The 72089-nt window shown below is 35.8% G+C and overlaps 3 protein-coding genes across 4 annotated transcripts; 2 read left to right on the forward strand and 1 right to left on the reverse strand.

Moving 5' to 3' along the window:
* The first annotated feature begins 8744 nt into the window (after positions 1-8744).
* Positions 8745-28626, forward strand: LOC144999881 (sterol 3-beta-glucosyltransferase UGT80B1-like). Of its 2 annotated transcripts, none has more exons than XM_078959041.1 (14): positions 8745-8899; positions 24565-24725; positions 24880-25122; positions 25264-25375; positions 26091-26261; positions 26366-26429; positions 26562-26619; positions 26697-26871; positions 26985-27115; positions 27233-27335; positions 27421-27497; positions 27587-27634; positions 27780-27929; positions 28112-28626. In XM_078959041.1, exons 2-14 carry the CDS (start codon positions 24648-24650, stop codon positions 28337-28339), a joined length of 1638 nt encoding a protein of 545 aa, XP_078815167.1. In that variant the 5' UTR covers positions 8745-8899; positions 24565-24647; the 3' UTR covers positions 28340-28626. The 2 variants fall into 2 exon arrangements, with proteins under 2 accessions (XP_078815167.1, XP_078815166.1); XM_078959040.1 differs by lacking the exon at positions 8745-8899 and adding an exon at positions 23355-24401.
* Positions 28627-28941: 315 nt separating this feature from the next.
* LOC145002003 (uncharacterized) lies at positions 28942-30352 on the forward strand. The gene is made up of 3 exons (XM_078961322.1): positions 28942-29688; positions 29943-30074; positions 30148-30352. Exons 1-3 carry the CDS (start codon positions 29350-29352, stop codon positions 30148-30150), a joined length of 474 nt encoding a protein of 157 aa, XP_078817448.1. The 5' UTR covers positions 28942-29349; the 3' UTR covers positions 30151-30352.
* A 5173-nt stretch (positions 30353-35525) lies between these two features.
* Positions 35526-36962, reverse strand: LOC145003073 (citrate-binding protein-like). The gene is made up of 2 exons (XM_078962223.1): positions 36690-36962; positions 35526-35909 (listed from the first exon to the last, which is right to left on the reverse strand). Exons 1-2 carry the CDS (start codon positions 36960-36962, stop codon positions 35526-35528), a joined length of 657 nt encoding a protein of 218 aa, XP_078818349.1.
* Positions 36963-72089: the final 35127 nt, after the last annotated feature.

The following is a 72089-nucleotide window of genomic DNA, read 5'->3' on the forward strand; positions in this document are numbered from 1 at the left end:
TCCAAGCGTAAAATGGCAACGTTCTTCCATTAACTTGGCGAGTTTCCACCTAAACTCGACGAGTTCCTCATTCTCTTATTTTCAAGTCAACGATTTGATTCTATTTGGCGCGGGCATTAATTATATTCTTTGAAGACTGTTTCTTGAGCATTTCCTAGAGCTTTTTCATCTATATTTGGAGCTATTCCACCCGAGATTTTGTCACCCAATGCATGGATGAATTGTTCCCATGCGTAAAGTCAATTGAAGATGGAGGTCAAAATGAAGAAAATCAACCTTGCAACTAATACCCCAAGGGAGTTTGTTCCAATTCTCTCTTTACTTTATGTTATTTGTCATGCATAACACGCAATGGGGACATTACGTGAATTAAGTGTGGGGTAGGGGGTTGGTTACATTAGCTAAATTAGAATCCTAATCCTATGTATCATTTTTTAAAAATTGCATCAAATTGCTAGGACTTAACTTAGAAATTTTTGGTAAAAGCAATTAGGATTCCATGCTAGTATTGTGTTTGATGATTTTATGAGGACCCAAATGTTTAGTTGAGCCAATATACATTATAATGCATATGTGGCACCCTTTATTCTAGTGAAATCATGGGACAAAAACACATCGCTTAGTTTGAGGGACGCAATATGTTTAGCATCGTGTACCAAAAAATCTTAAGTAGTCATTGCACATGAGGCTAATGTATTTAACTAATAAAGGATGAAGTTAAATCCCCTTGCATAAGCATATGTTTTTCTTAGGTTTTTAGTGTGAGTGAAAAAAAAAGAGTGATAAAATGTTTGAAAGAAAGAATCTACAAAGCTATGAAGACAAAGAAGAAATATCAAGAAGCAAAGCTACAAATTATTAAACATTCAAAGTGTTAAGTATTTCTATTTTCATTATAATTTTATTTTCTAGGTTATTTTATCGTATGTGTGCTTAGGGGTTTAACCAAAGATTACTTGAGGTTAAGAAAGTTTTTTGCGGATGTATTCGGATGGATGCATAAAATGAACATTGTTCAATTTACGCCCAACGTAAATCGAAGTTCCAGCCCCCTATGAAATGATGTTGAGGGCAGCCGAGTTCTTTGCTCATTTCTTCCCTTTTTCTCGCGTTTTTGCATCGTTTTTCGTGAAAGAATTATCCCGAAGCCCCGGTATCATTCCCGAGCCCCGAAGCAAGTCCCGAAGCCCCGAAGATCCTGAGAAGTGCAATTCCCGAGCCAAAGTTCTGCCCGCAAGGAGTCCGGTTTTTGTGAAGATCTTCCAGATCTGCCGAAGAATACTACTTCTATAAGTCGTAGTGTTGTCCGATCATCTTCTGATCAAGTGAGTGTGTGGTTACTTTCTTCTAACGCATAATTATAAAGTATTATATACGAAATATGTGTTATGTGTATATTTTGTTGTTCTATGTGTGAATGTATATTCACTTTCTTCTATCTCATAGATACGATTTATTCTCTATGAAATACGTGTTATGTGTATGTGTCTCATCTATTGTTTGGAATATGTATTGAATGAGAATGGTATATAGGTTTTAAACTATGTATAAAAATATATTTTTTTATCTACTAATATGTTGGGTAGAACATGGGTAGATAATTGTGTGATAAACAGATGAGAGACCTCGATGTTGTTTTTGATTTAGTCATCTAGCGGAGTTTAGATGACGACCACAGAATTTTCTAGAGAGTCTTGTGGAACGCTAGCAGGTTCACCACCTGTAGGTGTTAATGAACTTGTGTGTTCATTCGTTGTACTCCATCCCCCTCATGGTTGCCTTATTTGACATATATTGTCGGGAAACCCCCGGATGCATGTGTTGTCGCCCCGATGAAATATTCTAAGACTAGGTCCCTTGTGTTAGTTGTTTTAGGGATGTAAAGTAAGACTAACAGGAATGGGTAATTGGGTTATTGTGGTTGGCGGAATTAAATATAATTATTTATTGTGGGTTGAAAACCCTATATGCTCACAAGGCTCGCAAGCCTGACCCACTCAGTTTTATTTGTATTACCGGAAGTGGCGCAAGGGCATAAGATGGATGAATCATCAAGTTGTTTTGTTTACAAGTCTGTATATGTTTATATTTGTTGAACGACTTGTAATGTTATCGTTTATGCTTTATGGTCTGTATCGGAACATGACATCCCGAGTTTTGATTATATAATGAAAATACATTTCTTGATGAAATGATTTGGTAAATATTATTTTATCATACTTTATTTTTGGGAACAAATTCCGCAACTCTTTCAAATCAAAAGGATTTACTCTGAAATTATTTTAAAAGCATAAATGAAAATCGGTCTTTTCTGTGACAACTGTCAATTCAGGTCATCCTCGGACTCATGCATCTTTATAAAAACCATTCATGCACAACATGCCATGGCCTAGTAGTACAAATTAGGTCAAAATCTTGCATAAACTAGGATCCAACTAAGATCTAGGACTAATATACTTGACACTTACGATTCTAGTAAGTTGCTTAACTACAATAGGAAATGTCAATGCTATAATTTGAATGAAACTTTCAAGCTTTGTTATAATTGAAAAAGGGTATAATACCCTAAAAATAAATTAAAATATTCTAATTATACTTCATTATGATGATGAACATCAAACAATATTCCAAAAACCCTAAAGAGCCCAAAATCCAAATTTATAAATCTTAAAGCTTAAAAACTTTATAAAATTTGGCTATAAACTTCCAAATATCAAATTTTATTAATCAAATTATGGATTATACCAATGAAATAGAAATATAAATTATCATGCATTAATCATAATTTATTAGTTAAAACCAAGATTTTTAAATAAATCAAAAATTGCTTAAAGAATCACTTTTATAAAAATTAGATTTGTATAAAAATTAAGGAGGGATTTTTTATAAAATTTGAATTGAGGATAGAGGAGGATTTAATGCCTCAAAAATCTGGCCATTCTCCCCTCCCCATGCCCTCTCTCTTCCCAAAATTCAATCATTAAGCTCATTCCCTCACACTTCCTCTTCTCTCTTCACTCTCTCACACTCCACCCTCTTAACTCACAAACTCTCTTCCTCTCTCTCTCTAACCCATGAAAATCCTCCCTTTCTCTGCCATAATTTCAAGATTTAGGAGACCTTGAAGTGTTCTTGCTTCCCTCAAGATCAAAACCAAGGTAAACAACACAATCCTCTATCATAGTTTCATGATTTTACTTCCTCTTCTTCATAGTTTTCTCTTCTTTTTGGATTCTATGCCTTTCCATGGCTAGAAATCCTTATTTTTCCCTTGTGGTTTGTAGATTCTCACCATAACACAATGCAAATATTAACGAGACCTTCGATTCTCATTTAGATTGTTTCGGCTAAAAACCGCTCGATCTCAAATCGAGTATTCGGGCTGCACACTGCTAAGTCGAAACTTCGAAAAATCATAACTTCCTCATACGAAGTTAGATTTTGGTGTTCTTTTTATGCACGCTCTCGGTTTAACGAACTCTAAAAATTTCGTTTAGATCACTAAGGCTAAATATTTCTCTAATGTAAATTTCACTTTTTACGTCATTCAGTGTTGTCGGTTCTGTCGCGAAACTTCGATAGGTCATAACTTCTTCGTTATAACTCGGATTTTGGCATTCTTTATATCTTCGGAATCCTTGTTTCGACCACTAAATCTTTATGCAAATATATCAGGCTTATCTCATACTTTAATTTTGATGCTTATTTTATTCTTAATTCATTAAATTATAATAATTAAGAAAATAAACACATAATTCACATAGTACTCAAATATTTCATCATTAATACTTCAAAAAGAGTTACAAGGGTTAACCTAGACTATTACATCAATGATAATGTCTAGCATGGAAACGCGGGCGTTACACTAAGTTTCCTCCAACAAATGTAAAGTATCCACATGTGGACTTCCCATCACTTCTATCTCTACCCCAATCAGCGTCAGTATATCCACATACGTGATGCCCCTGGTTTCTTCCAAAGAATAATCCTTTTCCAGGTGAGGCTTTTAGGTATTTTAAGAATCTATATACTGCATTCATGTGATCTTCACTGGGTGACTGCATGAATCGACTCACATCACTTACAACATATGCTATATCTGGCCTAGTGTGTGATAAGTATATTAACTTTCCGACCAGTCTTTGGTACCTTTCCTTATTTGTTGGAGTTTGTTCTGTCGTCACGGTTAGCTTGTAATTGACTTCAATTGGTGTATCAACGGGCCTGCAGTCTAACATTCCCGTCTCTGCTAGCAGATCCAATACATATTTCCTTTGACACATTGAGATTCCAGCTTTGGACCTTGCTACCTCGATACCCAAAAAGTACTTCAGTTGCCCAAGTTCTTTTAGTTCGAACTCCTTTTCCAGTAGAGTTTGAAGTTTTTTCATCTCGCCCGGGTCATTTCCAGTTACTACCATATCGTCCACGTACACAATCAATGTTGTTATCTTTCCATTGTTCTTCACAAACAGGGTGTGATCAGCGTCGCTCTGTTTGTAACATATTCTTTTCATAAAGTTCAAGAATCTTCCAAACCACGCACGTGGGGATTGCTTCAACCCATACAATGCCTTTTTTAGCTTACACACTTTCTCGCTGCAGTTTATCCCTGGTGGGGGATCCATAAACACTTCTTCTTCTAAGACTCCGTTCAGGAAGGCATTTTTTACATCATATTGTCTGAGTGGCTAATTTTCATTTGCTGCAATGGAGACTAGGACTCGAATTGTGTTCATTTTTGCTACTGGAGCAAAGGTGTCTCCATAGTCTATCCCATAATTCTGCGTGTATCTTTTATCTACGAGTCTCGCTTTATACCAATCTATGTTTCCCTTCTCATCGAGTTTAATAGTGTAAATCCATCTGCATCCCACTATCTTCTTGTCGGCCGGAAGCTTCACTAGATCCCATGTCTGGTTCTTTTGCAAGGCTTCCATCTCGACGTTCATGGATTTCTTCTAGACTTCGTCTTTCATTGCTTCTTGGATGTTACTTGGAATCACAACGGTGGAAAACTCCTTTACCAGTAGTATGTGGGACTGTGCTAAGCGGTATTGTGAAGAAAATTTGCTTATTGGGTACTTTGATTTCGCCTTAAGGTCTGGTATGTATTGCTTCTTCGGTACTCCCCTGTTGGTTCTCAAGGGTAGCCACGATCCAGTTCTATCTCTAGTTTCCTGCAAAAGAGATGTAAAATAGTCTCTAGATCATTAATTACATCATTAGTGACTTCCTGTGTTTCGTGTTGTATCGGTGTTGCTGGGAAAGCGATTATACTATCTTGCAATACCACTTCTTTTTCACTTCTAGTCATTTCGTTTTCAATTGTGTCTCCTTCGTTTCCAGCCATATTTTGATCTTGTGTAGAATACTCATCATCCGATTTGAACAGTCCTTCGTCTTCCATTTGGAAAGATCCTTCGTCTTCCACCGTCTCGTCTTCTGTGGTTGTGTTTTTGGGTTCTTTGTAGGAGAATTCCTCTCCAATATTGCTGAATTTGCTTTGGTGATGTAAGTTTTCTTCATCGTGTGTCTCCCCTGAGGCAAAGGGTCATCGCCAAAGTATGGTTCGGATTCATGGAATGCAACATTGCGAGTGACATACACTTTGTCACCTGTGGGGTCGTAACACCTATACCCCTTTTCTGATCTGTGTACCCGATAAACATACACCTGATTCCACGAGGTTCAAGCTTTCCTATGTCTTGGTGTACATACGCATTGCATCCAAATACTCTAGGTTCCAGACCTTTTGTATCAGTTTGCTCGAGGAGTTCATTCATTTTTTGCAGTGGAGTCTTGAATTCGATGACACTGGATGGGGTTCTATTTATCAGGTATGCTGCTGATCGGATAGCCTCCCCCAGTACTCTCTTGGAACATGCATGTAAAATAAGGAGGCCCTTACTATCTCGAGTATTTGTTTGTTTTTTCTTTCTGCCAGGCCGTTCTGTTGTGGTGACCTGGCACATGAAGTTTGGTGCCTGATGGAGTTCTCCTTGCAGAATTTTTGCATTCTATGGTTTATGTATTCGCCACCATTGTCTAATTGCAGAGTATGAATCTTTTTCCGATATATAGTCTTGATGAGTTGGTGAAGCTCCTGAAAAGCTTGGTACACTTCATCTTTGCTTTTCAGTAGTGATACCCAGATCATTCTTGTACACTCATCAATAAAAGTTGCAAAGTATTTGGCACCATTTTTCGTGGGGATTTTTGCAGGACCCCACACATCAGAGTGAATCACACCAAATGGGAAACTAGTTTTATTATTACTTGGACTATAAGAGATTTTAGTGCTTTTTGCTAACTCACACACCCCACACTTAAAATCACTATCCGTTACATTCAAAAATAAATTTGGTTTTAACTTCCTAAGGTAAGAAAATGATAAATGCTCGAGTCTTTGATGCCACAACCATGCTACGGACTTATTTGTTTGTTGAACTCCAGTATTAAAAGCTTGATTGTGATGACTTTCTTTAAGATAGTACAATCACCCCTCCTAGTACCATAGCCAAGAATCCGATGGGTCACTATATACTAAAACACACATTCATTTGGCCAAAAGATTACATAACAATTCAAAGATTCGGTAATTTGACTAACTGATAATAGGTTAGAAGACAGAGATGGGACTACAAGAACTGTGTCAAGATCCATAGAATTTGACAGTTTTATTTTTCCTGCCCCTGTTACCGGAGCAGTTCCTCCATTCGCAGTATTGATGTTTGGCTGTTTTGGTGTGTGTGTGGTTAACAACATGGATGAGTCATTGATCATGTGATCGGTTGCCCCTATATCGATTATCCAAGTGTTGTTTGAAGACATACCAGTATTAGAGGATGTGTGAGCTGCCATTGGAGGGCTAGTGTCTTCAGTTGGAGCTGTTGTAGCTACAACAGCTTGACTAACCTTTTTCCGTGGTTTCTTGTTGAAGTCCCAGCACTCCGGGTACCCGATGATCTCATAGCATCGGATCTTTGTGTGTCCATCTTCTCCACAATATGTGCAGGAGAAGGAGTTTTTGTTGTTTGAGTTTCTTCCTTTTTTTGGCCGATTTTGGGTGGCAAGATGAACCATACTATCTGATTCTTGTTTTGGTTCCTCCATGGTCTGTCTTTGATTTTTATCCTTCCGGATATACGCGTAGCATGACTCGAGACCTAGTGGTGGATCGATCCTGAGAACCTCGCTTCGGGCCTGATTGAATTCAGCATCAAGGCCTGCCAGGAAGATATGTACTCGGAGACGAGACATGGTTTTGTTTACTACGAGAGTTTCTGCTACCGATGCCTCCTACGTGGTTAAACGAGTGTCAATTTCTTGAAAGATACTCACGAGTTCGTTGTAGTATGTTGACAAGGCCCGACTGTTTTGGCGAGTATTGAAAGATCTTTGGTTTAATTCGAACAATTGTGTTTCATTGGAGCCGTCATAGAATGTCTTGCCAACAGCTTCCCAGATTTCAGCCGTTGTTTGAAGACAAATGAATCGACGGATCAGCGAGGGGTTCATGCTATTGATTAGCCAGCTTTTGACTTTGTTGTTGTCAATCAGCCACGCCTCGATTTCCTTTTCACCCTCTTTGGGTTTCGTTATCTTTCCGGTGAGATGTCCTGATTTGTTTCGTGCCGCTATTCTCATCTCCATTAATTGAGACCATAGGGAAAAATTCGAGTCATCGAGAATGACCCCTCCAGTTGGGAAGGGCGAATCTTGAACACCGTGGACGATGACTTGCGAGGGATTTGAGGAGCCTGCTTTGTCTCTAGTCATGTTTGATTACGTTGATTCGGTGGGTGAAATTCTTCGGAGGAATTAGGTATGCTCTGATACCATGTGAACTTGAATACAAGTGTGTTAGGAAGGAAATCTTCCGATGGTTTTTTTTTTATATCTAATTGTATAATGGCTACAAGATTTATATAGGAAAGGGATTACCAATCTAGCCTGCTATACAACCTATAATTAAGGATCTAAAAATGATAACTTATACAACAAATAATGCTATTGTTCTGGTCTTATCTACTTCCCGTATTTGCTCTCGCCAACATTTATGATTTATTTATCTTAAAATATAAGATCCATAATAATATGATATTTACATGCGACATTTATATTATTATCAATGTTTTTTATTTTCACTGTAATAATCATAGATAATACTAAATATGTTGTTGATGTTGGTTATATTAAGGTGTTGAAGATATGATTATAATTTATGTTCGAGTTTTGTGATGAAAATATAATTATTATTAGGTAATGTGCATTGTGATGATCAGATTAATTTACAATTTGTTTTTCATATTATTTTAGTTTTACACAACGTATGGGTATATCCTTAGTATTTTATATAATAGGTTAAATAACAACCAGCGAACAATTCCACACTATGATCATTAGAGATATTGCATATTTTTGGGAATATGATGTATTAGAAATTTATTTTCTATATTGATATAAAAACAAATTTTGAGGCTGAAACACATGTTGTGTTAGATATGGGCCGAAACACGTAATATTCAAATTTGAAACACAAAATGGAGACGATTTGTACGGCATATTATATTTAAAGTCACAAGGGAAAAAAATAAATTAAACAGCTTTTATTCATATATTAATAAAAACTTTAACGTGAGTCACGATTAAATCAACTATGTGTCTAACAAATTACAAGCAATTGAAACGTGCCTTGTTCCAACTCGCTACAAATTCTAATTCATTCATGCCATAAACTAAACATAACTAATTATTAGGAGTGTCTGAATTTTTGCTACCAAAACCAAGTTTGCAATTACTGCAACGAGATGTGTTTTGTAGTGAAAATAAATAAATAAAATCGAGGGATATCTTTAGAAGTCGAGAGAAGGGAATGATCATCGTCTCCACAGAGGTGAGTTTTATATATTTGTGAAGATTGGATATATGTTAAACTTTTACAGTTTTACAGAATCATTCTATATATTAATTAATTTAATTATATATTTACTTGGTTTGTTTATATGCATGGTTTTACTGATACGTGCATGCGATGCGGAGTTGTCAGGTTGTAAAGAGATTCTATATTTCTTTTTTGAACACTGTGAACGTATTACTGTTTTTCTGGTCATCTATACATGCCAAGGTTTTGGTCAAATATTTGATTTCTAAATGAACATACATATCAAATATACCAAGACATATGTAAGCTGTATTAGTTGCTCATTAGAGCTTTGTACTATGAACAATAGAAACAAATTGATTTATAGATCTTCGTTTACCTTGTTTATCAAAATTGGCCAACTACTTGACTAATGGGCTTAGATACATTTGAAAAATATATTAATCTTTAAAAGATAGGCCTTGTACCAAATTTAATTGTGTTTTATGAAGGGCTATATAAAGGTTGCATTAGTGCCACTTTTGTTGTTGACAAAATACTGAGTTTCCTTCCCTAGTTCTCTCATTGTTTTTAATGAAATCATAAACTAGATAGACGTGCTTGAATTCAAGTTCTGATGCAATTAGAACTTGAATATTGATAGTTCATAGTTACATCCTTAAGTTGGACGTTCGGATACTATTGCACATATAGGGAAGAATGACTATTAGATTTTTTTATTTTGACACTCATATATTCACAATTCTAGCAAGTCGCTAGAAGAAAATAAACAGGTACAAAGGACTCAAAAGCCAAGCATTCCAAAAAACATCGGATTTGGAAGCTCAGGAACTTAACCAGAAAAAGACTCTAAAACAATACCATCAAACAAAGTACTTCTCCTAATTTGAGTCCCATCAAACACCACAAAATTTCGGAATCTCCAAATTATCCAACACGTAGATACGACAACAAACAAAACCTTTTCTTTTGAGAGATTACTTGGTCATCTACCCAAGAAAGACATTCTTTAATCGAGGATGAGGACGGGAAAACTAACCCACACCACCAAGCAACAAGAGACCACAAAGACTCCGCCATGCAAAATGTGATAAAAAAGATGGTTTAATGTTTCACCGGTCAACCCACAGCTTGGAATCTACCTTTTTTTTTTTTTTTTTTTTGATAAATTAAATTTCGTAGGAAGTCCGTCAATTAATAACCTCCAAAGAAAAATGTTTACTTTTCTAGGAAGAGTATTACACCATCTAGTAATTTGATCTCCACCCAACACATACTTGTCGTCAATAGGCTCTCTTGAAGACTTGATCGAAAAGTCTATAACCGGATCCAACGACCACCAAAATCGATTAGGTGAGTCAGAAACGATACCCCTTGTAGCTCTACCATCATCTGACTAAATTGTGTCTCTTTAGAGCCATATCTTATTTGTCTTCTCCAATGCCATACCCAATTACCATCTTGTCATCTATCTGAAATGAAGCATTCTTGATCAATTTCTAGCCGGCATAATTTGTGAAATATAAGCCAAAACTGTTATTCTCCCAACCAAACATCACTCCAAAACTTTATCAGATTCCATCTACCAAGTCATCTTTTATGGAGTGTTGCCATTGGAATAACATTAGTAGCATCCATTTTGTGGATTACAGCTACAATGTTTACCCAAATGTTTGGATTTCTTCATACACTATTGGCCATAATGAACCCTCGATCTTCTCCATGAATTGGTTTCAACATTCCAGCCCATTTAGTATTTCCATCAACAATAAATCTCTAATGCCATTTTTGTAATATTACATTATTAAATGCCTTAAGACTGCCTAAACCAATGCCAACTTTTTCATGACTTGATAAAACTTGTTCCCATTTTACCCAAGCTACTTTATGAGTTTCACCTTCACCATCCCATAAAAAATGACTTATCAATGCTTCAAGTTTTTTACAACACCTTCAGGCGCTTTAAATATCGACATATAATAAACACTAAGGCCTCCAAGTGCCGATTTTACTAGAGTAGATCTCCCAACGATAAGCATCTAGCTTTCCAACCCAAAAGCCTTGATTGGAATTTATTTAGTACCACATCCCAACTATCTATTATGTTCATATTTACCCCTAGTGGAATGCCCAGATAAGTAAACAGTAGTTGACCTGCATTACATCCATAAGTATTTACTACCTGTTTACTCGATCCCACTCTACACTAACACCAAACAGAGTGGATTTTTGCATTACATCCATAAGTAAACGGTAGTTGACTCGCATTACATCCATAATAATGTCTATTAGAATATATTAGTATAATTTCCTTGTATCTCATATTTTTATATGTAATAGTTTTCTTGTTGTAAATCAAAATAATAGTCAAGCAAGAAAATCGACAAATAATATTGAAAATTATATGTTGATTAGTTGCAATTAATAGATTTAATTATTATTAATATGATTACTAAGTTTCATCTAAAAACCAGATTAATCCTTTTTTATTATATATGATTATAAGAAAGGTAGAAGGAGAGTGTATTGTTATTGCCTTATTGGATGAAATTCAAAAAAAAAAAATGTAAAACCGACATGTTGACGGTTAATCTTGAACGTGGAATAACTGCACGAATCGGACTCCTGTCCTTAAAGGTTTTTACTTCGCTTCTATTGGTTGTAAGCAACAGAGTAAAACACTAGGATTTAATGTAGATCTATCGATTATCCAACAACACTGAAAATCGATAGACACAAAGTGAATACACAGAAACTGGAAGAAAATCGTAGAGAGATAGAGAGAGCTTCGAATTTTCGTGAGTCTCGAATACGGCTCCTAGGGATCAGCATTTATAGGTGTCGAAACCCTAGAAGGCATGAAACGGTCCCTCATAGGCCGGCCCCTAGAAACCCTACGGCGACGACTTGCTCTCCAAGCAAGTCGTTTCCTGATCCTTATAGAATATCCTTACTTGTCCTCCACGAAGTCAACGGTGGTCAACCATTGACCGGATCGGTGAAATCGGCTTGATCGGAACTCGTCAAAAATAAAAGCTCATCAGTACCCAGCGACCAATGCATTGTGCAAAGTACAAAGTGTGCCTAAATCGCGCACTCGCGACATCAGCTAGTGCTAGGTTAAGCTAGGCGCACGTGTGGGCTTGACACATTCCTTTAATCCACTAAAGCCTTTGATGGACTATCAAGGGAATATGATTATAAACCCACAAAGATTTCTTCCTCCCACCAATGTGGGATACAAAGGAAATTACTAACTTGCAATTCCTTTATATATATATATATATATATATATATATGTATATATATATATATATATACATATATATATATATATATATATGATTCCCAACAATCCCCCACCAAGTTGGAAAGTTTCCTTTCACTTAGACAGATGATGTAACTTAAGTGGCACGAAGATTAAACCCTAGTTTAATGAGAAAAAAAATAAGAGACGAATTCGATGGTATCCTTATAGGTTTAAACCATGAACCTTAATGACCTCTCTGGTTTACCCCCACACATCACAAGTCGTCTTTGTGTTCCTCCTAAGCGCTAAAATGGCCATGTGCTATAAACCCTTTTCATGACCATTTAGAAGATAAACCATTAATGTTCACTTGAGGCGACGTCACCTCTAGATCATATAGGAAAAGTTTTACAACATATTCTTTGCTTAGATGTCTCCAAACTTTGTTATGAGTCGTAACTCAGCCTCGTTCTCGGCAACGATGTACTATCCTACCTCACATGGATCTATCATTAATGATATTACCTTCTATCATTAGTGACTTCTTTGTTACCCTTTAAACTTGAAAATTAGGAGCACTAATGTCAAGTTAGGTTTCCATCACTAAGCGATTCTATTGTAGTTTTAAACCCATGACTCTCATGGTAGATGTAACCAAATCTCTTGTCAGAGGTTTGGTAAACGGATCTGCCAAGTTCCTACTTGTCTTGACATATACAACCTTGATGGTACCATTTTCATTTAGTTGTCTCACAAAATTGTGTCTCAGACCTACATGTCTCAACTTCTTACTTTAGACAGTGTGGCTTCATTGTCATAGTATATGGGTATTGAAGGCATTGGAATATCCCACATACGGATATCCATAAGTAGATCTCGAATCCACTCTACATATTTGCTCGCTACTGCTAAGGAAATTAGCTCCGCTTCCATCGTTAAATGAGCTATGCATGTCTATTTCTTGCTCTCCCAAGAAATAGCACCACCAGCTAGAGTATAAATCAAACTACTTGTTGATTTTGAATCACTGGTTTGATCTATTCCAGTGAGCATCAGAATAACCTTCAAGTATTCCGTTAGATGAAGAATATGTCAACTGAAAAGTACTTGTCCTTTTCAGGCATCCCAGTACTCTACCCACTGCCTTCCAGTGCTCTGTCCTTGGATTGACAGTATACTGACTAAGTTTTTTTTACAGCGAATGCGATGTCAGGTCGAGTGTAATGTGTAGCATACATCATGCTTCCAACTGCATTTGCATATTCCAGTTGAGCCATTACTCGACCAAAATTCACATTTAGTTTCACACTTGAATCAAAGGTAGTCTTGAACTCCTTAATGTTCAAGTGTTTATACTTTGTCAAAATTTTCTCTATATAATGAGATTAGCTCAGAGAAATCTGATCGCATGTCCTTTTCACCTTGATACCAAGAATTGTATCAACTTCTCCAAGATCTTTTATCTTAAAATACGAGGATAGGTATTTCTTCGTCTCGAGAATACCTTCTAGGTAAGTTCCAATTATCAACATATCATCAACATAAAGACATATAACAATTGTGTATTTCAAAGAGCATTTAGAATAAATACATCTGTCGGCACTATTATGTTGGAATCTGAAAGCAGTTACAGTGGTGTCAAATCTCTCATGCCATTGTTTGGGAGCTTTCTTTAACTTGTACAAGGATTTAACAAGTCTACGTACTTTTTTTTCTTGTTTGCATATCAAAAAACCTTCAGGTTTCTCCAAGTAAATCTCATCCTTAAGATAACCATTCAGAAAGGCTATCTTCACATCCTTTTGACGAATGTACAATCCTTTCGAATCTGATATTTCTATGAGAATTCTAATAGAACTAATCCTAGCAACTAGGGTATAGGTATCAAAATAATTGATCCCTTTTCGCTGCTTATAGCCCTTAACAACTAATCTTGCTTTATAGGCGGATATGGATCCATCTAGGTGATATTTTCTCTTGAATACCCATTTTGATCCTATGGATCTCCTCCCCTTGGTTAGATCAGCTAACTCCCAAGTTCCATTACCCATAATTGAGTCCATTTCATCATTGATGTCTTCCTTCCACAAAGGATAATCTCTAGACGTCATGGCTTCAGTAAAGGTCTTAGGATCATCATCCAAGTTAATGGCGAAGATGACCTCTCTTGTCACTTTTTTGTGTTCCTTCGACCAAATAAGAATATAAATGATCTCCAAATTTTTTTTCTATTCTAGCCCTAGTACTTCTCCTTGGTTCCTCCATAATAGCAGGAGGTGGGAGTATTTCTCGAGAAGTATTTGTGGGTGTTGTATGACTAGAGTTTTCTTCATCCCTAGAAAACTTGTCCTCAAATAATTCTACATCTTTGGATTCCACAACAACACCTGATTGAATATCTAATAATCGGTAAGCCTTGTTATTGTGAGGATATCCAATAAATATATTTTTATTAGCTCATGCTCCCAATTTGGTTCACTTAGGACGGGAGTCTGATAATAAGCAATACACCCCCACACTTTCAAATAGTCTGGGTTAGGCTTTCTACCTTTCAATAAATCATAAAGGCTTGTAGGAATCACATGACTAGTGATCCTATTATGAACATAGAAAACAGTCAATAGTGCTTCCCCTCACAGATTGTTAGGTTGGCCTAATTGGTTCAACATACAATTGACCATCTCACAAAGGGTTTGGTTCTTTCTTTCAGCCAAACCTATCTATTGGGGGAGTATATGGTGAAGTTTTCCCATGTTTCATTCCATTCTCTTCATAGAACATGTCAAACTCTTGGTTGAAATATTCTTTGACTCTGTCCGAGCGAAGAATTTTGATGTGTCTTTCAAGTTGATTTTTGACTTCAGCCTTATACCGTTTAAATGCATCAAAAGCTTCATCTTTTGATCTCAACAAGTAAACATGTAGATATCGATTGGAGTCGTCACAAAATGTGATGACAAGCCTTTTTCCTCCTCGAGTAAGTATTCCATTTAATTCACATATATCATAATGAATCAACTCAAGTAATGATGTATTTTGTGACATCCCCATTTTCACGGCCAGAAAAAAGACCGATTTTTTTATGCTTTGTTTTATAAATCATAGTATCCATTTAAAGAAAACGGTTGCGGAATTTGTTCCCAAAACAAAATATGATAAGAATTTATCAAAGCATTTCTTTAAAGAAATGTATTTTCATTAAATAACAAAATCTCGGGATGTCATGTTCCAATACAGACCAAAAGCACAAATAGTACAAAATAGACCTTACAACTGTTATTTGTAAGTAATAATCTATAATCCAAAATCTCTCGTCAAGTCCACCAACTTATACTCTTGTGCCATTACCTGTAATGCAAAGAAAACTGAGTGGGTCAGGCTTGGGAGCCTGGTGATCATATAGGGTTTTCAACCCACAATAATATAATTATTATATTTAATCATCAAACAATCAACCCAATTACCCATCCCCATTATCTTCCTTACTCTTAAGGGTCTACCTTAAGAATCATCTATTCGTTCACTCCGTATTAGGTACTAAGACAATAGCTGCCCGAATTCTTTATTAGGCACTAAGACAATAGATGCCAGGATTCTTTATTTGGCACTAAGACAATAGCTGCCAGGGTTCTTTATTTGGCACTAAGACAGTAGCTATCATGGTTCTTTATTTGGCACTAAGACAATAGCTGCCAGGGTTCTTCATTTGGCACTAAGACAATAGTTGCCCGGATTCTTTATTTGGCACTAAGACAATAGCTGCTAGGATTCTTTATTTGGCACTAAGACAATAGCTACCAGGGTTCTTTATTTGGCACTAAGACAGTAGCTGCCAGGGTTCTTTATTTGGCACTAAGACAGTAGCTGCCAGGGTTCTTTATTTGGCACTAAGACAATAGCTACCAGGGTTCTTTATTTGGCACTAAGACAGTAGCTGTCAGGATTCTTTATTAGGCACTAAGACAGTAGCTGCCAGGGTTCTTTATCTGGCACTAAGACTATAGCTGCCAGGATTCTTTATTTGGCACTAAGACAATAGCTTCCAGGTTCTTTATTTGGCACTAAGACAATAGCTGCCAAGATTCTTTATTTGGCACTAAGACAATAGCTGACAGGGTTCATTCATCGGGTACTAAATCCATAACTACCAGTGTAGGTACTACGTCCATAGCTATCATTGTCTATCTAACAGTACTAAATCCATAGCTACCAGCGTTCATCTATACGGTACTAAATCTATAACTACCAAGGTTCACCTTTTGTCTCATCCTCAAACTCATCCTTCATCACACACCAACTATTTCGACTACCCGTGTTCTACCCAACATATTTGTAGATATAAAATACATATATAGTTTAAATCATTTAAAAATCTGTATAAAATATTCATTCGACAACCATCTCAAGTAAACAAACAACGTATAAACACATAGCAAGTATTTCATAGCAAATACTTCATATCTATGCGGTAGAAGAAAAATAACTACACACTCACACATATAAACAACAATATATATACACATAGCATGTATTTTATAAAATACTTCGTATCTATGTGTAAAATGAAAGTGACTATACACTCACTTGATCAGAAGATGATCGGACAGCACTAAGGCTTGTAGAAGCAGTATTCTTCGGTAGATCTGGAAGATCTTCACACACTGGGCTTCTTGCAGGCAGAGCTTCGGCTCAGAAACTCTTTTCTTCTAGGGATCTTCGGGCTTCGGGATGATACCGGGGCTTCGGAGGGTTAAAATAGGGCTTAGAGAGAGTATCGGGAGTAGGAGAGATGAGAAAGAGCAACCAAAACCGGTTGACCCTCGATTTCTATTTATAGGGTAAATTTTCTGGGTTCACCTCATGAGTTTCTAATATTCACCTCGTAAACTGGCTCACCTCGTGAGTTTCTAATATTCACCTCGTGAGCTCGATACGTCATGCGTTCGTCATGGCCACTTGCCCTGGAAGACTTCCATCATCTGTTCACCTCGTGAGTCACTAATGCTCACCTCGTGAGCTGCATATGTTCACCTCGTGAGTTCTGACAGTTTTGGGGTTTCGCTCCCCAGACTTAAAAAATTCATAATGTTCGCATACGAACTCCGTTTTCGACATTATTTATATCCACGCATAGGTAAAAACAAGATCTACAACTTTCATTTAGACTTCGTCGGCTAATTTTAATTTTAATATATTATTAATATATTATTTTTAGTAGGTCGGGATAAGAAAACTCCATTCGAAATTCATAACTCCTTCATCTGAATTCCGTTTTCGTTTGTCTTTTTATCATTGGACTACTATTGATGAGATATTCAATTCTCATTTAGAAAGTTTCGGCTAAATATCACTCGACCTCAATCTCGAGTTTCGGGCTGAAACTTCGAAAAATCATAACTTCCTCATACAAAGTCAGATTTAGATGTTCTTTTTATGCACGCTCTCGGTTTAACGTATTCTACGACTTTGATTTAGATCGCTAAGGCCAAATATCGCTCTAACATAATTTCACTATTTACGTCGTGCTGTGTCGTGCCGGTTCTATCGTGAAACTTCGACAGGTCATAACTTCTTTGTTATAACTCGGATTTCAGCGTTCTTTATATGCCCGAAAACCTTGTGACATATACTACAGCTTAGTTAAGATTACTCCTTCTAAATAATCTTCCATAAAAAAGTCATTTTTAATTCTTATCGTCTCTAAATTAACTACGGGCGTTATATATTTCTCTTAAGTGATGGAAATGGTTTCTTTATAAACTTTGATTTCACACATGTTTCACATTTTTCAAAATCTTTTGAGTTAGATTTTAACATTCCTTTAGTTTTCATTTTTTTCAATATTTTTAACATTAGTGTGTGCTAAACGTTTATTCTAAAAAGAAGTTGAAGAAACAAAATAACCAAAAAATTTCACTTCATTCAGACATTCACATTAGCAACCAATCCACCAATTACATTATTACCAGCAACACAAGACACACTCCCACCAGTTGCACTAGCACGATTAGTCTCAACACTTGGCCCACTCAAACTACCCACATCACTAAGGCACAAAAGATACATCCCAGAATAACTGTTCGCCTTCTCAACATATATTTTTCCCTTAGTGATCTCAATTTTGCTATTCTCAAGCACCATATTGAACCCACCCTTATCAAACTTGTCGGAAAAAACCAACCCTTTACAAATAGTAAGAACATGAAGAACATCTCGAAGGGTAACCTATTCACCATGCATGAATTTCTGATGAACATCACCTCTCCCTTGAACTTCAACGTTGTGACCATCAACACAAACAACTAGCATTCCTGGTGGCATTGGATGATAATGACAGAAGCTCTCTAGTTGCCCTCAAACATGCATAGTGGCTCCACCGTCTATGAATCATCATCGAGCAGAAATTGCTCAGGTAAGTAAAGAGATAATGTATATCTATCCAATGTTCAGACTTACCACCATGTCAGTGACCTGCTCGACTGCATGTGCTACCGATCCCAATTTGCGATCCTTGCATTCTCTCGCATAGTGCCCAATCTCTCCGCAGACGTGGCAAGGTATGGTCCTCATCGACTTTGAGCTGGGATTCTAATGACATGGTTTCTTTAAGCTTTGTTTCTTGGGTCCCAAGTTCCTTTTGTTTTGTCCCCCATACTTGGTCTTATGACCAGGACCCCAAGTTGATACATGGTGCACACTCGACTTGACTTTACCACGCTTGTTCTTGATGCGAGTTTCCTCCTCAATGCGAAGGTGTTTCATCAGATCATCCAAGGAGTAGTCCTTCAATTTGGGAATCATTTTCTTAGAGAAGTCTTTCCATGAGGGTGTTAGTCTTGTGATGATCGCATCAACTTGAAAGAGTTCTGGTATCGAAATGGAGAGCACATTCAACTTGTTGACCATGACCTGGAGTTCATGCACTTGCTCCATGATAGGTTTATCATCAGCCATTTGAAACTCTAAGTACTTTGACACTAGGTACTTGTTGGTACCTTCTTCATGCGCCTTTTACTTGAGTTCCAAAGCAGTCCATAGCTCTCTTGGATCTTTGACCAGCGCGTAAAGATCTTAGATCCGATCAAACAGTGAGCTCTTGATGTGACCCACACATAATTTCTCAAACTCTCTATGGAGAGCCCTTTGCTTTTCCAGATTAGAGATGATCGTTGGATCCATATTTTTCCCCGCCTCGAGAATTGGATTAGCAGGATTTAGGGCCATTTTTGGGTCCAAAACTTAGGGGAGCTTCAACACATGAAGCATGAACTTGACCTTGTTAGCCCAGCAGGTGTAGTTTTGACCATCAAATTGGTCAAGCTTGGAAATTCTTAGTTCGATGTAGTGGAGACTAACAGTTGGGAATTAAGTGTCCATTAGTCTGTTGAAATATAAACACATAATAAAAACCTTTAATATTGTTGTAAATCAAACTAATAGACAAGCAAGGAAACTGATAAATAATATTGAGAATTATATACCGCTAGTTGCGATTAATAGATCCAATTATTATTAATATAATTATCAGGTTTTGTCCAGAAACCAGATTAATCTTTCTTGATTAGATCTGATTATAAGAAAGGTAGAAGGAGAGTTTCCTGTTATTGGACGAAATTAAAAAACAAAACAATAATGTAATACCGACCTGTTGATGATTGATCTTGAACGTAGAATAACCGCACGGATCGGACTCCTGTCCTTAAAGGTTTTTACTTCGCTTCTGTTGCCTGTAAGCCATAGAGTAAAATCCTAGGATTTAATGCAGATCTATCGATTATCTAACAACACTGGAAATCGATAAACACAAGTGAATACTCAGAAACTGGAAGAAAATCGTAGAGAGAGGGAGAGAGCTTCGAATCTTCATGAGTGTCGAATACGGCACCTAGGGATCAGTATTTATAGATGTCGAAACCCTAGAAAGCATGAAACAGGCCCTCATAAGCTGACCCCTAGAAACCCCAGGGTGATAACTTGCTCTCCAAGCAAGCCGTTTCCTGATCCTTCAGGAATATCCCGACTTGTCCTCCACAAATTCAACGACAGTCAACCATTATGCATTGTGCGAAGTGCACCTAAACCGCGCACTCACGGCGTTGGCTAGTGTGTGGGCTAGGCTAGGCACGTGCGTGTGCTTGGCCCATTCCTTTGATCCACTAAAGCCTTTGATGGCATATCAAGGGAATAAGCTTATAAACCCTCAAAGATTTCTTCCTCCCACCAATGTGGGATACAAATGAAATTACCAACTTGCAATTCCTTTATATATATATATATATATATATATATATATATATATATATATATATATATATATATATATATATATGTATGTATGTATATATATATATATATATATGTATGTATGTATATATATATATATATATATATATATATATATATAATTCCAACATTTCGTATATCATTATGAATAAAAATCCTTATATTCGGTAGTTTAGGCATATAAATAGTTTCTTAGGTTTTTTTTGCACTGATAACTAAAACCATTATTCAAAGAAATATTTCATGTATTATCTTGTTTATAATATGGTCTATTTTCTATGGTCCCTAATGTATGGCTTTTTAGGATTAATGATACCAAAACAATTATGTAGTCATGCATGAAACAATTTGATAGTTTAAAATTCTATATTCTCAATAGATATGGATACAATTAGAACAAACTTAAATAAATAATTGGTAACCTTAGGATGTTAAAATTACTATCTCAAATATGCAGTTGTCTTTTATTTGCGAGCAATTGTCAAGAACATGTAATCTTATTTATGATCCAAATAGAACAAGAACAATAGTTGCTAAACTGACTAACAAACGAACACAAATCCTCCTTTGACAAACAAAATAAGAGGGAGGGACCGGTTGGCAGCGCCCCATGTAGGACAAATCTCAAAGATTAAGACTAATCAATTTTATAGTATTTAGACATAATTCCATTAAGAATACTACATGTATAATTATGTATCAATTCCAAAAGAACCATTGGTGTTTCTTCTAACAATATGGAGAATGCATGACCTTTCATATAGCATGTAAATCAAAACAAATATGAGTTTGATGATGTCAAGTTCTTTCCAATTATAAAAACTTGTTACATGTTTATGTATTAATGGTGATTATGTCACAAATCAATGAAGTGGTTATGAAACCTTGCCATGTATATACGTCACAAGGATTATCACAAAAAAGACATTCGAGCAAAAGGGACATTTAATGAAAATGGATTACCAACCAATATATAATCCATATGAAAAGTGTGCACAATAAAGTAATGGTTTTCCAACCAATTGATGTCTTAAAACACAATTGGCAGCTAGAAAACACTAATTCTAAGTTAAATGAGATAAAATTGATCACAACGAGTAACTCCAAGTAATCATAAGCTTCCTTCAACACTTCTATGCTCCTACACATAACAATATATGTTAATATCTTATAACCATAACTTTTGAAAAGTGAAAATCTTATCATATTGTTATACCTAACAGGATTTGCCTCACCAACCTTTCATTTGTTCACCTCAGTTAGATAGGCCGATAATTTATCTTTCAATTCCTTTTTACTTTTTGGTAGTAATCAACATCTTTCGTAAAGTGTATATTCTTCTTCGATTGAGTGGAAACCTCTTAGGAAACTCTTTTGCCTTTGCTTCTCTTCTTTCCATGTGATATCTTTTTCGTTATTCCTTCCCTGATGATTAGTACCGAGGAAGTCTTAAGGATGTTCCTATTGGTAGTTTTAAGCATCACATACTACTACGAGATAGATTTCTCACATCCATTCAATTATAGTCGACTGTGAATTGATTATACTTAGGAAAAGTATCCAAAATTAGCATAAATACTAATTTTGTTCCTATAGAAGATCATAGCTCATCACTTAGGTCAATGTACCTCTTCATTTTGAAAACACAGGTGTTAACATATCGACTTCCCTCAATCTTGCATGTGGGGAACGATTTAACGATCTCATAAAATTCATGCTTAGCTTGTTGTAGAAACATGTTTTTTAGCTCGTTAAGAATCTCAAGTATTGCATAGTTTTTCATATCCTTATGAAAGTCTACAGTCAGTCATAAGGGCAAGCATTAGGCATGTGACTTCATTATGCTCGTTGAGCTTCCTAGTCCAAACATTTTGAGAAGTGGTAGGAGCATTTCAAGAGGTGCATCGGGAAAAGTATTTTCAATGACATGTATCTTCTTTTCGTGTTTGATGACAATCCTCGAGTTACAAGTTTAGGCTAGACCTTGCTCGAACCGCACTATAATAGCCTTGGAACACGGACCGCTCATATCCTTGACTATCTATGTTTCGTTAGTTCCTATTTACGACACATGTCATCCTTGAGCCTTGCTTTTTTTATAAAATTTATAAGGCTTTATATTGGTCGTGGTAATCAACCTATTCGTTCACTACTCACCCTAATTGTGTGACCCAATAAGCTAAATTGATGGTGATAATAACATCAACACGTCATGCATATCAACATATATACATACTCCAACATGTGTATCGTGTTCTTTACCGTTGCCGTGTCTTGTTTACATGGGATACATATCAATTTCAATCTCATACAAACTCTAACATTTTCATTAATATCAACAACACATGGATCAATCCATACTCCACTTGAAACTTTTTTTAACAACTTACACAAACATCCATTAACTTCTAAATCTATATCTTCTGTCAACAATGAAACTTGAACCATTAACATTTGGTTGATGAACACATATCTATTTATTCCTGATACCGTTATGTCAAAAGGATTTTTGGTTTATTTCCTATAGGTATATGTATTGAACATCTTTATGGCATCAGCATCATATATTTTATATTTTGATGCCACTTGGTGTAAGAGCTCCATCACATTTTTCTACTCACTTTTTTAACTTTGGCTTACCTTTTCATTAATCACTCGTTAATGTGGTATAGGGTATTGATGATAGCCTTGTACCTCTTTATCAACTAAAGCTCTATTTAATGAAATAATGCAAACGTAATAAACAGTGCACAATTAAGAACAATAATATTGTAAAAGTTATCTATAGACTTATTTAACAAAACTTTTATAAAATCAAGATCCATAATTTTCTATAAATCATAGTTTTCCTAATTTACCCTACACGATATTACCTTTTTGCCCCTGCTACCATCATCGTTCAAAAGACCAAACATAGTATTATGTGGACCAGAAAAGAAAATGAAAATGCCCAAGAAGCAAGAAGTCCAGTTCATCACAAACACAACAGAGAACAATAATTTCTATTGGTCAAATTTATAAAAAAACCCAACAAGTAAATTTCTAGTCACATGTTCCTCGACAAACGCAGGAAGCAGAATTATAGCAATCCTCATATGTATCGCCATACCCACCATTCATTGAAGCTCAAGCTTTGTGGAACCTCTTCAAGTCCTTTTCTTGATCTTATTTTATTGTTAATTTTATTTTGTTTTTTTTAATTATATTAATTAGTCTCCCCTTAAGACGGAGTAGTGGTCAATCTTTAATCGATATAGTTTTCGTGTATGAGTCTCTCCGAGTCCTCTGTTTTGTGTGTTTGTCGTCAGAAAATTTGCGTCTGAATCTTTTCGCAAACAAGAGCCGTTCTGCTGATACACGCAATTGAAAATCTTCAAAAAGAAGGAAAGAAATTCAATTTCTGGGATTCTTGAATCGAGTTAGCTTGTTTTTCTTGCGTTGTTCATCCCGTTAAATCCGCTGGGTTGCGTTTTGTTTAATAATTTCTGAATCTGATTCGAGAAGGCTCCAGCTTTGCGAATCTGCTACAACTCAGATTCGAAGGAAACGTTTTCTTCAAGGGTTTTGGTGGGTTTTTGTTGACTTTTCATCCTTTTCGAGTATTAGGTCTACTGAGATTCCAATTCCTTCAAGGGTTTTGCTGGGGTTTCCTTAATTAAGCTCGTCGCATCAATTTCGGAATTGGGAATTCCAAATTCCTAGTTTCGTTGTATCGGAGCATTATCCATTAGGTCAGAAATCATCTGTGTTCTTGACGTCTATCAAATGAAATGGATACTGATGTGATTGGAGAGAATTTAACTACAGAAAATTTCCAAGTTAGAGATGAAGAATCTTATGTTGCTAGCACTTCTAATGAGATTGAAAACCTTAGTACAAGTGCAAGTAATTCGCCAATGAGACATACAGATGTTTCATCCCCTAAAGAGATCTTTAAATCCAAGGAATTGAGTCATAGTGCTCCACCACATCCTAGAAAGGGTTTGTTCCCAAAATCTAGCATTACAATTCATACATTTTTGCTACTTGTTTATATTTTAACTTACATAATCTTTGTTTTGAATCAATCCCACAACATTTCAAACCATTTTAGTTGCATTATAGAGTACTATTTCACTTACATAATCTTTAATCTTTTTTGAAGCCTTGGATCATAGCACAACAACACCTTCAACAATTCGTAGAAATCTATTCCCTGAAAACAAAGAGGCTGCATATTCAAGGTCTATGACCGAAAAATGGTGGACACAATCATGGATTCCAAGACATGAACTTAAATTAGATCGATTGTCTGAACGTGAAAAGGTAAGCAATGAATTCACACAGAAAGCAGATACAAGCAATAAAGTTAAAAGAAACTTGATGTTAAACCGTTATACTCAAGAACAAAATCGATTATCTTTTTGTAAATGTTTTGTATAATTTATATTTGGGTTATTTTTCATGATTTGTTTTTCAGCAAAAGCTTATTGTGGAACTTGTGAAAATTCAAAGTGATGGAACAGTGGAGGTGGATCTATCCAAGAGTGCACCAGTAGCTTCAGAGTTATTTGAGTATCAAACAATTGAAGGGTTTCATCCAGACATGGAATTCATTGTCACTGATTCCAATAAGTCGATTCCTAAATTAAACATTGCAGTTCTTGTAGTTGGAACAAGAGGAGATGTTCAACCTTTTCTTGCTATGTCAAAACGACTTCAGGCATGTCTTTTTTTTTTGGAAAAGAGAACAATTTATTCTTTTTGGAAAATGTCATTTTCTATTTTTCATTGCCAAATAACATATATTTTTTTTGTTATTTATGATAATAAAAGGTTTTATAATATATATATTTATTTGCAGGAGTTTGGTCATCATGTTAGGCTGGCAACACATGCAAACTTCCGGTCTTTTGTAGAGTCAGCTGGTGTTGACTTTTATCCTTTGGGCGGTGATCCTCGTATTTTGGCTGGATGTAAGAGGTCTTTTTCATTATACAAATTGGGCCCCATTTATATACATGAGATCATGACATGACATGTTATGCCATTGTACTATGTGTTCTGTCATGCCATGATATGGCATGTCTGTCATGTCTTGTCATGTCATTGTACATGACATGTCAGTAATGTCTTGTTCTGACATGACATGACAAGACATAACAAGTTTTTTGGTATGACAGAACAAGTTGTAATGTCATGTCATTGTACTGTGTTCTGCATGTCAGAACATACATGACATGACAAAACACATGACAACTTGTTCTGTCATGTCATTGTACTGTGTTCTGTCATGTCAGAACAAAACATACATGATATGACTCAACCAGTTGTCTTGTTTACTGTCATGTCAAAACAAAACATACATGACATGACAGAACAAGTTGTCATTTGTTCTGTCATGTCATTGTTCTGACGTGATATGTCATGTCAGAACAAGTTGTACTTTATTCTGACATGGCATTGTACTAGTACCGATATCAGTGGGATGAAAACTACAATTTTTTTGTCCCACCGAAAAAGGTGGGACATAGACCCGCACTCAATTGTTCATCTGTGCAATCACGTAAATGTCCTCCGTATATATAAAATATATTTGGACTTTGCTTTCAATGTAATCACAATTCACAAAGCAAGATATTTTTTGGTGTCACTAATTTAAGACAGTGTTGTATTTATTAAAAACTTCAGATATGGCAAGGAATAAAGGTCTTATTCCATCAGCACCTGGTGAAATAATCATACAAAGAAAACAGCTAAAAGCAATTATCGAATCTCTTCTTCCTGCATGCACACAACCAGATTTAAAAACGGGTCAACCTTTTCGAGCTCAAGCAATCATTGCAAATCCTCCTGCCTATGGTCAGTCCATATTCATATTTTCATATTATTATTCTTTTTTCTGATTATTATAATAATATTTCGGTATCTAAATCAATAAAATGGTGAAAATATACTTTTGACAGGACATGCACATGTTGCTGAAGCTCTTGGTGTTCCTCTTCACATGTTCTTTACAATGCCATGGACGTAAGTTTTGATTAAATTTGTATCAAAAACAACATTTTTGATGGATAATAATAACAATATAATTATATATATTATTTTTTTAATAAAAAAGAAAAAAAATTCTTAGTTCTTACATCTCCTTTGTATAGGCAGGCCGACATCTGAGTTTCCTTCCCCCTTAGCACGGGTCCCACAGAGTGCTGGTAATTGGGTACGTTTTTTTTTTTTTTCGTTTCTCCAAAATAATAATAAATTTATAACTATCTAATTATTTTTTTTGGTATCTAGCTTTCATATATAGTTGTAGATCTTCTAATTTGGTGGGGAATAAGAGGATATATAAACGACTTTAGAAGAAAGTTAAATCTTGCTCCAATTGCTTACTTTAGCATGTATCGAGGCTCAATTTCTCATTTCCCAACTGGGTATATGTGGAGCCCTCATGTTGTATCTAAACCTAAAGGTATATATAATTATACATTATTTATAATTACGTATTGTATTTTAGGGTATTGTTTATATGATATGTGAAGAATTGAAGATGTAATTTTGTGGGTCCCGATTACTTGTATTCAGATTGGGGTCCACTGGTTGATGTTGTTGGTTATTGCTTCTTGAATCTCGCTTCCAAGTATCAACCACCCGAAGAGTTTATCCAATGGATTGGAAAAGGATCGAGTCCGATATATATTGGATTTGGAAGCATGGTATGTCGACTAAATTTAAATAAGTTCAATTTTGACTTTTGTGGTCAAAATTGATTAATTTTTTGGTATTGAATTGTTGGTTGTAATGTTGTATAAATTATTTTGTTTATTTTTAAGCCTCTTGAAGATTCAACGAAGACTACAAATATCATTTTGGAAGCTTTAAGAAGGACAGGTCAAAGGGGGATTATTGACCGAGGTTGGGGAGATCTTGGGACTTGTAAGTTTCTTCTCAATGAAAAATTAAATTAAATTATTATTATTATTTTTTTTTTTTTGATTGTTGAGTAAAATTGGAATTTCAGTTCCCGAAATCCCGGATGATGTTTTTCTTCTAGTGGATTGTCCTCATGATTGGTTGTTCCCTCAATGTGCAGCTGTGGTGAGTTATATGTTAACAGACTTTTAATACTGATACTATTACTGATACTGATATTGATACTGATAAATTGAAATTTTTTGATTTTTTAGGTTCATCATGGTGGTGCTGGAACGACTGCAACAGGATTGCGAGCCGGGGTAATCTTTAAATCTTGTAACATTTTTTTAAGAAAAAATTAAAAAAAAAAAAAGTTCAGTAGCTAAATTAATAAACTACTAAATTAATAAAATGGTGAAAATTACAAGTTTTTTTTCTTAATATGTTTGTAATATGAAAATGCAGTGTCCTACAACTATTGTTCCTTTCTTTGGAGATCAATATTTTTGGGGGGATAGAATATATAATAGAGGACTGGGGCCCACTCCAATTCCAATATCTCAACTCACAGTTGAAGCACTTTCAGATGCGATAAATTTCATGCTACAACCCGAGGCAAGTAAAATTATTAGTTTTTTTTTTTTTTTTATTTTTTATTTTTATAGTCATAAATCAACTTTTATTTTCAAACGATTTGAAACATGTTCATATGCAATTAAATTGCAATATATGTTATTTGATTAAAGTATGTTTTTATAAAATAACGTGTTTTCTTTATTGTGGTTGGATTTCAATAGGTGAAAACTCGAGTAATGGATTTGGCAAAGCTAATAGAGAATGAAGATGGTGTTGCTAATGCAGTCAATGCATTCCACCGCCACCTGCCGCCAGATATGCCGCTGTCACCACCGCCATCTTCAAAGCAACGTGATGATGATGATGGGTATGATCATGATGATCATCCGACTCTTATACAATGGTTCTTTACTCAGATCGGATTACATTGTGGCTGTGGTTCATCTTGAAAATAGAAGACGATTTCAAATCCCCTATTTTTTACAACTTAATTGATTTGTTTGGGTTTTGGGTATTTTTATTAATTTGGTATTTCATTCAATTTGTTCATGGTTTTTGAGCACCAACGAATAAGGGTTTATCTTCATATGGTGATGGTTTGCAACGAAATTTGTTTTGTTATGTTTTTCTAGGGGTGTGTCAGTTGTACATGGTGCATGGACAGTTGTACATGGTGCATGGACAGTTGTACATTTGTGTAGAAATGGTTTATTTTATTCAGTTTTGTTTTTCTTTACTTTTAGTAAACGAGTTTTCTCAAATACGTTTTTTACTAATTTGTTAAATACGATATATTTTACAAGATTATATTCTTATATCAAGCTTATTATTTGGTAGGATATCTTAAAATATTTTATAGATGATAATTTTGTCAGTATTTATCAATGTATTTTTGAAGATCATAATGTTGTCTATATGTATCAAACTTATTTGGTAGTATAATCTTGTACAAAACTCATTGAACTTTTATAAGATTTAAACAAAATTAAAGGGTTTTTTTTAATAACCATCAATATTGCAGGTTTTATTTGTAAATTTGGCACAACTTTACAAAATCATCAAAACTACTTTAAAAAAAAATCGTAGGTTTTACTTGTGAATAAGCGAAAAGTTTTTTTTGTTTCTTTTTTATTTTTATTTATTTATTTATTTTGTGGTAGAATTCTTTAAAGACAATTTATACATCAAGAAAGAGCTTCTAAAATGACGTGGTTTATTGAGAAAGATTTTAACAAAAATATGGTATATAATAATATAAATAAATAAAAATTTTCTTAGGTCACTCGGCCCATAAAGCCCATTTCGAAGCCTATATAGTTATTTCGCTACCCATTAGTCATTTAACAATGGTACATACAAATTATATTTCTCTAGATGGATTAATACCATAAAAGCCATAAGTTTTACACCATAATTCTAAATTAGCCCTAAATGGATTTTTTGTGTCTAATTAGCCATTATGTATGTGTTGACTTTTGCCTCAAACCCTGTTAGCCGGTTTCCCCGGTTTCAGCTGGTTACCCCTTTACAAATAAGGGTTTTACCGTTAGAAACCCATCTTCCATCTCCTACTTCTACATTCTCCGACTTCTTCTTCCACGCATCTAACTTCTTCATGGCTAGTTCATCTACAGGGTCTACAGGGTCAATGACTTCAGGATTTCAAAATGTTAATGTCAATTTCAGGAACAGAAACAACCCCATGGTTTTGTGTCGTTGTGGTGTTGAGGCTAGCTTCTCAATTTCATGGACGGACAAGAATCCTGGAAGAAAATTTAGGGGATGCACCAACTACAAGGTATGTTCTTCACTCTTTGATCCAGTATAGAGTTTTGTTATGGGACTAAGGGCAAATTTGTCATAAAAATGTGTAGTATAAAGTTTTTGAATGGGACTAAGGGCAAATCTATCATAAAAATGTGCACATTTGTTCTTCACTCTTTGATCCAGTATAGAGTTTTGTTATGGAACTAAGGGCAAATTTGTCATAAAAATGTGCATTATAAAGTTTTGTTATGGGACTAAGGGCAAATCTGTCATAAAAATGTGCAGGATCCTTCCAGGTATTGTAAGTTCTTCATGTGGTTGGACCCACCTTTGCCTAGTGAAGATTACAAAAACCTCATGTACCAAATGCATTTAGCTCTGGTTGGGATGGTTGATGGCAATGCTCGGTTGGAACAGGTGAATGTGGATCAAAATAGGAGGTTGATGTTAATGATGAAGCTTATGTTTATCATGGTCATGCTATTTGCAGTGATGTTGGTAACAGGGACTGTATTGCTGGTGAGATTATAGGAAGTTAGGAAGTTAAGTTTAGTCTTTTTGTGAAGTTGTTGGTTAGGTGAAATTGTATTAGATGCTTATTTTGGCACAGTTGTAATAGCATCTGAAAACATTTTGATGGTTGTAATATGGATACCCTTGTAATACATAGTCCTGCGGGACAATTAATATGAAAAGCATTAACCAGAAATTGACAATTTACTATCCATTACAAACTGACATAGAAATTTGAACTTACTACAAACCACAATCTTTATAAACATAATAGCCAAATACATACATGGAGGGTAACAATCAGAACCAAACTTCCAATTTTACAACAATGTTTACAAGCCAAAAGATGATTTCCAAAAATGACAATGTTACTAAAATTTACAGTCAAAAGATAACATGTTGTCAACAAATTGGAAGCTTGTTACCAAAAGATGCTTTCACAAAAAAGGGCTATCAAAAGATTTATGCCCAATTAACCCCCCGTCCATAACAACATCAGTCCAATGTAAGTGCTTTCTTAATTGTTGAACCACCTCCATCTGGATCATGCACTGCTTTTTTCAACTTAATCTTGATAATTCTTTCTGAGGGCTTCCTTTTTTTTTTACCAACGGATCTTGTGTTTCTTGACTGGTCTCTTCATCAACTATACTCTCAGCCAACATCTCCTTCCTCTCTTTTGTCAACTGTGAATAAGAAATTAACATAAACATATTATCATATAATGTTCAAGAAAATTGTGTTAATAATTAAATTTATAACTACACACCTTATTAAAAGCTTCAACAATTTCCCCATGATCATATCCAGATGCCTGCAGATCTTTAATAGTTTCAAAATCTTCATGGTCAACACCTGCCACATTTTGACTTATACTACCATGCACAACCCCTATTCTCCCTACATATTTGATCTTACCTCCCCTCCTTTCCATCATCTTCATTCTCTTCAAAGGAGAAATTGACTGATCAACATCTATCATCTTACCTGCTTCTTTTGATGTGCCCTCAACAGCTTTCATCTTTCCCTAACTTGCTTCTTTTGATGTGTGATCAACAACTTTATTATGTCCTTCATTTACTTCTTTTGATGTGTCCTCAACAACTTTCTTCTTTCCCTTATCTACTTTCCTTGGTGTCTTTGCAATGTTCACAACTAAATTCCCTCCCCCATCTCCCTTTGGTCTACCATTTTTCCTTTTAGGGACAGGGTCACTTGGACCTTCTCCATTCTTACAAGACAGCTTATTATGACCAAGTTCCCTTACATTTCCCACACCTAACAGTCCTGCTAACCTTTGCCTTTTGAGTAGGGAACTTAGAATCCTGACATTCTGTGGCATGTCTTCTTCTCTTTGTTTTTGGCCTTCCAGGCATTCTCCTAACAAGGGGTGGTAAGGGCTTCAAATATTCAATACAGGGCCACATATTACTTCCATTAACAGGTAAGATGTTGTCCCTGTATGTCTCTATGAACTTGTCCTTATGGAACCAAAAGGAAATAAAATCAGTTGGATCTCTATGTGTGAAATTGATTGCAGCTTGAGCATGAACACATGGTAACCCTGATATCTCCCATAATCTGCATGAACAAGAATGAGCATCTAAATCCACTTTGTAAGCTGAATATCCATGCCTTGTCTCAAATAATGCCCCTCCACTTGGTATTACTATCCAGAACCTAAAATTATAAGTAATTAGTAATGTAAATGTATAGACTTAAGATCACAATTAAAATCAAATAAGCATACCTCATATGCTTTCCAAACTCCTTAATCTTCTCTAAGGTGTTTGGGCCATAGTCACCTTTCCATTGAGAAACTATAGCAGCTTGATGATAAAACCTATTCATCAAATAAATCCTGATTTCTTCAAGCATTGTTAGAATTGGTTTTTTTCTCATGTGAATGATCATCGAGTTAAAACACTCTGATATGCCATTCTCTATAGCCTCACAAGCATATCCATGAGAGAAAAATGCCCTACACCAAGAATGTGGTTTGTTTGACATCAGCCATTCATAACCACTGGGAGTTATGTCTTTGATTTTCTTCATTGTTGCTATAAAGTCCCCCTCCACAATACGGTTGGCAGCTTCCCAAAACAGGTTCTTGAGCTCTAACCCAGTGTATTTCTTCCTGAAGTTTGCATAGATGTGCCTGGCACATTGTCTATGTTCAACAAATGGAAGTAGTTCTGTAACATCTTGTAGTAGACTCTGGCATTGAATAAACAAAATTATTATCAATGTATAATAATTAAACAAATTTATAGTATAATTTACCTTGTGCTGATCGGAAATAACCACAAGACCCCTACCACAGTCAAGGTCAAGATCAGCAACTAACAACTCAATAAACCAAGTCCAATTATCTTTGTTCTCTACATCGATCACTGCCCATGCTATTGGATATACATGATTGTCTGCATCTCTTCCAATAGCAGTCAAAAGTTCTCCATTGATCTGACCCTTTAGGAAACAACCATCCAAACCTATCACACGTATGCAACCCCTATTCCAACCATCCTTCAAAGCCTTTAAACACACATAAAACCTTTTGAAATAGTTCATGCCACTTGCATTAGAATCTACTCCCACCTTACAAGTGCTCCCTGGGTTAGACCTGAGGATTTCTGCAGCATAGTCCCATACCTTTGCATAATGTTCTTCTAACTTACCTTCTATCATCTCTCTTGCCTTTGTCCTAGCCCTGTGACATTGCCCCTTGGATACATTTACTGAAAACATCCTAAGTACATCTTCCTTCATCTCAGTTAATGTCATCTTTGGCTTCATAACAATATCCTTCAAGTAATGTTTGGCCAACCAGTTACAACTAACCAAAGTTCCAAAATTAAAATTTCTGGCACATAGATGTATGTCACATATAGATTTAATCTGAAATGTTCGTTCATTATACTTCTAAGCAGCATAAACTCTAAAGGGACATGGGTCTTTTTTATATATTTTCCCACACCTAGCAATCACTCTATGCCTATCACTCTTCATAAACCACAACTGATATCCATTCGCTACCGCATAGTTAGTTAATGCAAACCTGAGTTGAGCAGGGGACTCGTAACACTCTCCCACTACCGGCTTCATTTGTTTCCAATGTATGTCTGGATCATGAACCCTGTACTCTACATCTACTTCACCGTCATTTTGATCATCAATATGATCATGTTCTGGATTCTTAACACCAACTTCATGATCATCATCTCCCATTCCATCAAGAGTCCTCCTTAGCATATTTTCATCACATAACATGTTAAGAAATGGGTCATCAGACAGGTTTGAGGTCGGTTTAAAGGTCTCTGGTGCAAAATCCAGGAAAGAGAAATCTATGAGATCATCATCAGAGTCCTCATCCCTTACATAAACCTTTTCAGGCCCTTTCACCTTTTTAGTTCCAGATGATGAAGCCATCTGTTCAAAATGAAAAATTATACTTGTAAGTGACACTATGGAACTCGATTATGTAAGATAAGAACACACATACACATCAATTTCTTATTGGCACCCCACGTACCTTTCTACTTCAGTGATTATCAACTTCAAAATAGAAGCTTTTTTGCATGCAACAATGGTGTAAGAAACCCTTTTCAAACCCTTCTTCTTCGTAAGACCAACTACAAGAAACCCTTTTTTTGATGCAAGACGTTTCTGTGAAAGGTGATATTAGGTGGTATACGAACTATCAAGTAGTATAGGAGAGTGGTGACCGGCTGCGTACCTTGATCGGCTGTTAACCGGATGATAACACGATTTTGAAACGGGGTCACAATTATTTAGGCTAATTAGACACAAAAAATCCATTTAGGGCTAATTTAGAATAACAATGTAAAACTTATGGCTTTTCTGGTATTAACCCTCTCTACATATATTTAGTTTTACAAGTATACATGATGATAATAATGATTTTATTTCATCCATTTGTCCATTATAAACCTTGGTGACTCCTATAAAATAAAAAAGACAATTAAAATCGTCTTTTACACAAATATCTTGAGTAAATTACACGAATGGTCCCTATGGTTTAGGGTAATTTGTGCGTTTGGTCCTTAACTTATTTTTCTAACTCGGAAGATCATTACTGTTTGTTTTTGTTACACGCTTGGTCCCTGTCTTACCTAAAAAGACTATTTTACTCTTGATTTTTTAATTTATTTAACTAAATACACCCCCAAACCCATCCCATTCACCTTACCTTATTCACCCCACCATTTTTCCCTATTTAAATTATAGTATTTTTAGGTAAAATAGGGATCAAACACGTAATAAAAACAAACAATAGGGACCAAGTGCGTAACAAAAACAAACAGTAAGGACCTTCAAAGTTAAAAAAATAAGTTAGGGATTAAGCGCGCAAATTACCCCTAACCATAGGGACCATTCGTGTAATTTACTCAAATATCTTATACTAGTTATTAGTTAAGTTCAAATGATATGGACTATAACAGAAACCCTAACACACAGAATGTAGAATAAAAGCTCAAAGACAATGTATTCTTGACAAAATTAGTCCATAGCTTCTATATAGATAGCCAGAAACTCAAAAGTTGTAGCTTCTATATAACAATGTTGTAAAAATCCCGATTAGGTCCCGATTAATCTCTGATTAATCCCTAGGCGCTACTCGACCGATTAGAGAGCACCTAGCGATTAATCCATGCATACAAAATGATTGAAACAATAAAACCCGATAAAATTTTAACACTTTGAAGAAATTATATCTCAATAGAAACTATTTGAGGTATGATTAGTGTTGTATTTATCATATTAACCTATTTTGTTATGATATTAGTGGTATTTATGAACTTTTATATGATATTAGTCCTATTTAATTTTTTAAAATCTAACCAATTAGCAATTAATGGTCTTCGATTAATCCCCCGATTAATCTCCGCCTAACCGATTAATCCCTTAACCCCAGTCCACCAACTAGCTAACATCGAACGATTTTTACAACCATGCTATATAGATATAATTGTTCGGAAAATATAGCCTTAAGCTCTTGAAAGGCGTAAAATGATATAAATCATAAAAGCTAGAAGTTATCTAAAATAAACTGTTGGCTCATGAATTTTTTGTTTAAAATAAAAGTTTTAAGGTTGTTTTCAAGAACAAAACTTTTTTTTTTTAAAATCATTTTTTATTAAAAGCTACAACCCTTTCAAAAACATCATGTTAAAACCAATGGGCGAGACACCATGAAACCGTTACAAACACAATTTATCTTTTTTTTACATACACGTTCAACTTCAATAAAATATCATGTACAATAATATTTTCATAACATATATAGATCACATATTCTACATCTAAAATTTTCTTATATACATATATACATGTCTATGACTTCTTGTATATTTTGATATCTCTCCACCTCGATTCCATATATCGACTCGTGTCACTCGGTGCCCCATAAACACCACACTTAAAATACAAGTCTCCGGGACCTTCATCATGTGATTCAAATTTCTTCACATCATTTATGTAAACCATTATTTTTCCTTCATCAACATTGTGAATTAAATTCACCTTGAACCATTTATCATATAAATCAGTAGCAATTACTTCCCCATTGTAATACCTCATGTCTCCATTATAGATCCTTAGTAATATTGTTGTGTTACCTTCAGCTGCACCATGGATTTGCACAATCGTAGCACCCGAAGTTCCATGTGGTACGAATGCATAGCCTTCGAATTGCCAAATCCCCGAAGTGTAGTCTGGCTGCATAGTAAAACATCAAAAACCCGTATTAGCAACAACTTTATTCCCCTATAAATTTAATACAGGTAAAAAAATTCAACTACGAATCACTTTTGTTATCCAATTTGTCACGGGAAAATCACAAAAATAGCAAAAGGGGCAAGAGTTTTTACAAAATTACCATATTTTTAATAAGATGACTGCGAAATTGTTCTTTTAATGACATAACAAGTATAAAAATAAGCAAATTCATTGAAAATTTATGTGTTTTACAAAGATATGAACAATTTCACAATAATATGATTTTTTATTTTGTGTTCTATTGTGAAATTGATAGTTTTATTTACAAAGAATGTCGTATAATCTTATATCTTATATGAATGATAACTTTCAATAAAATTTTCAAGCGTTTTTTAAACCAAAAAGTTCTTTAAAGTTGAAAAAACTATCCAAGGAGTTTCTCAAACCAAAAAGTTTTCAAAGAACTTTTTAATTAACAAATATTTACCAAGAGCTTTTTTAATAATCAAGCGAATCTCATATGTTTTCAACCAATTATAAATAGACAATTTATCGTGGGTTTTATTATTTGTAAATTGAAGAGCTCAATTATTCCAAATATAAAAGAGAGTTTTTCCAATTGTTATTTATGAAAAAGCCATTCTATTTTGAATGCTTTAAGGATTTTAATTAAAAAAAATCCTTGGTTATAGGACATGTATTGATTACTTGTACCGTACAAGCAAACAATGCATATCACTCATATCCCATGTTAGAAAATTTTGATTAAAAAAAGCTTACTTTTAATTGAACTTCGGTTCTAGGTCGTGTGTTGCTTCCACGCTCGAATGGCTTATCGTTTGAATAGACCCAAAACCGATGAATACCGTTATGGAAACTGTATCTGTCTGCTAGTGGGACATTGTACGGTTTCTGGTATATGAAGCTACTTGGTGTTAAGGGGACATTGGTAAACCCTTGTGTGGGATCGATAGCAAACACCTTTAAACCATCATGTAGTAAACTCAAATGTACAACTAAGAGAAGCAGGCTGCAACCACAAACTCTCTTCATTTTCTCTCTAGGGTTTGCTTGATGTGCAAGTGTTGTTGATACATAGGGCAAAGTTAATCATGGTTTATAGGAGGACTGGGAGAGAAAGGTGAATTGTTTTATGGGTATTGTACAAAAGTTGGGCAAGAGAATTTGAAGGGTGTTTGGTTTGATTCTTCCTTTTGTTTTATTTTAATTATTATTTCTGTATAAAATAATATTTGAAATACAAAGTAATTTATGTTAACAATATAAGTAATCATGTGTAATTTATATATATAAAAAAAGTAAGGAAACAGTAACGCAATTTTAAAAGCCGATATTCTAAAATAACAGTTAAGTTATGAAAAAGTATTATAAATTTAGAAAAAATATACATTGCATACATATATACAAACACATCATATCATATCTATTATAAACGTTAACTATTTGCATTATATTTTGATAATAAATTAATAATGTACTAAAAATGGAGAAAATCACAAAAATCATATGTAATATAACAAAATATGTAATATACCAAAGGATTTTCAATTTTGGCCTACTGACATCAAATGTTGTTGCCTTGTTGGATTGTTGCTCCCAGCGAGATATTGAAGTTCAAGTCTTGTTGAAAACAATAGATGTAGATTTCGGAGTAGGATGGTCGGCGGGTAATAGTTCAAAAAAAAATGTTTCATAACAAAATAAAAATCTTAATAAATGTTATAACAAAACCATCACACTCCTAAAAAAAATGAATCACCAACTACTTTCTTTTGTTTTTTTAAGATGAAAAACTCTTAAAATCGTTTGAATCTTTGGTATTATGGTAATGCTTAAATTAGATATGGTTAACTAAATCGTTAAAAAATCTTTGATTTTTTTGGCTTGATTACACACCAAGTAGTGTATCCCACTATAAGATCTCGAACTCATAGTCACTTTTCCAGTGTGAACATATTATCGTGTCTCACCCACTATATGGAACGAGCACATAAGACAAAACCTTCAAAAGAGACGGTGTATCTACAGATAATATGTAGACCTTATCTCCCATAAAAACCACTATAAATACTACCCTCATGGGAAGGTATACGAAACATCATGCTCTCTCTAACTCTCCCAATATTTTGAGTAATCACCCTTTAACTTGGGTGTCGAAGTGTAATGAATCCATCTTGGATTACGATCGACCGTAGCCTCTCTTTTGTGATCAACAGGTTAGGAGAATCATGTAGACACATCATCCTTTATACCCAACTCTCCATTAGATACCTTCTCCCGGACACAATTGCTACACACATCTACACAATGTCTTTGATAACAGTAGTTTGCATCAAACGTTTATAATCTTTCACTTGTTTAGATTTGTACATATAATTATTGTTATACCTCATGTAGACAATTTAGTTTTGATTAAATTATTTCATATACGTTCTTCATAAACATTAAAATATGATGATATCCAGATAGCACAGATTTGACTTATTGAGCCGAGTATGAATCAACTTTTTATATTACATCAGGCTATTAATGGTGACCATGTTCTTCTGAGTCATAGTTTTTGTTTTCTTTTATTTTATGAAGTTTTAGTTTTGAAACACATTTATTATTAGCATGCAGTTAATATGTTAACCAATAATCAAATCGAAAAACCAAGTTAACCAAAATCATATTTTTCGGTTCAAATTTAGGTTCAAAAAGTTAACGAATCATTCTTCTCGGCTGGCCATCCGTAATGTGATTTTAGTTTGGTTAATCATCTATGAATGTCCTTTGATAGAAGTATCGAACTTGGAAATACCCTACATCCTTTTATGTCATTTAGTTATGTTATGTCTCCCTTAATACGAAAGTGTATCTCGTTTAATATGAAAGTGTAAATAGGGGTGGAATTGGTACGATACTAAGTTATTTTTTCTTCAAACCGTGTACCGTACCAACTATACTGGGTATAAGATTTTAGCTACCAGTACCGTACCAAGTGTACTTGGTACCAATTAATTTGGCTACCAACAAATTTGATTGGTATATATTGGTATTTGGTATATACCAAAACTTTTAACTAATATATACTATACATGAATATAAATTGAATTTGTGGACATTTGGCCGTTGCTTCACTCGCTTCTAGTAGTATTTTTTTTTTGAAAACCACTAAAAGGATTAAAAGAGGTCTACCATTAGCAAGTTGCTACCATTAATTGCTACCAGATGGAATAGATTTCTTCCGATCTCATGCACGTCAAAATTAATTGTATTCGTTTTTAAGTTTTAGTGTATGTATCACCGATCTCGTGCACATCAAACAATAAGTATCAAGAAATTTGTTAGTCAACATGTTAGTTTAGTAATTCTAAGATTTGTTAGTTGTTATTCTAATTAAAACATGAAGATATGAAAACTCATAGTTTAGTAATTCTATATCGGTTGGTATGGTACAACCGTGGTATTCAAAAATTTATAACCACTTGGGTTGTGGTGACTTGGTAAGGCATGTGGAAGATATGGTGGATAACCTATTGACTCATGTTCAAATCCTGGCACCACTCAGCCCTTGTGGCCATGGAGGTTCACCTGCAGTGACTCCAGGGCATCAAACAAAGCTTTATGTTTGCAGCGGGGGATTAGTCGGTGCGCGAAAGCTGGCCCGGAAACCCTCGTTAGGGAAGATCCCTTTCCAAAAAAAAAATTATACCGTTACCGTACCAAGACTACTTAATTGGCATATTATTACCAGCCAAATATATTAGCTACCAAAGAACTTGGCTACCGATTTAATTGGTTCGGTTGGTAGCATGTTGGTTGGTTCTATGTTGTACATATTTGTCAGTCTTAAGTGTAAATGTAACCCACTTACAATGTATAAGTGTTATAAATTTAAATTACGATCACATGATTTAATTAACCGATACTTCAATTTAATTATACGTACTTACCAAATTCTTATAAAATTAATGAATTAAGAATGTATATAATTATGTCATTGATTATATAAAGTATAACCCAATTAATTATTAATACATCTATGCCCCTAATCGGAATGGATAAATGGCTCGATTATATAAAGTACAAACCAATTATTTTAATATGATATATACATGTCACTTGTAATGTAGATATAAAGCTTACATATATCTAGCATAATTAAACATATATTCATATCTTATCATATATGACTTACTATATATATATATATATATATATATATATATTATATATATATATATATATATATATATATATATATATATATATATATATATATATATATATATATATATATATATATATATATATATATATATGTTCAAGTTCATTTGAAACCATTCTAATTTTGTGAGACCGTGAGATCAAATCTAAAAATAATTTTAAAATTCAAAATAAATGGAAAAATCCAAAAATTCTTTTTTTAAATATTATTTTCGGAACTTGAATTAACTAAAAAAAATATAAAAAAATATAATAAATAAATAAATAAAATTCCGTTTTTTTTTTTTGAAAAATACGTGAAATATTCAAAATAGAATATTACACTGACATATTCTAAAAAATAATTTTAAAATGCAAAATAAATGGAAAATCTAAAAATTCTTTTTTTAAATATTATTTTCGGAACTTGAATTAACTAAAAAAAATAAAAATAAAATTCTATTTTTTTTGAAAAATACGTGAAATATTCTAAATAAAATATTACACTGTACATATTCTAAAAATAATTTTAAAATGCAAAATAAATGGAAAAATCAAAAAATTCTTTTTTTAAATATTATTTTCGGAACATGAATTAACTAAAAATAAATAAAAAAAAAATGCGTCTCACGGTCTCACAAAATATAGGTGGTCTCAAATGAACCTAACCCTATATATATATATATATATATATATATATATATATATATATATATATATATATATATATATATATATATATATATAGAAAAGTTCAATAGAGAACCATTATTATTTAAGGAACCAATCCAAAGCGTCGGAATTTAAGGCGGTCAACGGCAAAAAGAATAGTTGTAAATTTTTATAATGGACGCACATGTAGCAGATTATAATAAAATTCACTTTCTTTTTTCATTTAAATTTTTTTTAACCCAAGTTTTTTATCGAAAAAAAAAATCCAAACGTACCGTTGTTCACGATTTTTCATTCTCTTACCATAGAAATCCATGATGATATGTAAAAAACAAACTTTTTTTTCGAAAAAAATCCACTTAATTTTCTTATTTTTTTCAATATTTAAGTTTTTTTTATATAAAAAAACTAATTATACCAAAAATATTAATTTTTTGTACTCTATTAATAAACATCAACACCGATTAAAAAAAAAACTCGAACAATGTAGATTCACACTGTAAATCTAAACTGTAAATATTTCAATTTTTAACATTCACGATATGAAAATCTCGAACGGTTCAGATTTACATTGTAAATCTGAAATATTATTATACACACTATGAATCTGAGAAGGTTTACAACAACAACAACAAAAAAAAAAAAAAAAAAAAAAAAAGAAATCTCGATCAGTGTAGATTCACATTGTGAATCTAAACTGTAAATATTTCAAATTTTAACATTCACAATGTGAAAATGCTCCGATCAGTTCAGATTCACACTATGAATCTGATTTATTATTATCCACACTGTAAATTTGAGGAGGTTCACAATGTGAATCTGAACAGGTTTACAATATTAATCTGAACAAGTTCACAATATAAATCTGAACTAGAAAAATCGTTTTTTTAATATTAATATGAATCTATGTTTAAGAAGTACAAAAAATATGAATTTTGATATATTTATTAATTTTTTTCTATAAAAAATAGACCTTAACTTTTTTCATTAAAGAAAACGAAATGAGTTTTTTTCGAAAAAAAAGATCGTTTTTTAAATATCATCATGACCTAAAAAAATTTTAAACGAAAAAAAGTTGTGGTTTTTGTAAATGGTGGATTTTTTGTTATAATCCGGTGTGTGCGTCTAATGTAAAAGTGTACATCTATTTTCTTGGTCGTTGATCGTTATGATTTCCGATGCTCACGATTGGTTCCTTGGTTCCTTGGTTAATTATGGTTTTCTATTGAACCTCACCATATATATATATATATATATATATATATATATATATATATATATATATATATATATATATATATATATATATATATATATATATATATATGTGTATATATATATATATACACATATATATATATATACATATATATATATATATATATATATATATATATATATATATATATATATATATATATATATAGGGTTGAGATCAGTTGAGAACTCAAAATTTTCCGAGAACCCGACAACTAAAAGTGGAGCGTTGGATCAAAAGTAATTTGTTAAGGACATGATCGTCATCTTACCAATCTCATTTAATGTTTATTTTTTTATTTTTTTGTTATTTAAAATATTAATATAAATGTCTAAAAATTTACATCATAAATCAAATTTTCAGATTTTTTTAAATAGTATTTTTCGTTTTTTTTAAATGCATATTTTTTTTTTATTTTTTTTTTATAGAAAACATGTACTTTTGAAAAAAAAATTGAGAAACATATATTTTTTTATAAAAAAAACTGTATTTTTTCCTTCAAAAAAACTGCATTTTTTTTTTTAGAAAAACTGCAATTTTTTTTAAAGAAAACTGTATTTTTTTCAAAAAAAAAAAAAAAAAAAAAAAAAAACTGCATTTTTTAATTAAAAATTGCAAGTTTTTTAAAAGAAATTTACATTTTTTTCAAAAAAAAAAACTGCATTTAAAAACTAACTGCATTTTTAAAAAATAAAAATTAAAATCTTAGGTGCATATATGCATATTTTTTCAAATGCATATATTCATATTTTTTATACTATAATATTCGTAAGTAGATCATAAAAAAGCTCATTTTATTTACCAATTTATAAACACAATATAATAAGTATTTTATTCGATACAAAAAAATGTACAAAATTTCAAAGTATTTTTATGTCTTCGTGTCAATATTTCCATATTTTTCTTCAATTTATCATCTTCACCACAATTTCTTTCAAATCTACATGAAAAAAAATGATTGATGCAAAAACACTCACAAAAATACATATGTGATTAACATATGAATCACAGACGATTTACGTATGAATTACATATGACGTATATGTGAATTACATGTGAATCTCATGTAATTCATATGTGAATTACATGTGAATCACATGTGAATTACATGTGAATCACATGTAATTCATATGTGAATTACATGTGATTTATATGTGAATCACATGTAATCCATATGTGATTTATATGTGAATCAGATGTAATTCATATGTGAATTACATATTGTCACACCCCCGAACCAGACGGCGGAAACGTCCGAGGGCTATCGTGACTCATTGAATACCATCACAATGCATATACATGAAACATAACATTATACATCACCAACATTTAGAATGATACAACTGGTAGCGTTTACATTCATTACATTGTTCAAAACATTACATTCTCAAAAATAACTGTTTGACACTACTTAAACCACAGCAAAACGTCATAGAGTATAAATCATCCTTCACCTTATCTATTACCTGAGAATACAAGTATTTTGAAAACGTCAACATATGAAATGTTGGTGAGTTCATAAGTAGTGTTTGAAATCCAATGTATTGTTTGAAAACCATCAGAAAATCCGATATTTTCTAAAAATAGAATAGTGTAAAAATATGTGATGATCCATGAGTATGCTTGTTTGAATTCTATAGATGTAAGCGTAAGAGTTGTGAAATTCGACCGGTAATTCATAATTGTAATTGTTGAAAACCCTAGGAAAACCCGACGTTTTCCTATCACTTTGCTTTACTTAGTTTGTGTACCGTTGTTTCGTTGCGTTAGAGAAAATCGTTGAGCTCCGGAGGCATTGAGAATACAGTGGGTGGTGAAGTGTTGTGACGTGTGTTAATGAAAACGTCCAATCGACAACCTTACAAGCGATCCCTTAGGCGTCACTCGTAATTCTTCACACAACTCAATCCTCCCGGACTTGTGTAGTCCCACGACCGGAGGGAAGAAAAGAAGGCGCGAAACCCTCGGTATTTCCCCGCGTCGTTCAAGACCATTGCAATTGCGAAGGGCCCGAAGCCCAACCCGCAATCGTGAGTTACAGACTTTACTAGCAGCACTGAAGGACCCTTGGGGACCAGCAGCATGTTTGCCATTGAAAGTCCTTTTACGTTATGTCGGATCGGTAAAACCCAACACTTCGTAAGAGAGAGGTCTTCGGGCCTTAAGATCAGGTCATTGGGCTAGCTAGGCTCAACAAACAAGATTTTACACTTTTGGGGCCCAAAGATGGTGCGTAGACGTCTGTGCACACTCGCATGTATAGTGACTTCCCAATCGTTATTAGTTATGAATCGTAATGTCGTAATGTCATAGTGTCGTCGTGTTAGTAGTTTCAGATTTTTATTGGTTCGAGACCGAACCAATTCGTTTGACAACAACTTTTGGTATTGTAATGTATTGTATTTCGTCGATAGGCGTGGTACCATCATTTGGTCAAATTGCATGTATTGAACTAGCCTTGAGAATTTTCTGTTTTTAGTCCCTCCTTGTTTGTAAAATTTACCCTTTTCACCCCTTTATTTAAAAACTTTCCGGTTTGGTCCTTAAATCAATTTTTTTGACATTTTAATACCAAAAATTATTGAAATAAGCATTTTCCAGCATATTTTTCATAGAAAACAGCTTAAGTCCTTGAAATTGCAGTTTTCTCGGTTATAACCCCTCTTTTTCGCAATTTTTACATTTTTGCCCAATTTGAAATTTTTTTGCAACTTTGGTCCTTTTTAAATTTGAAAAGCATTTTAAACCTTTGAAAAGTACATGGAACACTTACAGTCCACTGTTTTACAGAGAAATGCAGTTTTGGTCCTCCAAAACAGAAAATTTCGCATATTGGGCCTCATTGGGCCGAAAATGTCATCTTTAGCCCAATAAGCTTGGAATTTATGTTTTTAACCCTCCAAATAGTATATTTTCAGAAAATACATTATGTAAACTGTTTTGACTCATCTCACCCATCAGATTTCGAAATATTTCATTTTAGGCCCTTCAACTTTGTATTTTCAACATTTTATGTAAAAAAAATGAGTTTTTAGCCCAAATTAAGTGTTGTCAAGCCATTTGGCTATTTTTCTTAGTATACTTTGCATGTAGTAGTATATTTTATGCTATAATAAAATACATATCTCGGTTTTTAGCATTTCATAACTAGATCTAGCATCAAAATCATACAAAACATACATATAAGCATAGAAATCAACCACAACATACACATAATGATGGATCTACACCTTTGCTTGTATTCTCCCCTACAAAAACTTATAAAAACCGAAAATAAGGGGGTATGAAACTCACCTTGGGTGTTGATTCGGTTTTTGAAGAAAGAATGGAAGAAATGAAGTGATTTTTGGCCTTTGCACTCCTTGATGAAGTTTTCGAGTTTATGGAGTTTTCTAGAGTGCAAGATCACGATTTTTGCATGGATTAGGAAGGGATTTTGACAAAACAAGGAATACAAGTCATAGATCCAAGCAAAACCTTACCTTAGATGATGACTAACTTGCAAGATCCTCTTGAAAGCTCCTAATTTTCGAGATTTTTGGAGTGGGGAGGAAGGATTGGTCTTGAGTGATCTAGAGAGAATGGGATGGATTTTGTGAGTGTGTGTGTGTTGTGTTCGGCCGAGAGTGAGAGGGAGGAGAGGAGAGAGTGATTTGAAGTGATGTGCATACATGGAAGTATGAGATGTTGCATGGATGTCCATTAGGTAATAATGATGTGGCACAAGAAAGTCAAACCCTTCTCTTGGGCTTGCTTTGGGCCGAGAGCATGGAAGGAGGAAGAAAAATTTGGGCTTTTTGCTCTTAAGCCCAATATTAGAGTTAGTCTTAGGTATTTATTGGCCTCATAAAATAAAATTGTGATTTTTATGTTTTAATAAGCTAGATTGGGTTAATCATGGATCAAAGCTTTCAATTTATTTCATTCTAGGCCCAATATGGCCCAAAATATTGAAATAAATGAATGTGGGTCCAATTAGAGCCCAATTAGGGTTCTAAGCCCATGATAGTCCAATTGGAAGCTTATTGGTCCATTTGGATCCAATAAGGAAGTTCTAGTCCAAAATGGACTTAACAAGAACTTCTAGGGTTTTCCAATTGCTTGATGTAGTGAATTGGGGTTTAGTTCTCCATTGAGTAAGCATCATACATGCTTTTGAGTTTTTGATTTCTACATTTACTTGAGTATAGTGATTACAAGACGTAAAATTTCTAGTTGTGACACATATAATTCATATGTGAATTACATGTAATTTATATGTGAATCACATGATTAAAACTAGGTAATATTGTGAATTTATATTGAAACTAGGGAAAAGCTTACTTTATAGGCCTGATTTGAAACTAGGGAAAAGCTTACTTTATAATAAGATGCTATTTCATGCTTTGTTAACATATTCAGTGCAAATCTGGCCTACAGTACAAATACTCTAAAGAGTGAGTAGTGTACCTCAATCCACACTGCAAGTTTTGGCCTACCCAACTTAATATCATAATTTTTTCGCATCTAGCAGATATGGCTGAAATCTTTTGATAAATGGAGCATAAGCTATATCCACATATACATTAATTATTAAAAACATCTCATTAGTCAACAACATCAGTTATTAAAACTCAAAAAATGTTACTTAATGCTTTGACATTAAATTATCAAAATATCATAAACATAATGACTTTCAACCAAAAACTCAAACTGAAATTTTGCAATAACTTGTATATAAGAAGAAGAGAAGGAGTTAACCTTCGATGAAGCAAATGACACTTTTAATCGGCTTCTCTGTACAAATCGGATGCAGAATAGAAGATCAGAGATACGAAATCACCTCTAAACCCACCGAGAAAGTCATGGACAACATGAACCTCGAGTAGATTGTTTACAAAAACAGCGAAAACGAAATTCGCTATTAGGAGGTAGTGAGAAATAGGTATTAATGATAGGTTTCTAAACAATCCGTGAACCAAAATCAGATCGATATAGAGACGAAGTTGTCATTTATTGATATAGAATGGTATCGATCGACCGGTTAGCGGATTCTCCATGGATGATCTAGCGATTAACATGTGTAGACTGGAAATCATTTCGTTCTGAGGCTTTTAATAGAAATTGAGATTAATCTCGATCATTGGAGGACCGCACATCATTTGATGATAAGTTGATGTATGTTGATCTCCCTTAACATCTTCATCTGGTGAAGACGATGATGAAAATGCTGATGAAGACATATTGCTTAGATGAAATATCAGTTGTACCATCTGATGATCTATGATTGGTGATCCCTGGATTGGGGCAAATCGTAAGAAAGGGGAAGAGTGAGAGAGAGAGAGAGAGGGGAGAGATATATTATAAATTTTGTTTATCGTATTGTAAATTAATTAGGATATCATATTGTAATATAATAGAATATAATTGAATTATACATTTGTATTTCCTATAATACCCTTGGTTTTATTTAATTAAGATACCCTCAGTTCTATATATCTTTATTTATTTACAAAAATACCACAAAACATCTTGATCATTCATTTTTTTGATCTAACGCTCCACCTTTAGTTCTCACGAAACTATGAGTTCTCAAATGATTCTTGCTCTCTCTCTCTCTCTGTATATATATATATATATATATATATATATATATATATATATATATATATATATATATATATATATATATATATATATATATATATATATATATATATATATATATATATATATCGCACAATAATTATGTCACTTCTTATATACTCATTGATTTTCGTCGACCGAACACTTCTATGTATTCAAAGTTTTTTGACAACTCAGCATATAAAATCAAAGTGAAGTAAGAAGAAAACCATTAAACAAATTACGAAATCCATATGTATATAAGCAATTTTAGGGAGTAAAAAAGCATATGGAGAAGGATTTATAATCTGAGATGAGTTCTTGTTGGCAATGGATAAATGATGGTATCAATATGTTGAACCACTTCAAATGAGGTTGGTTTGTTTATTTCATATTAAAATGAAATAATAGAAATTTGTATAAAACTAAGAGTTAGGTATGAAAATTTATTAAATGTAAGTTAAACTGGGATACTCTTTAGCATGATAAAAAAGTAAGGATGTAATTGGGGGCAAACGGGACGGGGAGTGCATCCCCGCCCCCAAAAAAAAAATATTCCATGTTCCCCCGCCCCACCCCGCCTCCACCTCCAAAATGCCCAACTTTCCTACTCCCGCCCCGCCCCGAATCCACCTTATTTACCCCCCCCCCCCCCCCCCCCCCCCCCCCCCAAAAAAAAAAAAAAAAAATATTTTGGGATGCATTTTTTAGGCTAAAAGATGTTTGAGCTAAAAGAAACTATTTTATAGATAAAAAATATTTATTTATAATAAAATTTTACACATTAAAAACAAAAAAACAAAAATTATGGTATCTTAAAAACATGTTTTCTGTTGCCTCCGCCCCTTCCCCACCCCTGATTTCTTTTAATAAATACCACAGAACGGAACCCTTGTCTTATGAACTTTTTGACATCCCTAATAAAAAGAGTGTCTAAGATAGTAAATGAAAGATGAATGCCATAAAATTAACTAGTTAACGAATTACGTGAAGCGTTTGTTTTTTTTTTTTTCCTTAATAATTATCGGAATTTCATGTATGAGAAAATTAGGATTAGAAACATTCAAAATCTCCATCAAAGTTTCGTACAATCAACTATGGAGAAAATTGATGATGAAGTGATGTTTTAAAGATGTGATAATAATTAAAACTTCATGGAGCCATTTAGAAAATCCATAAATTTTAGATTTGACTCAACCTTTAAACCCTAGATAATGGAAATGAAAGAATTATGAGAGAAAACTATATTAACTCATTAGGAAATGGAGATACAATGATTAGTTGTTCAATACTTCCGCTTATAGTTTCAAATCCACCATTCTAGAATGAAATTACCATTTCTAGAGCTCCGAGCTCTCTTTAAATTCAATTGAATGAAAACGAGAGATGGAAGAAGAGTTAGGATTATATTTATATATTTATACGTATTAACCTACTAGTTTTGAAACTCGTATATTATACAGGTTGATTGTAACAAAGTGTTTAATAAGAATGATTAAACGGAAAGTTTATATGAATTTGAAATTTGAAAAAAAATGAAAATTATGAGAAAAAAATTTTAAAAAAAAAACTTGCCAAAAAAAATTAAAATTAAGTGTTTAGTTGTCAGAACCGTTTACTAAACGAGTTAATCATAACAAAATGTTAAATACAAAGGTTTAAACTTTAAATTTATTTAAAATTATTATAGTTTTTATGATATATTTAATTTATGAAAACTAAATTAATGATATATTAAAAGATAAAAAATAAAACAAATAACAAATAAAAGTTAAATATTTCAAAATTATAACAAAATAACATACGACAAATTGAATTAAAAAACTTTATTTATTAATTTATTAGTATAGATAACCCCATTTTAAATCTCTCATTTTAATCTCCAAGTCGCAAGACTTTTAATGTAAGTTCTACTATTTACTATTTTTTTTTCTAGTCAATCTTCATCCTAACAAATAGGTCCTAAACAATTTCAATTTGAACCCAAAACTTTGACTACTTTTCCATTTTAGTTAAATATTGATTATTTCCTATTTTTAATCCAAATTGACAATTTCCAATAAATATCTAATCTAGATCTTTATTAACTTATCTACTTATCTTTATCTTCTTTTTTTTATTCTGTTACTTTGTAAATTATTTATTTATTTTATGTTAAAAAAAAATAATTTCATCAAAATGCAAAAACTAGCTCAACTTGAAGATATTACAATTATCCATCACTTATGGTGCATGGTATACACATCTTCAAATCCACTCAACATACTTATCACATTAACTCCACATTAGCTCTAAGCTCTGTCATATTTTCTCTCTCATATCTAAAGTTTTAAAAAGTTAGTCATGGTTCCGTCATGGCGCGTCACAGTTTCAAGGTTTGCACCTGCCATCAAACTTTTCCAAAACACCGCCTTAACTTATATATGTGTATAAAATGAGTAATAGTTGAAAATAACTATAAAAATATTAATTATATAGAAAATTGTCGTCTTAAGTCACGCTTTACAAACGTTGTGACTCGCTAAGGCTCAGAAAAGTTTGAGGCTTAACATTGCCGCCAAGTCACACTTTACATTATTTAGAACCTTGCTCATATCTTTTATAACTTTCCCAACCTACTACATATTAAAATTGATATTTCCTATTTCTTTCAACTCATTCAACCCACTTGTCACAAAAAACACAATTAAAGAAAAAAACCACAATTAGAATCCTAAAATGATAATTTAAATTAACTAGCAAAGTAATATCAGATTAGCAGTTCATCAATCTCTATACGATCTCTTTGGATTGTGTTTCTCATACGTATATTGCTTGAGTTGACATTATCCTGAAAGAAAACATGTGCAATACGAGATAATACAACTACCAAATTAGTGTTGGCAGGTTCATCGCCGAATGAAGATGAACTGTTTGCGATACTTTTCATTACTATTTTTCGGATGTTTTGAATTCATTTTGTTGAAAGGTTAGAGAAAAAGAGTGCAAGTAAAGAATGTTGGAATGAAATTAAGAGAAAATAGAATGAAATTGAGATAGAGTGAAATTAAATTTGATTGAGGGTTTGATTGGTATATATAGGTAAAAAAGATTTAGAAAAATTATTTTCTTTGACCTAGTCAACATCAAAGAATGTGAAATAAAAGAAAATTCCAGCAAAAGCCAACCAAAGTCACGAGTTTAACAACCCATAAAGTGCTTCATCCCCGGGACCGATTTATAGCCGAATCGAACCACCGATGGTATCGCCAACCCAAATCTTGAAGCCGTTGTTTACACCCTCGACCCTTAGGAATAATTTTGTCCTTAGAATCATCAGGGAAGCTAAAGGCAATCATTTTCTAACTTAGATAAAATAAATACAAAATTACATTAATGGTCAATGTGGTTTACTAAAGGTCACATACTCATTCATTGTTATTTTTTTTATAAACATGGTCCCTGTGGTTTCCAAAACTTTCGTAAATGATCCTTTCTGCTAAAACCGTTAGTTTTCGTCCATTAGTGTAAGGGTAATTTTGTCTTTTCACATAGCAGGGACCGAGTTTGTGACCATGGGTATAATAAAGGACCATTTATGTAAAAAAAAATTCTATATTTTATGTTTGTAAGTTTGTGGCTTGTCCACCCTTTTATTTTTTTAAATGTCACTTTGACCCCTTCAATTTGAACTTTGTAAAATGTTATTTTCATCCCTCGATTTTTTAAACTTTGGTATTTTTCTCTCGTACTATAATCTGATTTTAACATCCCGATTATGAGATATTTTCAGTTTTAACCCTAAGTATGAAGCTTATTTGCATTTTAGCCCTTGTGTACGAGAAGTGTTGTAAAATGGCCCATAGTGACATTTTTGTAAATTATGGGCGGAGGTCACGTACGTTGGACATACATAGTACACGTTGGGCGTACGTGCCAGACCCTCATCCCTAATTTTTAGGGTTTAGACCCTATTTAGGTATCCTTAAGTCCTCAACATGTCTTCTTTCATTAGCATCCAACCCACTTTTATCCCTAAGAAAACCTAAATCCATTTTAGAGTACTCTTGAGCATTTTGTGTGTGTTTTGGTAACCTTGAAGGAGAAAAGAAGAAGAGAATATCACCTTGGAGGAGTAGAACTCTTTAGATCCAGAATAACAGCACCATTTTGCATCATTTGGAGGTAACAAGCTCTAAACTTAATTAAGAGTTGTTTAGATCTTGTTTAGTTATAATATGGTGTTCTTTTAGTGTAACACCATGTTTCGAGTCATTCCATAATTTGGGGTTGTGACCCGAAGATCAAGTATCATAAGGCTTCGGGCTTTAGGAAAGAGAGGTTTAGACCCATTTGGATGTAGGTAATGTAGATTATGTGATCCAAGAGTTTGGTTTGTGCTTTGGAGTTAAAGGGTAAAATGGGAAAAGTGGTGTTTCAGAATTCTCTTTAAAATTAAGGGTTTTAATTTGATGTATTTTAAATCAAAAGTAGTTAGATAGGGTTGTAGATATCCTCAATACCTTTTTATATGTAACAACCAAAAATTTCAACAAAATTTAAACTTTTCAAAAACAACCCATTTTAATAATGTTATTACAAAAATGTTTGCAATACATTTATTATCAGAGTATTCCCAGAACCATGTCATAAACATAAACACGAGGAGCGGTACGATCACGACTTTGCCTTGCCACGGTCTCCTGAAGAACCTGAAAAACATTTAAACCACAACTGTAAGCCCGAAAGCTTAGTGAGATACCCCCAAAATACCAACCACATATACGCCCTTCCAGGCTACGACCTTCCGGTCCAAAACATATTGCCTTCCGGCCTATAACATAGTGTCTTCCGGCCCATAACATAAATAACATACATAACATAACAGAACATAGAACAACCATGCATATCGGGTCTACTGTGTGACTGGTTCGCCGTATCGGGCCTTCAGTCCACTGGGTCCATCCTCCGAGTCTAGTCATGTCCTTCGAGTCTGCGGTGTGGTTGGTCCGCCCGCACCGGGCCTTCAACCCACCTGGTCCACTCTCTGAGTCTACAGTATGACTGGTCCACCTGCATCGGGCCTTCAGTCGGCCTGGTCCACTCTCCGAGCCTCGGCACGTCTGGTCCGCCCTCATGGGGCCTACAGCCTATCCGGACCGCTCGCTGGGCCTTCGGAACAACCGGTCCGCCCTGGGTATCTTGGCCTACAGCACAAAGCAGGACCCGCCTCAACCCAACTCCAGTCCAAACAACCATGTGCACATAACATACAATCATATAACAGTTCATAGTCAACAAGCCGATCAAGCAGATCACATAACATATCATTACCCTAACAAGGATACCGACCTAACCGGTCACTAGCATAGCATCACCCTGCATATCAGGAAACCGACCTTAACCAAGTCTCTAACATATACCATCCTAGCTACCAGGATGCAAACATAACAAAGCAATAACATAACAACAAATATCCGAATCTCAATCCGATAAAGGGCCGGCCTTGGTGCCTTAGACCCTGGCGATATAGTGAGGATAACTCACCTCGCGAATGCCGATACTCTGAATAGAAGAAGCGAACTCTTGAATCACCAACTCACCGCAAATCCCGAACTAGCCATCATAACAAAATAATCATTAGGCCAAGCATACATCCACTTATCGAGCCAAGACCAAAGTCCAAATCTCATACAAAGTCCAATATTGGCCCAATTTACCAAATTGGGCCCACCTCACCAAATGGGCCTAGATCCAATGTCCATAACAATAATTGGGCCCAAAATACTCTATCCATAAATTCCGAGACTTGGCCCAATAAACAACTACCCACAAACGACCCAAACTCAAAGGCCCAAAATTAAGATCCAATCAGGGGGAGTACGATGGGCGTACCCTCCTTGGTACGCGGGGCGTACAACATTGATTCGCAAAGGGGGATCGGGGCTCTGGCCCGCTACGCAGGGCGTACTCAAAGGTTACACGGGGTGTAACTGCGCTACACATTAAGTCCTTCTAACCTCTTAATGGCTTAAGCTCTTAAGCCTAAACTTCAGATCCCTAGGCCAAATATGATTAGAATTCATAAAGTCTCAAACTTTATCACTTGGGACGTCCATAAGCTCTTAATCCAAGGTCTTAATCCATTAAGACCTATGTTTCTCACACATGGAACAACTACAACCCTTGGGACCTCATTTTTCTCACTCAAGACCTCTCCAAAAGGTCTGAAAGGACAAATAATCTTGACCAACTCGAAACATGCAACAAGGTGGGGACTTTTGGGACAAGAATGGTGTCAAAGCTTCACAATACATAGATCTACACAATATGAATGTAAAGCAAGAAGCTTTATACCTCAAACAAGCTCCAAAGGATGGTATCTCTTCATATCTACAAGATCCAATCGATCCTCTTCTTCTTTGACAACTTCTCTTTTCTCCTTCAAGCCTTTCTTTTGCCAAAATGAGCTTTCCAAGGTCAAACACACCCAACAATGGAGGAATACCGGTTTTCTAGGGTTTTCTGAGGTTAAGGATGAGCTTAAGGAGGCTAGGGTGTGAACCAACATGTTCCTTATATAGTGGCTGACCCTAAGTTAGGGTTTGGGGTTTCTGAGAGTACGCTGGGCGTACTCACCCAGCCAACTCGCATCTTTCCTCCCTTTACGCTGGGCGTACATCCAGCTTACGCTGGGTGTACCCAGCTAAACTTCAAAAATGCATGCATGCATGCCATGCATGCATGGGACCTTTCCCACTTATTTCGCAAAGAGCTATAACAATGATCAACTTCAAAACACCGCAACTCCTCTAATCTAAACCCGCTCCCAAATAACTTTACATTCATATGAGGGTGACACGAAGCCCAATGCTTCTAACAACATACACCATCCCGAAACCTTCTCGGATAGAACCCATTTCCCGAAAAGGACCAGAATTACCCTTCCTCTTAAATCTTAGGGACTCATAATTAAACACTTTAAGAACGGGATGTTACAATTCTCCCCCACTTAAATTGGGCTTCGTCCTCGAAGCCTGTGACAACTCTACTCCGAAACTACCCCTGCAATGCACCGCCTGACATTCACCGGACCAGGCTACTCAAGACTCGACCATCGAAATCCGAAACCCAACTTTACCTTTCTTGCTGACAGGATGACACGTGCTTCAGCCTTAGAGTAACTCCCACGAGTTCTCCACCGCAATCTCATAATCGCACCGAACTGGCTCTAGTGTCCTCGGGTTAGGAAAACCCCGATACACTGATGACACTTCCAAACATCCTTACGGATGAATTTTCACCACATAAAACAAAATCTATCTGGAAATCCGAGATTCCATCCATGCATTCCTGCCGAGCGTCAGCAACCATCCAACCCGGATGTGATCCCATACCACTGTCGCTATCTCGCTGCTCAATGACCATAATTTGACCACTCCCATCATAACCCTACGTTGCTACTTCCACTTCCGTGAATTTACATTCCCTTATAGCATAATCGCTATCCATGCAACACACATGTCCTGAACCTGCTCGCAAGGACTCTCGAGTCCATGCACTATCTCCACTAATCACAATCAATACCCGGGGACAGACCTTCTAATGCTAACACATCACAACATACCCAACCCATTTCCTCGAACCGATCCAATAATACTTGCAGAGTCTTCAACATGACTGGACCACCTTACCAGGTCTTCAGCCTATCTGGACCACTCTCAAAACCTTCAGCCAATCTGGACCGCCCTCCAGGGCCTTCAATCTGGCTGGACCATCTCCCGAGCCTTCAACCTGACTGGTATGCCTACCGGCCTTCAGTCTATCCGGACCGCTCGACTAGCATCCATCATTCTGAGTTATCTCTCCGGGAAATCCTCCCATACATACTGTTCTAGCCCTCTAGGGGTTCCGAACTCTATCTCCATCATACATACTCGATCCCAGCCTGATCCCAGGCCCTCCACAATCAATGCCATAGGTTTGTATCCCGCCCCTCACGCCTGCTACTCACCCATACCTGCCTGCTCTCGGCTGACAGAAATACCGCTGAATCCCAAGCAGCTAAACAATCTCTCAAGCCTATCGACCATCCGGAGAATTTCCAATTCTCCCCTACTTAGGGCACTGACTATCAACCACCGGTCGCTATCACCGACCTCACAAAATAACCTTGCACAAAACCCAACACTTACACGCGGACTGATTCCCACTAGCACTAGCAACCTTCGCAAAAACACATTTCTACACTGATCATCCCGCTCGAAAGAAACTCAATCTTCAACTATCCACTCCTCAGACTGTAGATGCTACCCGACATTCAAATCAACACCGTATTTCCACGAATAACCCTCATGAATGATAACCAACGAAAACCCATAACCATACCAAACCCTCAAGGAACAACGGATACCAGAACGAAAAACCACACCACGAGTCTAGCAGATAACAATACTCCACAATAATCACAAGATAACAAGATAAAAAGAAAGGAACATACCCGCAGTTGCATCCGGCACTGCTCTGACCTCCTCTGCTGAAAGCTGAAAAGCACGACCCTGAGCTCTTGGGGGCTCCGCTCCACCCTGACCTCCACCTGTGATCCTCAAAGTGGCCGGTACTGGAGCCTACACCGGTCCTGCAACAAGCTGTGGATAGTTGACCCTCAAGTGCCCAACCTGATGACAATGATAACAAATCCTCAAATCCCGAACCGGCTCTGACTGCCGACAATCCCTCGTATAGTGCCCCTCCTTTCCGCACTTGCGGCATGCACCACCGGACCTACAAAATCCGGTGTTACCCCTCCCACACTTCCCACAAACGTGGCCACCCTGATCTCTCACCTTGTAATCAACGGTCTTGGATCGTTTCGACGTCGGCTGCGACTGCACCAGAGCTTGCCTCAGCTCACGCAACTGCAACTCAATCTCTAACTCACGCCGCCTGGCAGCCTCCTGCAACTCCAACTAAGTCTCGCACCTCTGCGCGGACACAAACTGTCTGATATCTCTCTTCAGCATACTCAGATATCGGGACATCTGAGCCTGCTCCGAAGCGAACTCAGGGAAAAACATCGCCCTCTCAGTAAACATCCTGGTAATCTCCGTCACCGACTCCGAATCCTTATTCAGCTCAAGGAACTCTTGAGCCAACCTCTCCCTCTCGACCTGCGGAACATAACAAGTGCTGAACATCTCTCTGAACTGATCCCATGAAACCGAAGCCCTCTGCGCATCTGAGTATGACCCCGTGGTTAATCTCCATCAATCCTTTGCCCCGAGCCTTAACAGGTTCAGAGCACACCTCACCCTCTGATCAGCAGGGCATGAACATGTGAAGAAACACCCCTCCACGTCCGATAACCATCTTATAGAAACGATCGGGTCCTGAAATCCATCAAAGGTGGGAGGCTTCGTATTATTGAAGTCCCGATACTGAAAAACTCTACTAGCTCCTCCCCCTGCCGCTGCTATAGCTGTTGTAGCCGCCGCGGCAGCCGTCTCAGTGAGAGCCGCATAGCCCTCATCAAAATACTCCACCATGGCGGTCTTGATCGACCCAAACAGTTCCGGCAGCTCGGCCCGGAACAACGCAACAACCTCCTCATGTAGGATCTCACGAATCCTCGCATCCAACTCGCACGTGCTCCTCTGTCTGATAACCTCGGGCGATACTAACCCGCCCGGAACTCCCTCTCCTGCTCGCGATCCTGACTCGGATCCACTCCCAGCATGCCTCGAAAATCTCCATACTGAAAATAAACCACAAAATCTCAGACACTTCCCACTATCCTGGGAACCAACTCTCAACCCAACCCTAGAGGTCATGGTTTTCCTGATATGCGTATGGGTCATGTGCTTTCAGTAGTACGGGCCCATACTACCTTCCACACCTACCCATATTTGTATGAAGTACTACCACAACACCCTAGTGACAAATATACATAGCAGGCGCTCGATCCTCACTCCTACAGGAACACTGGAAATCTCATACAGAGGGAAACCCTAGGCTAGCAGGCATATAAAACAGGCAACATTATCATGAAATCCTGAAAATCCCTAGCCTAGTACTAGCATACTGTTCTATCAAAGCTTGAAAACAAACATCATGTATGGTATTTTGGGGTTACTTACTGGCTTCGGCTGATCGCACCTCCGCATCCTCTTTTTACTTAATTTGAAAACCATTTTAATTTCTCTTTTTAAAAACTCTCCTTGATTTGAGACTGAATTCACACGAATGTTCCTCCAATTCACTCAAACCAAGGCTCTGATGCCAACTTGTAACGACCAAAAATTTCAACAAAATTTAAACTTTTAAAAAACAACCCATTTTAATAATGTTATTACAAAAAGGTTTTCAATACATTTATTATCAGAGTATTCCCAGAACCATGTCATAAACATAAACACGAGGAGCGGTACGATCATGCCTTCGCCTTGCCACGGTCTCCTGAAGAACCTGAAAAACATTTAAACCACAACTGTAAGCCCGAAAGCTTAGTGAGATACCCCCAAAAATACCAACCAGATATACGCCCTTCCAGGCTACGACCTTCCGATCCAAAACATATTGCCTTCCGGCCCATAACATAAATAGCATACATAACATAACAGAACATAGAACAGCCATGCATATCGGGTCTACTGTGTGACTGGTTCGCCGTATCGGGCCTTCAGTCCACCGGGTCCATCCTCCGAATCTAGTCATGTCCTTTGAGTCTGCAGTGTGGTTGGTCCGCCCGCACCGGGCCTTCAACCCACCTGGTCCACTCTCTGAGTCTACAGTATGAATGGTCCGCCCGCATCGGGCCTTCAGTCGGCCTGGTCCACTCTTGGAGCCTCGGTACATCTGGTCCGCCCTCGTGGGGCCTACAGCCTATCCGGACCGCTCGTTGGGCCTTCGGAACAACCGGTCCGCCCTGGGTATTTTGGCCTACAGCACAAAGCAGGACCCGCCTCAACCCAACTCCAGTCCAAACAACCATGTGCACATAACATACAACCATATAACACTTCATAGTCAACAAGCCGATCAAGCAAATCACATAACATATCATTACCCTAACAAGGATACCGACCTAACCGGTCACTAACATAGCATCACCTTGCATATCAGGAAACCGACCTTAACCAGGTCTCTAACATATACCATCCTAGCTACCATGATGTAAACATATCAAACCAATAACATAACAACAAATATCCGAATCTCAATTCAATAAAGGGCCGGCCTTGGTGCCTTAGACCCTGTCGATATAGTGATGATAACTCACCTCGCGAATGCCGATACTCTGAACAAAGAAGAAGTAGACTCTCGAATCACCAACTCACCGCAAACCCCGAACTAGCCATCATAACAAAATAATCATTAGGCCAAGCATACATCCACTTATCGGGCCAAGACCAAAGTCCAAATCTCATACAAAGTGCAATATTGGCCCAATTTACCAAATTGGGCCCACCTCACCAAATGGGCCTAGATCCAATGTCCATAACAATAATTGGGCCCAAAATACTCTATCCATAAATTCCCAGACTTGGCCCAATAAACAACTACCCACAAACGACCCAAACTCAAAGGCCCAAAATTAAGATCCAATCAGGGGGAGTACGCTGGGCGTACCCTCCTTGGTACGCGGGGCGTACAACATTGATTCACAAAGGGGGATCGGGGCTCTTGCCCGCTACACGGGGCGTACTCAAAGGTTACGCGGGGTGTAACTGCGCTACACATTAAGTCCTTCTAACCTCTTAATGGCTTAAGCTCTTAAGCCTAAACTTCAGATCCCTAGGCCAAATATGATTAGAATTCATAAAGTCTCAAACTTTATCACTTGGGACGTCCATATGCTCTTAATCCAAGGTCTTAATCCATTAAGACCTATGTTTCTCACACATGGAACAACTACAGCCCTTGGGACCTCATTTTTCGCACTCAAGACCTCTCCAAAAGGTCTGAAAGGACAAATAATCTTGACCAACTCGAAACATGCAACAAGGTGGGGACTTTTGGGACAAGAATGGTGTCAAAGCTTCACAATACATAGATCTACACAATATGAATGTCAAGCAAGAAGCTTTATACCTCAAACAAGCTCCAAAGGATGGTATCTCTTCAGATCTACAAGCTCCAATCGATCCTCTTCTTCTTTGACAACTTCTCTTTTCTCCTTCAAGCCTTTCTTTTGCCAAAATGAGCTTTCCAAGGTCAAACACACCCAACAATGGAGGAATACGGGTTTTCTAGGGTTTTCTGAGGTTAAGGATGAGCTTAAGGAGGCTAGGGTGTGAACTAACATGTTCCTTATATAGTGGATGACCCTAAATTAGGGTTTGGGGTTTCTGAGAGTACGCTGGGCGTACTTACCCGGCGAACCCGCATCTTTCCTCCCTTTACGATGGGCGTACGTCCAGCTTACGCTGGGTGTACCCAGCCAAACTTCAAAAATGCATGCATGCATGCCATGCATGCATGGGACCTTTCCCACTTATTTCGCAAAGATCTATAACAATGATCAACTTCAAAACACCGCAACTCCTCTAATCTAAACCCGCTCCCAATTAACTTTACATTCATACGAGTGTGACAAGAAGCCCAATGCTTCTAACAACATACACCAGCCCGAAACCTTCTCGTATAGAACCCATTTCCCAAAAAAGGACCAGAATTACCCTTCCTTTTAAATCTCAGGGACTCATAATTAAACACTTTAAGAACAGGGTGTTACATTATAGATACAAAGATCATAAAAAACGGAGTTGGAACGAAGAAGTTATGACCGTTATAAATTAGGAAGGTTTTGGACTTAGTCTAGTATATTGGGCGTACAAGATGTACGTTGGGTATACTAAGGCATCCCCGGTATGTTGGGCGTACGCGATTAGTGCCCAAACCCTATTTTCGTGGTTTGAGCCATAGTTAGCTCCTTAGCTTCCCCAAACCCATTTCATTCTCAGCCTCCACCTCTCCAACACCCTCCCTTTGAAAACCTAATCCTAGTTTGAGCCTTTTGAGTAAAAGAAGGTGTTCTTGAGTGCTTTGGAGTGTTCTTGGTGCGTCTTGGAAAACGAATGATCTCTTTGGAGAAGTGTTGGTTGCATTGGAACTTGTAGATCTAGACTTTGTTCAATTTGATCTTTCTTATTGAGGTATAAACTTGAATCTTAGTCATAGTCTTTCACTACATCCAACCACCTCCTCTATCTCATATTCAGGTTGGGTTGATCCATAAGGTACTACAGTCTCTTATGGTCCGTGTATATGGTACATCAGACACCATAAAGATAGTGGCACCAAATCTTGTAGGTGAATACCACTGCCCCAGCTCCAAATCATGGGTGGGATACCTCGTCTCGTGAAGCTTCAGCTGCCTCGATGCATATGCTATCACGTGTCCCCTCTGCATCAACACGGTACCCATCCCAGATATGGATGCATCACAATAGACTACAAAGTCTTCTACTCCCTCCGGAATAGCTAACACTGGGGCTTCACACAATCTATAGCGAAGTGTCTCGAATGAAGCCTGCTGCTCGGGCCCCCAAACAAAAGTAACACCCTTCCTGGTCAATCTGGTGATAGGAACAACAATCATGGAGAAATCTCTGATAAACCTCCGATAGTAGTCTGCCAGGCTCAGAAAACTCCTGATCTCGGATGGGGATCTCGACACTTCCCTTGCATAACTGCCTCAATCTTGGCCGGTTCGACCAAAATCCCATTCTGGTTAACGAGGTGTCCCAAAAACTGGACCTCTTGTAACTAGAAATCACACTTGGAGAATCTAGTATAAATCCTCTCCATCCTCAACACTCCAAGAATCTACCTCAAATGCTCCTCGTGTTGTTCCCTAGACCTCGAGTACACCAAAATGTCATCAATGAACAAAATCATCGACCGATCCATCATGGGCCTGCACACCCGGTTCATGAGGTCCATGAACGATTTTGGTGCATTGGTGAGACCAAAAGGCATTACCACAAACTCGTAATGCCCATAACGAGTTCGAAAGGCCCTCTTCTTAATATCCTCCTCGCAAAATCTCATCTGATGATACCCAAATCTCAAATAAATCTTGAAAAACCAAGATGTCCCCTGCAATTCAAACAAATTGTCTATCCTCAGTAGTATATAACGGTTCTTGACTGTCAGCTTGTTCAACTCCCGCTAGTCGATGCACATCCGGTGTGAACAACACGGCGAGCTACTCGGTCTAGTGAAACCCTTCCCCAGCAGGTCTTGGAGCTATGAGGATAACTCCTACATCTCGGGCGGCGCAAGGCCATAAGGTGCCTTGGCAATAGGCATTGCACCCGGAATCAGATCAATTCGGAACTCCACCTGCCTCTCAAGAGGCACACCCGAAAATCCTCAAAGGATCTAGGAGTTTTCATAGATTTAAAACTTAAATTTATTTTTTCGTTTTTCATGGTGGAAATTAGTGAATCGTCATTCACTTACCTTCAAATATTCTGCAACTAGATTACGACATCCCTTTTCTAGGTTGTAGCGTATTGTGTTGGGTCCTAGCCTTAGTATTTCATTTGGGTGATTTACTAAGGACTCAATCGATCAACTAACTTGAATTTGTTTTCTCCCGTTTTGTAGATGTCAAAGTTCGACAACTATGGTCTTCCCAAATCCCGTGGAACAAGCATTCCACATGAAGATGATATTCCACGATTCGATCGAGGAACAAGAAATCATGCTTCACTTCCTCCTCCTCCTCCAATTATTCTCCCTAACCCACAAGTTCAAAGGCTTGAAAAGTTCAAGATCCCTCAAGCCCTTTTGGCAAGTGAACATAAAGAAGGAAAGTCGGTGTGTGCACACGTCCTAGGGATGAAGTCACATATTGATAGGTTAAGAATGTTGGGATCCATTGTCTGTGAGGAAATGGCTGTTGATTGGGTTCTTCAGTCACTTCCTAACACATATAGTGAGTTCGTAAGAGAGTACTATATGATGAACCGCGACGTGACCCTTATAGATCTCACCTATATGCTTATTGCTGCTGAATCAACAATGGTTTGGCGCAATAGAAAAGCAAAGTTGATTGGTGAATCTGCCTTCGAGACCTCTATGGATATAGACAATGGCAACGAAAGACATGCTATGATTGAAAAGATTGATCATAAGAGAAAGGAGATGTCTGAAGTAGTTCCATGTCCTGTTCCAAAAAGAGTCAATTTGCTTTTATTGCCATGAGAAGGGGCATTGGAGACGAAGCTGCCCTATTTACCTAAGAGATCTAAGAGATGGGAGAGTCGAAACGTATGGCTCTAATATAGGTAAAATCCATTAACTAACTCTTTTGATCTTCTATTCTAGATTCTTAATACATAATGTGATAAGATTACAATTGATGTCTTGTAAGATCGAAGAAAAGAAAGGAAGCTTAAGGGAAGAAGTGAGCAGAATCTAACCGTGAAGGAATGGATTTCGATCACGTTTCTCGAAGATTAGATTCTTGAGCTACTACTTAGAGTTAGAATTAGATTGCTAAGAAAGATGTATTAGCATAAGTTTTTCAATGAGTTACATTGTGAAGGACAAATTTTTCCGCAATAAAATAAATTTTGATTTTAAATTTTATTTATTTATCCTTACAATGGCGTGTATGAAAAATTGATGTTAAAATTATTAGCAATAGTGGATTTGTTTCTTATTGTGTTATGGAAAGTCAAGAATTTACCAAATATGGAGAGTTTCTCATCGCCCAAGTTTCAATTGGACAGAAACTTGGAATCATGCAACTTGGTTGCACGATGAATGAGAAATTTCATATTTTGGAAATTAGACTAATTCATTGACAAAGTGTCAAGTGAAGGACTTGGAGATCGAATACACAAAGTTGCGTGTTGATCAAGTCCACCATAAGAGTAAAAAAGACATTCGTCATGATTTACTAAAGGTTTAGTAAATATGATTATGCTTATATGATTAAGTGTAATTCTGAATTGATTGAAAATGTTTAAATCAATAGCAGAACGAATAAGAAGAATCAAGTAGGCAGAAAGATAAAAGTTTCTCCATTCTAAGAAGAAGGGAGAGCACCTTTTATGCTTTATGATAGGTCTTAATGATTAAGAACCATATCTCAATTGATCCCCTAAGTAAGTCTTAGTACAATTGTATGGTTGAGAAGAGGAATCAAGAATTGAAGAAATGGTTAAATCAAGAAGTCTATCATACTTCGTTCCAATAACAAGTCTTCAAGTTAAGATTGTGGCAATGAGTGAAAAGTATTAAAAGTTTATAACATTCATAAAATAAGGAAAGTTGTGATGTCTTGAATAAGACAAAGACCAACTTGGACCAATTTATGAAGTGTTTTGATAAAAGCTACACTAACTCTTGAATATTTGTTTGTTAAGAAATGGTTATTGACAAAAGAATCTTATATGTCAAGGAGTCAGTGGGAGTCTTAATGGTCTTGAAAGGTTTCAAGAACAAATCAAATAAACCTTATCGATCATCACTAGCACACGAGTTGAGGTTTACAACCTATTGTGTTGAGAATATTTTGATTATGTGTTGTTCCAATTGAGTTAATTATGCATGTGAGTCCTATGAGTTCTCATTTTGAACGCATAAAAGGCAAGGCACCTTAATCAATGAAAGGTACATTGATAGGAAAAGGTGAGCTGCTTAACTACTTGGAAGACGTGGTGGACAGCTGTACTACCATAAGGCAAGAAATCAAGATTAAGAAAGTTCGGTCCATATGAGTTTGAATTTGTCGTAAACTTTGGTTTCAACAAATTCACATGGATAGAAACACATACACCATTTAAAATCTAAGTGTCATAAGATTTCCTCCTTCATGAAAATGATTGTGAGGAAATGCTTTCACTAAAAAAGATTTTAAAGAGATAGTGATTGTAAAATTGCATTCTCGAATTCGATTATGGTTACGGTATCCCTTTCCATAATTTGAATTGTGAGGATTGGCAATTATTCTTAATTGTTGAGACACACATATGAACTATCTAAAGGCAAAGGTGTATAAGTTCAAGAAGCCTTGATAAAAGATTATCAAAGCATTAAGTATTAGAAACATGGACTTAAGAAATTCAATAGGTATTGTTTTCTGAAAGTTAAGATGTTTATGAATACATGTCAAAGCTAGTGGGAGCATAAGTGTTATGTTTTACAATAATCATCATGATAGTGGGAGCATAAATGTTATGATTGTATGATTATTAACGCACGTATTGCAAAGTTGGCAATATTAATTATAGAAAACAAGAGTTAAACCTTGCAAAGTAGTAAGGGTTATAAAGTTGTTTTGCTATAATTAAGGGAGAGAATATTATGCTTTATTTCAAATCTAAAGGATTAGGTTGTGGAATGTTAATAAATTTAGTCAAAGGTACATTGTGTGTTCTTAAAATTTCGATTATGATTACGACAATCCTCTTCACAATTCGAATTTTGAGAACATAGAAAATAAAACATTATGCGTTGTGTCCCATACGCTTCGGGTATAGGATCGATTGCAAATGCTTTAATGTTTGACCATTCTTAAATTTTCCAAATGTCTAGCGCATTTAGAGGGAAAAGGGACTAGAATTGGTTTTGACTAAAATAATTAAACAACTATCAAAGGACAATCCAAAGTTCGATGAGGATTGGTTGCTTGTGAGTAGTTGGAAGCATGGTATTGGATGGACCATATTGACATTATTATGAATAGATAAGATTCTATTAAGAATATGTTGTCATATGGAACATATGGAAGCGTGTCCATATTGGGAAGTAAATATTGAAAATCTATGTCTAGATTAGAAACTTTTATGCAAAAGGATGTTCAAAGGAATGTACTTTGAGTGAGAGACATCATATCTAAGGAATTATCTTGTAACAATCTACGTTAGAGGGCTTTGTAATATCATTGGCAATAGTCTTTGAGACTTTGGTGCAGTGACATTACAAAAGGATCGTTGCATAAAGTGTTAGAATCTAGTATATTCTATAAGTAACAAGAATTTGATATTCTTACACTTAAGAAAATGGATTTGGAGTTGTAAAATGAGAATGATTGGAAATGTGTTCAATTTGTCTATTTCACAAAAGTAAGAACCATAGGTAAACATTGTGTGCATGCTAAAAGCATGGGACAAGTGTTATAATTCAAGTAAGAAGTTGATTACCCGAAACGACAAATAATGAGTAATTAGTGTGGTGATAAATAAAAGGAGTTTTATTTATACTCAAAGGTTTGAGGCCATATGAGATTAGTATTATTCTTTTGTTTCACATTTGCATGTTTTGACTTCCAGAATAATTGAGTTTATTAAGAATAATCGAATTATTCGAACGGGCCACAGTCATTCATATGTTGGAAGTAGATATGAATGAAGACTATCATGAATTGGTGTGTGGATTGTCTAAAGAGGATTAGACATAAGCAAATGTTTGCTGCAACGTTCATGAGTGCTTATGAATATGAATTTGAGCATTGGATTAAACCCATGCTCACTTGGATCACTCCATGAATTATATCATGAGTGATTGGTGAGACGATAACATCTTATATTCTTGAAATTGAGATGTGTGAGTTGTATCTTGCTAATCGGTTGCACATTGATAATATGTAAACGCACTAGTAACTTGGTGTTATAAAACATATTGTTGTGTGTGATTTGGTTAGTAAGTGCAAGCAAGCATTGTATCAAAGTTTATCCGTTCCTTTTATCCAAAAGAAGGATAAAAGCGATATCTTTTGGGCCCCTCGATGGTTTAGTGATGACAAACGTAAATGCTCAGCCGGGCTAGGGCTAATTTGATTTGTTCTTTTAGTCAGTCGTCATAAATTGGAAATCGAGATATAGTACAAAGAGAATGATTAAAAATCATATATCAGACGATATCTAGAATGGAGGAATATATATCTAAGGACACGCGTATCTGATAGGATCAGAGTTGACAACGGCTTTGGAAAGCTACGATTGCAGATCAGGATCTGAAGTCATACACATAATAGTTGTTAGACTTATCCAAGTGGGAGACTGTTGGATTAGTGTCTAAGTCCATAACTATTTTGGTATGTACTTGACCCGATGGTGCATGGTCCTTTTGGGTTGCCTTCACCAAAGCAACTTGATTGGAGAAATAAATAAAGAGAGAGAGGTTATTATGATTTATTAATATGTTATAAGAATAATATATTAAAGGAGAAATCATATTTGTTTAATTAATATTTGTCAATAATTAATTAAGAGTTAATTTTGTGATCAAGTGTAATTAATTATACTAGAGGGGCTGATTTGTAATTATGTGATAGTTCCAAAATAAGGTAAGGATTATCTTATTAGTAGGTTGGACGAATTTGAGGTGATAAGGCCTTAGAATTCGACTATGATAAGGATTCAAGGATTATCTTATGGGTTGCTTTGTGGATAAGCAACTAGATAAGGATAATGACTGAAACCCTATCTGAACACCTATATAAACACCCCTTGGCTCATGAATTCGTGAATCTCTTCCCAAGGAGTCCTAAGGACGAATTCTAAACTCTCTCCTCTCTCTTTATACCTTCTCCATTTGCTCTTGGTGTTTGTAAGCCATTAGAGGAGTGACACTTGTGACTCTAAGCATTCCAAAGTCAATTCAAGGAGGAATTCGGATTGTTATTGCTACATAACAATCAAGGTAATATCTTAAACCTAATTATATGTTAATTTCGATTTCCATATGCTAGAATTAGGGTTTATAGTCTTGGATTCAAAGCATGTACAATAGAGAAACCTAGATCCGAGCATTAGGGTTTGTATGAGCACATAGGATGTCTTATGACCAAAACCCTCCACCTTATTCATGTGATATGTCATGCGGAATTGATCATAGCACGATGGTAAGGAGTGTAAAATGATATATATTGCAAGCTCCTCAGGGAAGTTCACATTAAGCTTCAGCAATCGATCCACATACCTTTGCATTTTCTACATGTGGCTCGTGACGGATTCCCCGTCCTTCATCATGGCTGTTATCATGGAGCAGATGATTTCATACCTCTCTTGTCGTGCACTTTGATGGTATCTTTCCATCAAATCTTGGTGTATTTCATAAGGGTAGAAATCCTCATAAGACTTTTGGAGTTCCGCTGTCATCGTGGTCATCATGATGCAAGCCATTTTCATAGCATCCCTTTCATGTGCCTGAAAGTCAGCGATCTCCTGGGGAGTTGCAGTGGTCTCATCAATCTCCTTAAGCTCCTTGTAAGGGACATATTCTTTGTCCTCGTAGCGGGTAATCATCTTGATGTTTCTGATCCACTCATTGAAGTTGGATCCATCAAAAGTGACTTTCCCACACAAGTTCATAAGGGTAAAGGAGCCATTAGGATTAGAGCCAGAAGCAGCATTGTTTGAAGACATCTGAAAGAAGAGAACTAGATTAGTTTAGATATTAAGAGAGTCCTTAATAAAACACCCAAATGTAATATTAAGGCTAGGATCCAATCACAATATATTATAACTTAGAAGAGGTATGCCGTAATCCAAGCTATAACATATTTGAAAGGTAGGTGAATGACGATTCACTAATTCCCACCACGAAAACCGAAATATTTAAATATTAGGTTTTTGATTGGTTCTTAGAAATTCCTAGATTCTTTGAGATTCAATGAACTTTTCAAATGCATGTTTCAATCTCGAGTGTGCCCTCCAAGTTTAGTGACTGGGATGCCGAGGATCACAAAACGAGGTGTGAAGTAACTATACAAATCACTTGGTACCCTTAAAGTTTATTACTCAATCGATGTGCCGGTAAACCACACACGCTCCATCGATACTATAATAAACCTTAAGTCACCCTTTACCTACCTTGTTAAGTGCAAGTTAGTGTGCCGGTTAACCACACACGCTCCACCAACGACTTAAACAAAGTGTAAAGTGTAATTTCATGGATTAGCACCTTATTCACATTTTTCCTAAAGTAACTAAGATTGAGAATTTAATAACACATTTAGTTACTTTATAATATTCATCATACTTTAAATGAGAATTTATAAGTCCTTGTCTTACCCGTTCGGCTAACGACCCTCCACCAGTCAAGCAAGCGGTGGGTGAGAGTGGACACCCATTAAGTTGCCATTTTATAGGCAACAACCTTATACCCACCTTATAGACCGGCTTCTTGAATGAGGCGTACTAGCGGTAAGACGACTTTGTTCTTATACATACACACACACACACACACACACACATATATATATATATATATATATATATATATAGATATATATATATATATATATATATATATAATTATTAAATCATAATAATATAAGTATAAGGGTTGAATTTTAACTTTTAAAATTCTAAGGGTTGGAACTAAAGATTAACTTGACTTTACTTGTCCCAAAACTTGAGGGCAAGTTTTGTAAACTTTCAAAACTTTTCATTTCTTGTAACTTATGAGTTTAATAGAGTAATAAAATGAAGACTCTTCATTTTTCTAACTCTTGTGTTCTTTTAATGGTTTTTAATCCAAGTGACTTTTGGTTTTCCATAACTTGAGGACAAGTTATGGACTCCATTAAAACACATTATGATCAAAATTAATCTACCACATAGGTTACAAATAATTCCTATGATCATCTAAACATCATAAGAACAAGAACATGAATATGAACACTTTCATGAATCAAAATCACACTTAAACTTTGTAATTTTGATAACTAGTTGTTGTAAATGAATTAGCAATGACATTACACCATCTAAAACAAGTTTTCAAGTACCAAAACAGTTTAGGGTAATGTTTCTAATCCATTTCCAGCAACTAAAGTCGAAAATATTCACTCTGTTGACCCTACTCGCCGAGTGCATGAACCTACTCGACGAGTCCCCCCATGGACTCACCGAGTCCAACAGTCAGACAGCAAGTTTTTCGACTTTTTCCAAAATATTACAACAAGTATCAAACAAACAAGCCTAGGCTCTGATACCACTGTTGGGTTTTGAGCATTCTAACACTTCTTAAGTGTACATGCAACCCTAATAAACCTTGGATCTATGTTTGTCTAAGATACATGCAAATAATTAATTTTCCAAGGTTTATATCCTAGCTAGCATGGCATGGGGAACATGAATCAAATAAAGCTAGAAGAAATACTTACCTTGAAGTTGTAGTTGATTGCTTGGAGTTTTTGAGCCTAGCACCAATAGTGTGGATGCCTCAAGTGGAAATCACAAATCACCACAAACTTGGAACTTTGAGAGAATAGTCACTACTATCTTGAAATTTGCCCTCACCTCAACAAGTGTCTAACTAGTCATTTCAAGAACCAAAGCCTCCTTTATATAGTGTGGAGGATTAGGGTTACATCCCTAAAACCCATGTCTCTTCATTTCCATGAGATCCATGGGTTAAAGCTCCATGGAGTATCCATGGACTTTTCCATGCAAGCCTAGCCCATTCCAAATAAGCTTTAGCCCACACTATATAAATATAGAAGCCCATATTTAATTAGTAATATCTTTGATCTCTAAATTAATCCTAGATTAATTATAGATCACTACTAATTAAATAATATGATCTTATATTAATATATTAGAACTTATAATATATTAATAAATCATAACTTGTACTATTCTCAAATATTATCCATAAATTGTTTGGGTGAAGTGCAACCCAAATGGACCATGTCGGGTCGGGTCAAGTACATACCAAATATAGTTATGAACTTAGACACTATATCCAACAGTATAAGCATAAAAAAATCTCAAAATAACATGAATAAGGAGATACAAACCAGCAACAACATCAGGCGCGGGCGCGGACCTCCTCCGCAGTCAACTGGGATGCTCTCCTACGAGCTCTCGGAGCCTCGTCCTTCCCCAGATGGCCATCAATAACGCATAAAGTAGTTGGAGTAGAAGCCTAGGTTGATCCCTAAGTGAGCTGAGGACACTCGACCTTCCGGTGGCCAGTCTGGTTGCAATGAAAGCAAACTGAAAATCCCTTGGGGCAGTCCTTCGCCATATGCCCCACCTTTCCATATTTGTAGAAAATCCCTACTCGAAAAGATCCCTCATGGCTCTTGCCGCACTTGCCACAAGTGCGGACCTTCTGGCCTCCTGCTCTCGAATCAATGGGCTTAGCCCGCTTCGTCGCCGGCTACGACTGCACTGGTCTCCTGTCCCTCCCCTGAGGCTCTCCCTCCTCCCTGGTATGAATCTCCATCTCAATCTCTCTCTTCCTTGAATTAGTCTATAACTCAACCACTCTCCGATATGATGAGTTCACCACGAACTGCCAAATATCTCTCCTCAAAATGCTCAAGTACTGGCTCACACGTGCCTGCTTAGTAGACACGTGCTCAGGCAAAAACAACGCCCTCTCATGAAACATCCTCATAATCTCTATCATTGTTTCTATCTTCTGCTTGAGAGACAGAAACTCATGTGTCAATCGTTCCCTCTCCACCTGGGGAACATACTTGTCTCTGAACAACTGGATAAACCTCTCCCAAGTCACTGCAACATGATCTGCAGGAGTGAAATCAATTGTCACAAATTTTCACCGGTCCTTCGCTCCCAAGTGAAGCTGGTTCAGTGCAAACCGAACTCTCAAGTGCTCCAGACATGAACACGTATAGAAACACCCCTAAATGTTGGAGATACATCTCATGGTAGAAATCGGGTCATGGGTCCCGTCGAACGTAGGTGGCTTCGTGTTGCTGAACTCCCAAAACAACAACGAGTAACCCCCTATGGCCATCGCAACAACTAGGGTTGTGGTGGCTGCAACAACAACAGCCTCGATGACAACAACATTTTTCTCATCAAAAGTCTCAATCAGTGTGGTCTTAATAAACCCGAACATCTCTGGTATGGCCTCCCTGATAGCTGCGGCTACCTCCTCAGCAATGATCCTAAGTATCTCCTTGTCACTAGTACCACTGCTCCTGGGGTTGTTGCAGATAATCATCATAGTCTCTCTGAAACACAAACACAAAAATCATCAGGGACTAGCTCAAACACACACTCGATTACCCACCCCTACATGCTCCTTATCATCCTAAGGTTCTTACTTTGGTCGCATATAGATCCGATGCTTGCAGTAGTACGGGCCCAATACCACCTTCCACACAAACCCATAGTCGTCCTAAGTCCTCCTAGGATCCTAATTCACAAGCACTCTATCCCTTACATATATCATACTACTCTCTCAGTAGATTTCTCAATGCACATCTATGTATCTCCTCAAGATTACTCCTCGACTCAAAGCTCTATCTAAAAGATTCCTGCTAGGTACTCCTACTCAGCACACACACATAGCAAATAGTAGATAATATCAATCAATAGCATCCCCCTAGGCTAAGGCATCATGAATTAGGCAACTCAAGCTCTAAATTCCTGAAATACCTAGCCTATCCACTATCATGCAGCTCTAATATCTCATAAGTATTTCATCTCATAATATAAACAAAATAATGGTATTTT

Source organism: Lactuca saligna, chromosome 6, assembly GCF_052625555.1.
Source record: "Lactuca saligna cultivar CGN05327 chromosome 6, ASM5262555v1, whole genome shotgun sequence".
Lineage (NCBI taxonomy): Eukaryota > Viridiplantae > Streptophyta > Magnoliopsida > Asterales > Asteraceae > Lactuca > Lactuca saligna.

Bases quoted from the DNA above. Each gene is read 5' to 3' on its own strand.
- LOC145002003 (XM_078961322.1), top strand. From the start codon at position 29,350: ATGTATGTGTTGACTTTTGCCTCAAACCCTGTTAGCCGGTTTCCCCGG. The intron at 29,689-29,942 runs GTATGTTCTTCA...AAAAATGTGCAG, and splicing joins GGGGATGCACCAACTACAAG to GATCCTTCCAGGTATTGTAA.
- LOC145003073 (XM_078962223.1), bottom strand. From the start codon at position 36,962: ATGAAGAGAGTTTGTGGTTGCAGCCTGCTTCTCTTAGTTGTACATTTG. The intron at 35,910-36,689 runs GTAAGCTTTTTT...TTTACTATGCAG, and splicing joins GAACCGAAGTTCAATTAAAA to CCAGACTACACTTCGGGGAT.
- LOC144999881 (XM_078959040.1), top strand. From the start codon at position 24,191: ATGGATACTGATGTGATTGGAGAGAATTTAACTACAGAAAATTTCCAA. The intron at 25,376-26,090 runs GTAAGAGGTCTT...TAAAAACTTCAG, and splicing joins TCCTCGTATTTTGGCTGGAT to ATATGGCAAGGAATAAAGGT. The intron at 27,336-27,420 runs GTAAGTTTCTTC...TTGGAATTTCAG, and splicing joins TTGGGGAGATCTTGGGACTT to TTCCCGAAATCCCGGATGAT.